Here is a 61,125-nt window from a genome sequence, read left to right on the forward strand (position 1 = left end):
AACTTCCCACTTCTGTCTTTGACTGGTCCTATTCCTACCCTAATCATCCTTTTATTGCTCACATACCTATAGAAAGCTTTAGGGTTCTCCTTTATTCTATTTGCTAAAGACTGCTCGTGTCCTCTCTTTGCTCTTCTTAACTCTCTCTTTAAATCCTTCCTAGCTGATCTGTATCTCTCCATCACCTCATCTGTACCATCTTGCCTCATCAACACATAAGTTTCCTTCTTCTTCTTAACAAGAGATGCAATTTCTGTAGTAAACCACGGTTCCCCTACCTTATCACTTCCTCCCTGCCTGACAGGGACATATTTATCAAGGACACATAATATCTGTTCCTTAAACCAGCTCCACATTTCGATTGCCTGCATCCCCTGTATTTTGCTACCCCATTCTATGCATCCTAATTCTTGCCTATTCGCATTATAATTACCCTTGCCCCATCGATAACTCTTGACCTGTGGCATGTACCGATCCCTTTCCAGTGCTAAACTAAACGTAACTAAATTATGGTCACTCTCTCCAAAGTGTTCATCTACAACTAAATCAAATACCTGGCCTGGTTCATTACCAAGCACCAGATGCAGTGTGGCCTCCCCTCTTGTTGGCCCTTCAACATACTGTGTCAGGAAACCTTCCTGTACACATTGGACAAAAACTGATCCATCTGACATACTGGAGCTATAACATTTCCAGTCAATGTTGGGGAAGTTAAAGTCCCCCATAATGACCACCCTGTTCCTTTCACTCCTACTCAGAATAATTTTGCCAATCCTCTCTTCCACCTCCCTGGAACTCTGCAGAGGCCTATAAAAAACTCCAAGCAGTGTGACCTCTCCTCTCCTGTTTCTAACCTCAGCCCACACTACCTCAGTAGACGAGTCCTCATCAAAAATTCTCTCAGCCACCATTATACTATCTTTGACTAACAAGGCCACACCTCCCCCTCTTTTATCGCCTTGCCTGTTCTTTATGAAAGATCTAAACCCTGGAACCTGCAACATCCACTCCTCACCCTGCTCTATCCATGTCTCCGAAATGGCCACAACATCGAAGTCCCAGGTACCTATCCATGCTGCAAGCTCACCTACCTTATTTCAGATATTTCTGGCATTGAAGTAGACACACTTCAAACCACTTCACTGTCTGCCAGCAATCATTTATATAAACAATGAAAAGCAGTGGACGCAGTACTGATCCTTGTGGCACACCGCTGGTCATTGGCCTCCAGAACAAAAAACAATCCTCTACCATCATCCTCTGTCTCATACCTTCAAGCTAATTTAGTATCCAATTATGTAGCTCCCCGAATCCCATGTGATCTAATCTTACTAACCAGTCTACCACGCAGAACCTTGTTTATTCTATTTTATCTTCATTTCTTTTGTTATAATCAATTTTTTTATTCATTCATAGGATGAGAGCATCGCTGGTTAGGCCAGTATTTATGGCCTATCCCTAATTGCCCAGAGGGTAGTTAAGAGTTTGTGGGTCTGCAGTCACATGTTGGCCACACAAGGTAAGGATAGCAATTTTCTTCCTAAAGGGCATTAGTGAACCAGATGGGATTTCCCAACTATCAACAATGGATTCATAACCATCTTTAAACCCTTGATTTCAGATGTTTATTGAATTCTAATTTCACCATCCGCCATGGCAGGATTCAAACCCATTCCCCAGAACATCACCTGGGTCTCTGGATGAGCTGTCCAGTGAAAGTACCACTAGGCCATTGCCTTCCCTACTTGTAGCATTATACACTTTACTTTTCATGAGAGACCACCTCATTAAAACCAAAACCACAAAAATGTGATCTCACAATCCAGATTTCAGTCTGGGATCTGACCTGCCCAGTATTAACTTCAGCTGGGAATTTAACAAACGGGATTCAAGCTGAGAAGAATGAAAGACTACTTAGACTGTTAATCACAAAACATTTTGTTTTACTTACCTAAGTTAATTTGTAAACAAATAAGTGCATTAGGAAGTAGTGAGGAACCAAAGTAGCTCATAAAAAGTCAGAACTTTCAAAACCTTAAACCTGCCACCAAAGTTAAGTCTAGTGATTAGTAGCATAGGTACTCTGTAAACAAGGCAAAACAAGATATTGATCAGTGCAAGTAAATCCAGAAAACAAGTAGTTAAGTACGGATTTTCCCTTCTTTGGGTTGTGAAAGATTTTTAAAATGGCATTCTTTCCTTTTTGATTTCTTTGTACTCTTTTAATGCATTTTACTTTTTTTTTTCTTAAGTTCTCTTTCCATTCCTGCTCTGACATTGAATTGACCCTCTATCTCAGTCTTTCTTTTTTTTATCATATTTTTATCTCATTGCTTAAAGCATTACACTATTTGTCCCATTATTCACTATGATTCAAGTGCCCTGTTACTCTCACAAGGCTCCTATCAGCTCACACCTCCAGCAGCCCTTCCCAGGCAACAGCTTTTAAAAATTAAACGTGCAAGCAAATCTAACTCATGGGGCTCCAACAAAATGTGACCTTTGTGTTTCTAAAATGGAACATAAGTTTGTAATAATGTGTATTATTTAAATATTGCTTTCACTTTGTACTCCTTGGTCTTATGAGTCATGCAGTACCAATTCAGAAGTATCAAGTAACAGACCATGGCACTGTTTTAATTCACCAGACTCTGCAATTTTCAACCAAAAGACTGTCTTCAGATAATTTCCAGTTCTGAAGTATCATTGAAGAATAAGTCACAATGATCAAACATAAATTATTTCCTTCCTAAATGGGTTTAATTGGAATCTTTTGGAATTTTAGAGAAACTTCAACTGCATCCAATTTCAATTGCACTCTAACTTTTAAAACATATTTTCTTGTTTATTGCTCTGTTTCCTAGTAGTGCTTTGTATCTTTATGCTCTATGTTTTAACTTATTAGTTATATTCAGCTGCTAGCTACGCACTGATGCAGTTTTTCTTGATATAATTACAATAGCCAAAGTTCAATGGTAGCACTTGTGCCCCAGGGTTTGAGACTTCAGAAATCCAGGCTGACACTTCAGTGCCAGATGAAATCTAAATTAAGCCCTCATCTGGCTTCTCAGGTGAAGGAAAAATGTTATGACTTGAAAAACAGCAGGGGATTCCTTCCCAGTGTGCTGGCCAATATTTATCCCTCAACCAACATCAATCAAATCAGATTATTCAGTCATTAGCCACATTATTGCCTGCAGAGTTTACTGTATGAGAATTTATTGACGTATTTTCTACAGTACCATAAGACAATAAGACTACCATATGTAGGGACAGACGTAGGTCATTCAGCCCATCTTGCCCATGCCACCAGGAGATCATGACTGATCTGGTAATCTTCAACTCCACTTTCCTGCCTTTTCCCCATTATCCATGATTCCTTTATTGCTTAAAAATCTGTCAATCTCAATCTTGAATGTACTTAATAACCCAGCTCAATGAAATTAATTGATTCTTGACCATTGATCACTGCAGGAGTATATCATCCTGTCTTGAAATCAGTCCAGACCCAAAATCTGAGATCATGTTCTATTTCATAATTACAACAGAGTGACCACACTTTGAAATTATTGGAAAGGCTGTTAAAAAAAACACGCAGAAATGTCCTGAGGTTGTGAAAGGTACTATCTAACTAGGTGAAAGGTGATACCTAAATTCCATGGGGATCATCCACAGAAATAGACCTTTTGGGAACTGCCAGATGTTTATAAAATGCCATTGATGGATTTGGCCACCTCACTCATACCTGAGGCATAAGCAGGATAAACTTTTGCCCTTGAACTCTTTCAACCAACCTGAAAATGATCCACTAATGACCACATAAGGATCACAATTGGGTCAAGGACAGAAGATTTGTCTTCTCAGTCTTCCTAGTCCCACTCCAACATTGCATAAATATTGGGGAAGATGATGTGAAAAGATGACCAAGGAATTTTATGCCCACCCCTACCCTCCCCCACCACTCAACCCCTGCCCCTATCTCCCCAGCCTGAAGATCCATAGGAAGGGAATCGAACATTCTACTCCAAAGTCTTGAGCCCATTAATCTAAACTGATGCCTAATACAGGATTGAGGGAGAGCTACATTGCTGGAGCTGTTGCCTTTCAGATGAGTTATTAAATCTGGTGCCCAGTCTGACTTCTCAATTGGATGTTCAAGTTCCCAGGGTGGCACAGTGGCTCAGTGATTTGCACTGCTGCCTCATAGCGCTAGGAACCTGGATTCGATTCCAGCCTCAAGTGACTGTCTGTGCGGAGTTTTCACATTCTCCCCATGCCTGCGTGGCTTTCCTCCCACAGTCCAAAGATGTGCAGGTTTGGTGAATTGGCCATGCTAAATTGCCCATCCTGTTCAGGGAAGTGTAGGTTAGGTGCATTAGTCAGGGGTAAATATAGGACAATAGGGTAGGGGAATGGGTCTGGTTGGATTAATCTTTGGAGGGTTGGTGTGGACTTGTTGGGCCGAAGGGCCTGTTTCCACACTGTAGGGATTCTCGGGCATGAATAGAGAAAGAGTAGGAGATAATCCCAAGGATTCTGGCTGATGCTTATCCCTCAATCAACGTAAGAAGATTACCTGGTCCTTATTACACTGGTTTAATGGGAGTTGTTGTGCAGTGTTCCCTACACCAGGGATCACACATTGCCTGTAAAGTATTTTGAGGCATATGCAGTACTGGCTGGTTCTGGACCCATAGCCTTGGTCATGATAATCGAAAAGACCATCCTCTTTTGGGTACTTAATGGATACAGATACTACAAAGGGCACTGTGGATACGGTGGGTATCCCTCCTTCTGCAGACTGCTTTGGCCTGCAAGAGAGAGGGCAGATACTCAGGGACTGTAGCTCAGCATAGTTGAGTAATGTGCTAACTGTTGTCTGAGTAATCTGTACTGTTGCTCTCCAGAAAACCTGCACATATGAGCTCTGTGTGTTGCATGACCTCTCTGTAATCTTGCTCATTGTAAGGCAGGTTTGCTGCCAACGTTGTCTTTCCTGGTAGGGATTTACAGGACTTGTTTGGTCAAGTGAGGAGGAGAATAACTACTTGCTAATCTAAAGAGACTTGATTTAAACAAGCTGTAACTTCTTGCATGATGGAAGCAATATACAAGTTCTATTAATATGATCGGTAGCATTACAGAGCCTTTAAGGAAAGACCCACAAGGTAGGATTTACTCCTTTAAGATGCTGAGCTCATGTCTCTCCAGCTCTGTATAACATCATCAAAGTAGATGATATTTAAGGCACTGCTGTTAACAAGCTGCCAGCCACTTTCATTGGGAAATATTGTGCTGGCCCACTCCTGTTCTTGCCCCCATCTTCACTCTCCAACTCTACCTGTAGAAACACTTTGCTGTTGAAGCTATTGTAACAGTGCACAAAAGTGAAGCCTCCATGACCTTCCACTAGATATTGCAACAAACTTGGCAACATGCTCCTTATTGCAATATGACATATCACTTAATATGATGAGGAGAGATTTAAAACCAATATATTAAGCACTTTTTAATTGACTTAAGAAACTTGGGCCCAAATAGCACAGTTGATTTGAGCTTTAACCTATGTTGGTTGATGAACCCCTATCACTTACACCTTTCAAGGGATGTTTTATTTGACACACACAATATCACTCACCAGTAGCGGTGATGAGGAATGTAATCAGTGTGCAGTATCAGAAGACATATTTTCAATTCATTATCCCCGACTCTTCAAACACCAATCTGCTTTCTAGTTGAAGTATAATGATATGCAATGATGACTGGGAAGTTTTGTATTACAGTGTCAGATCATAAGGAACAAACTTGATTACAATGGTAGCATTTAACTTTCTGGAGCTGACCTACCCAAATATAAAATGACAACCATTGAATCTGCATCCATGCCTTTGGGGCACTGGAAATGAAAGCTTTTCTCTCTAAACAGAGTGAAGTAACCTCAGTGGATCTGAGTGCTGATAGTTCTACAGTTATAATGTACATCTGTCACTGTTTCAATTGCCCTGCTCTATAAAATAATGAAAACATCTGGAGTTTTTGAAGCAAAGGGAAGCATTGCATTTGGATTCAATAAAGTAATTTAAAAGTTCTAGATTATTCTGTTCATTATCTATCTTGCCGATATCATGTAACAGAAGAAACCAATCCCAAACTGTGTCCACTAATGAAGGCTTTTATTTATGGGCAGGGGTTCGCACTGACAGCTTTCATGCAACTTTATCCCAACATCAGGTAAAGAGTGTCTCAGAGCTTGACCTGCATTTTACTAATAACATCTGCTTGATATCTTCATCACTTCCTTGAGTTAAATGCAGCCAGTCAATGGCTGACTGTCCACTAAATTCTAATGTTTTATATAGCACTGGTTTGGACAACTGCACTACTGTAATACCTTACATCTGTTCAAACCACAGGCAAACCTCCCTTGGTATCGTACAAGGTAAATTAAAGCATAGATTTTATATTAAGAATGGAAGGACTGTACTGCGCAATGCACAATGGGGTTACACTTGCACACAGCTTTGTGAAATCTTCCATCTTATGGTGGCTCAGTGGTTAGCACTGCTGCCTCACAAGGCCAGGGACCTGGGTTCGATTCCAGTTATGGGTGACTGTCTGTGTGGAATTTGCATTCTCTCCGTGTCTGCGTGGGTTTTCTCCGGGTGCTCCGGTTTCCTCCCACAATTCAAAGATGTGCAGGTTAGTTGAATTGGCCATGCTAAAATTGCCCATAGTGTTCAGGGATGTGTAGGTTAGGGGTAAGTGTAGAATAGTAGGGGATTGGTCTGGGTGGGTTACTTCTCGGAAGGTCAGTGTGGACTTGTAAGATTGAATAGCCTGTTTCCACATTGTATGGAATCTATGGTAACTTTGACAGAGGATCTATCATAATCCCATGAAATGCTATTCTTATGCCGCTAGGAATGAATTTCCAGGGTTTTGACCCAGTGATACATTTCAAGCCTGGACAGCAATGGCTTGGAGAGTAACTTGCAGGTGGTAGGGTCCCCATAAATCTACTGCTCTTGTCTTTCTAGATGGTAGTGATCATGGGTTTAGGAGAAGACTTGGTGGATTTCTGCAGTGCATCTTGTAGATGGTACATACTGCTACTTCCATTTCAGGCTTGCTGCAGTGCTCCAGCACAAGCTAGAAGTACAGCTTCTCATTTTCCACTTGGGGACCTAGCACTCTTCAAGGCTCAATATCACGTTCAATCAATTTTGGGTCTGAGCACCTTCTCCTATGTCCTTACCCCAACCTCACACACCATGCTTTGTCATCACATGGGCTGCCATCACAATCAATCCATTGTCAGCCACTCATGGTCCTCATTAGCAGCTATTGATTCTCCTAGGCTGATCTTTACCTATTCCTTTGTCTGCCCAACTATATTTCCATCTGTCTTGGCTCCATTTCCACTTATTGATTACACTTAATCCTCCCCCCTACCCCATACATACAAGCCTTTTCCCAGCCACAATCAGTTCTGGAGGATCACTGGCCCCAAAATGTTAACTCTGCTTTCTCTACACAGATGCATCCAGACCTGCTGGATTTTTCCAGCAGTTTCTGTTTTTGATCCACTGATCTTAATGCCCTTCAATGGCAAGGGGTGATGGTTAAAGTTGGCTTTGTTGGAGACAGCCAATGTCTGGCACTTGTGTGACATGAGTGTTACTGCCAGCTATCACCTCAAACCTAAATGAAGTCCAGATAATGAGGAATATGGCCATGGACCACAGAGACATGACATCAGGATGGCAAATACTGGAACCTAAATACTCAAAGGTGTAAACATTTGGGAAAGATGGATTGCTGAGAAAAGGTGGAGGAATAGCTAATTTAATTAAGGCTGACGTTGGTAAAATAGAGAGATGACTACAGTTCTGGAGATTATGATATAGAATCAATCTGGGTAGAGATGAGGAAGAGTAAAGGTAAGAAGTTAATTTAGGAGTGGTTTTTTTGACACCTGGATAACAACCACACTGTTGGCTGAGGCATGCAGGAAGAAACAATGGGACTTGATCATGATTTTAATCTGCATTGGATAGGGTAAATCAGATTGACAAAGATTAAACCTGCATGATGTCCATTAAGTATTTTTAGGTTAATTTCTCAGAGTAGTGGATCCAAAATCAAGCAGACAGCGGGTTCTACTAGCTGTGTGCAATGAGTCAAATTAATTAATAGCCTCATAATAATAAAGGTGTCCAAAGTTACATTAATCATAATATGATCAAAATTGTTTGCCTTCCTGTTCTAAAATTTAAACAAAGCCAGGTGGTTACTTGTCAATCAGAACTGACTTGAACATTCTCCATGGCAACATTACTACCGATCACTTACCAACCAATCAGCATTCTTTTCATACAGTTGGTTTTCCCTTTAAACTGATATTTTAACCAATTGCCTTGATTAGAGCAAGACAAAAATCTTTGACAAAATGGGTCTTTCACAGAAGTACTCACGTTCTGTACTACTGAACAATTAATCACAGAATTGTTACAACACGTCACTCAGCCTGTCATGTCTGTGCTTACTGTCCAAATGAGTAACTCACCTAATGCTATTCTCCTGCTTTCTCCCTTTTCTGATAATAATTCAATGCCCTCTAAAATGCCTGTTAAACTTGCTTCACTATGTGCTCAAGCAGCGCACTTCAGAGCTTAATTACTCCACTGCAGGAAAATATTTCCCCTCATGTTAGCATTGCATTTTTTTTTGCCTATCAACCTTAAATCTGCGTCTTTTTGTTCTTGACCAATAGAAGCAGTTTCTCCCTATCTGCTCGGTCTGGATCTCTCATAAATTTGAAACTTTCCACCAACTTCTCCTCTCAACTTTCTCCATTCCTCGGATGACTGCCCCAACTTCCCCAATCTATCCAATTCAACATCCCTGGAATCATTCTTGTGAATCTCTTTTGCATCTTCTTGCATCCAATCACGTCCTTCTGAAAATGGGATGCCCAGAATACAGATGTAGTTGCAGTACTCCAGTGTCAGTGTCAGGCAGCACAGTGTGACAACTCAGCTGCCTGCTAATACACAGGAGGGGTCAATGAAAGGAAGACTAAATAAAGGCCAAATCTTAGATATGTTTTAATCGACATATTCAGAGATGTTATTGCATGTCCCTGCCTGGGGTAGGTGGAACTTGAACCTGCGTCTCATGAGAGAGGGGCACTACCACTGCTCTGCAAGAATCCTTCCACAAAAGCTTAATTCCTTTGTTATTACAGAGAACATCTACAGCTGGAAAGCTGGGAAGCATTTGGGAAGCAAAACACTGCAGAAGAAAGTCAGGCATGGAAATCCTAGAAAGTGTACTGTCCTGTTGCTTTTTTTCTGACCTTGAAATGCTTTGCGTAGAGTAAGCTCAAACAAAGAGCAGCGAGATAAAGGAGATGATGACTGAGGTCTAAATGTTGGGCAGGACCCTATGAATAAGTCCCTTCTTTGAAATAGTGTAATCTTTTACCTTGACCTGAAAGGACAGATTAGAGCCTCTCCAGCAATTACTGTCTCATCCAAAATATGGCACTTCCAACAGACAATGCTCCTTGCCAGGTTAGAAACTTCATAGCATAACCATGCTCCAAATCATAAGATACTCAGTAATACCACAGGATCTTTCTGACATGCCACAGAAATAGATAAGCTTCACCATTTACAAAAACACATACAAAGCAATCTGAGAAGTAGTTTTTGTTTGTACAGTCTTCTGGTGAAAGAATGTTCAAGAATGAATAAACACATAAAATGCATCTTTTTTTGCCTTTACATTGATGTTGCTTCTACAATGTTCATGCTGGCTACCATTGCAGTTGTAATTTGAGTTGGGAGCAGAGTGATAAAGAAGCAATATCCTTATCGTTGTCAATTTAAATCTCCCCTTGCCCCACTCCCCAAAATATATTTATGACTTTCTGTTTTATATATAATGCAACACAGCCAGATTTTAAAGTATAAGATCATAAGAAAATAAGAGGAGTAGGCCATTCAGCCCTTCAAGCCTGCTACACCATTCTATAAAATCATGGTTGACCTGCTCAATGTCTCAACTTTTCTTTACTGCCAGCATAGCCATCAACAACCCAATATTTTAAAAAAACTATCTGTTTCCTCTTTCAATACTTTCAATAATCTAGCCTCCACAACTATCTGGGGTAGAGAATTCCAGACATTCTCTATCCTGTCAGAGAAGAAATTTCTTCACATCTGTTTTAAATGAGTGCCCCTTATTCTGTAACTATGCCCCCAATTCAAGATTCCCCCATTGCTGGAAACATCTTCACAATATTTAGCCTGTCAAGCCCCCTCAAAACCTTATATGCTTCAAAAACATCATCCCTTATCACTCATTTTTCTAAATCTAAAGCTCTAACATTTTTGGCTGTTCTTGATAAACCTTTACCCCAGAATTCAGCCTAAGAATCACTTTTGAATGGACTCCAATGCCAATGTATTTTTTTTAATACAGGAATTAAAGTGAAGCCTCGCCATCACCCTGAACAGTTGTAACAAGGCATCTTTTTTTTAAACTCAAACTTCCTTGCAATAATGGTCAAAATTTCATTCACCTTCGTAATTACTTGCTGCACCTGCATGTTAACTTCTTATGTTTTATGCAAAAAGCATCCAAATCCTTCTGCATGCACATTTTGGAATCACTCTCCATTTAATCCATGGTTTGCCTTTTGATTCTTCCTAACCAAGCACATGATCTCACACTTTCCTATTTTAAACAGCATCCGCCATGTTTTTGCCCACTCACTCAACCTACCGATAATCCCTTTGCAGATACTTTACGTCCTCATGCCATCCATCTATTTTTATATTGTCAGCAAATTGAATACATTGCATTCTGCCTTCCACCTCGGCTCCTCCAAGGCATTAATATAGACAGAAAATAATGAGGCCCTAGGACTGATCCTTGTGCCATTAAACTTGTTATTTTAAAGAGACCACTTAATTCCAAATTTCCAACTTCCATGTGTTAATTAATCCTTAATCCATGCTAACATATTACCACCAATCAGCTTCTATCTTGTGCAATGATCTTTCACAACATACCTTTTTAAATGCATTCTGAAAATCCAAATTTGCTACAATCTACTCGGTCTCCTTTAACAACTCTGTTTGATATATCTTCAAAGAACTCTAGCAAATTTGTCTAAAAGAAGTGTGTTGACACTGTGTGATTGTGTTAAGATTTTTGAAATATCCTGCTATTTCTTCCTTAATGATGGACTCCAGCATTTTCCCAATGACCAATATTAGGCTAAATGGCCTGAGGTTTCCTGCTTTAAATTTTTATCCCTTCTTGAAAGAGAATGTCAAATTAGTGGTTTCCAATCTACTGGAATCCAGTGAGTTCTGGAATATTTCGACTAATGTCTCCATTATCTCTGCAGGCATTTCCTTCAAACCCCTTCGATACATGCTATCACGTCCTGACAACCTGTCTGCCTTCGGTCTCATCAGCTTGTCTATGTCTCTTTCTCTTCCCTCCTATTAGCACTTGGTTATCTGATACCTTTGGGCTATTTATTACATCCTCCACCATGAAGATTGATGCAAAATATTAGTTGAAATTGCTTTCACCTGCCATTCCTCTGTTATCAATTCCCCAATCACATCCTCCAAGGATTTCACTCACTTTAGCTGCTGTCCTTTTTATATGCCAATAGAAGCTCTTGCTGTTTGTTAGAGTATTTCATGCCAGTAGACTTTCATCATCAATTTCCTTTATTAACTTTTTAATCATTCTAAAAAAAATCCCAATCCTCTGGCTTACCATTCTGCATTCCTTAAAAGTTCACCTCTCTCTTCTCCTTTGATAGACAGTTCTTCTTCATTACAATTTATTTTACAGAATGTAATAGCAGAACATTTAGAAACTTTTATAATCAAGTATGCTGCATGACTTCATGCAGGTACAATCATGCCTGACAAATTTATTAGATTTTTCTCGAGGAGGTAACAAGCGAGATAGATAATAGGGAACATGTAGATGCATTATATTTGGGTTTCCAAAAGGCATTCAATAAGGTACCACACTCAATTAGATAAGTGTTGGAGGAAATATGTTAGTAATACATGAGTATGGATAGGGATTGACTAACTAATTGGAGACAGAAATTGAGATAAAAGGTGGCATTTTCAGGGTGGCAATCTATACTAGTGGAATGCCACTGGGATCCATGCTGGAACATTGTTTATTTATAATGTATAATGACTAAGTTGATGGGTGTGAATGCACTCTTGCCAAATTTGGAGCTGGTGCAAGAATAGGTGGAGGGCAAGTGGCGACAAAGGGATATAGCCAGGTTAAGTGAGTTGCTAAATCCTTGGCTGATGGAATGTAATGTGGGAAGATACGTGATTAAGTGCTTTGACTAGAAGGACTAGAAGATTATTTAAGTGGAGAAAGACTGCAGAAAGCTGCAGCACAGTGAAATGTGGGATCTTAATAAATGAATCACAAAATCTAGCATCCAATTTCAGCAGGTAATACAAAGACAAGTGAAATGTTGGCCTTTATTTCAAAGGGAATGGAATAGAAAAGCAGAGAGATTTTACTAAAACTACACAAGGCACTAGCCAGACCACACCTAGACTACTGTGAACAGTTTTGATCTCCGATCTAAGGAAAGATCACAAAAGACAGTCCAGAAAGGTCTGGGTACAGAAGGATTGTCTTCTGAAGAAAGGTTGAGTAGGCTGGACTTGTATTCATTGAAATTTAAAAGAATGAGAGATGACTTCACTGAAGCATGCAAGAGTCTTTGGGGAGTTGACAGCGTAGATGCTGAGAGTCTGTTTCTCCTTGTGAAAAGGACCAGAGAACATAATCACAAAGTGAAGTGTCACCCACTTAAGACTAAAATGTGGAGAAATCTCTTCATTCACAATCTGTGAAATTCTTTACTACAGAAGCTATAGAGGTTGGCTCATTAAATATATTCAGCACTGAGTTAGACTGATTTTCAATCATTAAGGGAATCAAGAACAATGAGGTAAAGTCAAGAAGTGGAGTTGAGGATTATCAGAGCAGCTGTGATATTATTGAATGGTGGAGCAGACTCAATGGGCCAAATGGCCTACTTCTACTCCAATATCTTTTGGTCTTATGGTCTTTTTAAGGTGCTCCTTCTAGCCTCACAGAGGAATAACTTCACAGAGGCTGGTATCCATCACCAACTCATCATTTACTTACACATGAACAGTCCTTGACTTTAGTACTGCCTCATTCAGAGTCAGCTACCACAGTGTCAGCTTGCCTGACACCCCTCTTTTTATGTCAGCCTGATTGGGGCTATGATTCTGATCCAATCAGGGAACTCATATTCTACAAAGACTAGCTGGCTGACCTGGTTACAATTGTGACAGTACCGTTTTGACAAAGTTTTGGTCCCTTGGCCTAATAACTCCTTATGTGATTGGAGTCAATGTGCAAGCACTTTGTGATGCTGCACTGTGTTAAAGGCTGTATATTGTTGCAAATTATCGTTGGAATGTTGGGTGAATTTAATGTGGAATGTCAGGTTCTGAGATATAATTTAGTAAACTGTGAATTTGTGGTGGATATGGAAGGATCCCTTGGGGCCTTAGCAACACGATGGCTGGAGGAAGAGTGCCTCATCTTCTGCCTAAGAACCCTCCAACCACAAGGGATGAACTCAGATTTCTCCAGTTTCCTCATTTCCCCTCCCCCCATCTTGTCTCAGTCCCAACCCTCAAACTCAGCACCGCCTTCCTAACCTGCAATCTTCTTCCTGACCTCTCCGCCCCCACCCCCACTCCGGCCTATCACCCTCACCTTGACCTCCTTCCACCTATTGCATTTCCAACGCCCCTCCCCCAAGTCCCTCCTCCCTACCTTTTATCTTAGCCTGCTGGACACACTTTCCTCATTCCTGAAGAAGGGCTCATGCCCGAAACGTCGATTCTCCTGCTCCTTCGATGCTGCCTGACCTGCTGCGCTTTTCCAGCAACACATTTTCAGCTTTAAGCAACATCACCCAATCTCTCACACCCACCCATCTTCCCTCTTGTTACAAAACAGATGGCAACACAAAAGGTAGGATTTCGGGAGTTTCAGAGAGGATCCCAATGTTGAGGGGACATTAGACTCACAGCCTCGTACTGAACTGGCTAATTATTGTCCAGACCTTGTGACCAATTCAGGATGGCAGGTGGGTTCTCAAGGCTAGAAAGCCAATAGCAGATTGTGAGCTGCAATCCACCCTTCAGGTCAGGGCCAAAGAGAAGGTGTGTCCCCAATACTTTTAAAAATGTTAAAGGAAAAAGAAATAGCTATAGCTGCCATCTCACTATTTGGAAGAGAAAGCCTTTGCACAGGGTAGTATGTGGTTGCAAATACAGCTTGGTCAGTGGAAAAACATCAAAGCCTGCCTAGAATGCAGCTACCTCTCCCTATCCACACTTCCCTAAACAGCTAGCTCTGGTCTGCCACGAAAATACCACCTTCAGACAGCTAGCCTCTTCTTGACAAAGGTGGGGTCCACAGGCCAAGAGAAAAAAACAAATTGTCCTTTCTGAAATTGGCCTTGATTGGCCATAACGTATTACCTATCACTTGGAGATGGATCACCATTCCACACTCTTCATTCACAAATCCCACCTCCAGGGACGTAGCCAGGAGGAGGATGGAGCTGATAAAGCTGCACATTGGCCACAATTATGTCTTCTCAGACTCCTTCGCCCCCATGTATGGGCAAAATAATTCTGCCACATCTTTTACTGAAAGACAGTTGGGAGTACAAGAGCAGTGACTTCTTGATGCAAATATGCAGGATCTTGGTGCGACATTACCTGGAGTACTGTGTTCATGTTGGGCCTTCATAGCTACGGAAAGACCATAGTTATCTTGACAAAGAGCAACAAAGCTTCATTAGACATATTTCTGGGATAAGAGGCTTGACTTATGACGGGTGATTGAGTAGAATAAAAGGTAAAGTCTCTAGTCCCGGAGGACTATGGAGGTACTCTCTCATTAGAGAGAGAATTTTAGTTTTGTTTTATCTCAAGCCATCATTAATCTATGGACAACCAACCGTGACAGTGTTTATCGGTGGTGAATTTAACCTGAGAGTCACCACACCTTATGCAAGGGGTGAGATTGAGAGGGTGGGACCCTCACGGTAAGGTAAGGCAGTGCAGGTGTGGTGTCCTATCTCCAAGTGATGGGTAATAAAGTATAGCCAATCAAGGCCAACTCATGAAGGACAATTGGGATTTTTCCTGTCAGCCTGTTGGTCCCTAACTATGCCAGGAAGAGGCTAGCTGTTGGAGGTAACATGCTTGTGGCAGACCAAGGCTAGGGAGATAGTAGCTTGAATAGTGTAAGCCTGTACTCTTTACAGTTTAGGATAAACTGCAACAATCTATCTGGAATATATAAGAGAGGAGAACACTGTAAAGTTTATCCGTAGGGGGCATAACTTCATGTTAATTGGATGGTCATTCAGGAATTAGATAAGGATTTTTTTTCACTCAGATGGTTTGTAAATTTTTGGAAATCTCAATCCCAGGGAATTTATGGACATAGGGATTACGCAGGGAAGTAAATTCAAAGATCAACTGAGATAATGGAGTCGGCCTAAGGAGCTGCATAACTTACCCCAGTTCATTTTTCTTATTTTCCAAGTGTAGTCTTCAATTAGATGGAGAATGAAATCTCCGAGGGCATGCAACAATGATCCAACATCTATTTTAATGTCTCGCCTTCTCTTTTTTAAAATTTCCACTACTAAGTTTTGTATCCAGATCTTGAATGGAAACTACCCAAGTAAACATAAAAGACTATGATCACCCACTTTGACCAGTAAGAGGATTGTAGTATGGTGGGATATGGGAATGTAGATTGAAAAAAACTAAATGAGTGTAAACATAATACTTGGGCATCACACTCCAAGAACAAGGGCTGGAGGGACACAGAGGAGATTGACTAGATTGATACCAGGAGTGAGACGCATCTGTTAAATGGAGATATTCAAAAAGCTGGGATTGTTGTCCTTTGAGGAGATTTAATAGAGCCTTTCAAAACCGTGAAGGGATTTCAAGATGTAAATAAAGAGGAACTGTTCTAGCTGGCAGGAGGACTTGTAACCAGAGGACATGTTTAACGTACACACAAGAGAGCCAGCGGTGAGGTAAGGATATTTTTTCTGACATGTTGAGTTGTTAGTATGCTGTTTGAAAGGCTGGTGAAGCTGATGCAATAATAATGTTTGAAAGGGAAACGAATTAATATTTAAAGAAAATTGCAGCTTTGGGGAGGTGCAGTGGAGTCAGGTTAATTGAAAGGTACTTTCAAAGAGTCAAATGACCTCCTTCTGTGCTGCATGGATCTTTTATGCGGATCTTGTTCCAACAGGTCGGTTTCCTTTGATTTATCTCAGCACCACTTACTAAATCCTTGCTTTCTATTCTCCCAGTTTCCCCATTTTTAAACTTCTGCCCCTTATAGTTTAACAAAAGGTGAAAGTCAACATCAGGTTGCTCTCAAGTATTTATTTCCAAGCAACAGTGAAAGGGTCCTCGGAGGAGGATTCCCATTTGACTTCACAATAATTTCACAGACAACCTCATAAAAATTTATAAAATAATGAGGGGTATGTACAGATGGAGCTAATGGTAGTTGTCTTTTCCCGAGAGTGGGGGATTTCAAGATTATGGGGCACATATTTAAGGCGAGAGGAGAGAGATGTTATAAAGACATGAGGGGCATTCTCTTTTCACAGAGGATGGTTCGACATGGACTGGTTGGACCGAAGGGTCTGTTTCCATGTTGTATGACTATGTCCCTAAATGGGCTACAAAGTGCTTTGGACATACTGAGGTCATGAAAGACTTTGCCTAAGAATTAATCTTTCTCTTTCTTCAATATTTTACAGCGTTTGGAAGATGTGAGAGTGATAAGTAGGCATAACTGGGGAGGAAGGAAAACAGAAACCATTAGAATGGTTAAGGATTCAATTCTAAAATCCATTCTAGGTCTCTGCACATTTTCCAATTCTCAGATCCTCCCCAAGTGATTGTTACCACACATATACCAACTGCACCCTAGCATCTGATTTAACTGATACCAATCTGCTTACTCACAGAACTTCAATGCCTTAAAGGTAATCTAAACATATCTTCTTAAACTTGAGTATGGCCTTTTTTTTCTCCAGTCCTCCTTAGATAAAGTGTATAATGAAGAGAATGTTGAACAATAACAGATGGACATCAATCACTTCTACTGCCTCACATGCTGTTGAAGTTTAACACTCCCATGAAATATGCATTGGAATAGTCTGTGGTGCAGAAAATATAGCATTAATACCAAGTGTTATTGTAGATACCACATGTGCCTCAACATAAATATTTCTTGACATATCACTAGTCTGCTCCAAATTAATATTTTTATTGAATTTCTTGAGAATCAGGACTGCTTGAAAAGGTCCCCAACCTAAATGATGTGCTTTTAAAAACTAATTTTAAATTGAACGAAATTATTGAATAATTCTATACGCCTTGGCCTATATTTTTACTGTCTTTCAGTGAACGTTTGTGACCATTTTAAAATTGTAAGTTTGAAGCAGATGGGGGATGGAGGGAAGGGAGAGGGAGGCATTTTGTGTAGAGCTCCCCCTAGTGTGGCACCATCAATAGTCATGTGTCAGCTAACCCACTGTTGCCCTTCTGAAGTTACTACACTAGATGTGCTAGTTGACAGATAATGTGCTTTATGTCAAGCTTTTTCTATATACTTTTTTCAATAGAATTCTGAATTGTGAGTTTGAATCAGGATCCCAACATTGGGGTCACATCGGGGTCACAGGCCAATGAATGACTTGAATCAGCACAATACAAGATTAGGCAGCGGCATGGTAATAGAGGGGTTATATTACTAAAGTACTAACCCAGGAACCTGGATTAATGGATCAATGTGAGTTCAAATCTGCCCATGGCAGTGAGAGGAATTTAAATTCAATTAATTAAATAAGTCTGGAACTTTTTTAAAAAATAGCCCCAGTATCAGTAATGGTGATCACAAAACAACCAGTTTGTAATTTTTGTAAAAACCCCTCCTTGGTTCACTGACATCGATTAGGAAAGGAAATTTGCTGTCCTTACCCACTCTGACCCACATGTAGCTCCAGACCCACAACTTGGTAGACTTTTAACTTCCTCTGAAAACACCAAGCAATCCTGTCCATTGTTAAAGCAGCTCACCATCACCTTCTGAAGGCAACAACTGCTCGTCTTGCCACCAACACCCAAATCCTGTGATAGAGCTTTTTTTTTAGAAAGCATTTGTTTATAGAACTAAATCCTCTGGGAATCTGGCCTGCATTAGCAACATCAGTTTCTCTTTATGTAGCACCTTTCATTGTTGTAAAAACATCCGGAGGCACTTTACAGGAACATTATCGGACAAAATGTAGCACCAGGCCACATATAGAGATGTTAGTTTTCCAAAATATGCAAATTTTATGGTGCAACCTGAAGGAGTAGAGACAGAGGTAAAGTGTATAGGAAGGGAACTCTCCACCAAGGACTTAGGCAGCTGGAGGCAATCCAGAACTATCATTAAAACATCAAAAATAACTTGCATTCTTATAGCACCCTAATTAAAAATAATCCCAAAGCACCTCATATAGTGGAGAGTAGACAAACATGGTAGAACTACAAGGGATAATAAAAGTCATGATCATAAATAGCACGCAAGACAATACTTTTCACTGTATCTTGGTACATGATAATAATAAATCAAACCAAATGTTTGTCAGAAGGTTTTTAAAATTAGAAACGTTGGGTATAAGGTTGAAAAAGCCTAGAAGGTGAGCTTCACCATGAAGGAACTAGGCATTTCAATAGTCTGCCACAATCATGTTTGCCCATATCACTTCATCATCTTTTCCATCTATCATTTATCCAATCTAATCTTGATTATTTCCACTCATTCTACTTCAATCACCAACTCAGTATCTGAGTGCCACAGCTTCACTATTATATGTAAAGGAGTTTCTCTCACTCTTAGTTAAAAATCTTTTGCATTTAATTTTATTTCAATTGCCCTTCAAAATTGGGCTCCCTCCACAACTCCCAGCTACAGCAATCAGTCTGATTTATTTACCCTCTCCCATCCGTTCAAAATATTAAAGGCTTCTATCATGCAGCCATACAATCTGCATTGTTTAACCAGAAATAAACAAAAGTGAGTGAGGTCTTGGAGAGATTGTAAATGAAGACAGTGAATTTCAATTTGCTGTTTTGGCCATTGACTGCTTTGTAAACAGAAAGGTACCTCCTCGTGGGTCTGCTCCTGGGCCTGGCCAAACTGGCCATCAACAGGTCCAGGCAGCGGGCCGTGGAGGGGGTCGTTAGGGCCGACTGCCTGCCCCTCTTCCGGGGTTAGGGCCCGGGTGTCCTTGGAGAAGGAGCACGCGGTGTCCACCAACACCCTGGAGTCGTTCAGGGAGAGGTGGGCACTGCAGGGAGTGGAGTGCATCATTTCTCCCTCCAACTCTATTTTGATTTTGTCCCTACCCTCCCCATCACTGTTTTGCTCACACAGCATTGCCCTTTGATGAGAAGGGCAGTGCTTGTCACTGGCCACTCGGGTGTTTTTCCTATCTTCCTGGTGGTGGAAATTGAATAAAGATTTGTGCACTTTGTGTCTTTCACTGTGTCTCACATCTACACACACACACCATGGGTGCTGGGAAAAAAAATAAGCACTACCGCAGTGAGGCGGTAGTGTGGGGGTGAAAAAAAGAGAATAAATAAATAAATAAACAGAAAGGTGCTCAGCAAGGATGAGCACCCAGCCAAATTGCTCAAGCATTAATTGCCAGAACTTTAGAACCTTCTCCTCTGATGGAAGGTAGGTTCTTTCCACAAGAGATGGACAGTGCAGAAGTGGTCACATGGCACACAAACAAAGGCAATGACAGGGGCACTTCACCCCTTAGTGTCAAGGGGAAGGCCCTAGCTACAGTGCTACTTTAAAGAGTCCTCACAGATCAAGTGCAGCCAGAAACACAGCACAGTTTCTATGCTGTTCAGATCTACCAGGGACATGATCTTTTCCATATGACGACTACAAGAGAAATGTAGGAAAGCAGCATCCCTCTTTGCCTTACTTTGGTGGCTTTCAGTAAGGACCTCAATGACCATCCACCAAAGCTCTTCAGTTTCATCTGCTTCCACCATCAGAGCTGAGTTGTTTGGTGGCTTTACTTCCAACATGTGGAGGTGCAGGTGTTGGATTGGGGTGGACAAGGTCAGAAAGCACACAACATCATTTGAAATCACAAGCTTTCAGAGCGCTGCTCCATTGTCAGCTGAAGTGAAGTACACAGGCACGAATGTATTTGCAGAGAGACCAAAAGATTGTACAAATGGTGTGAGTGGAGTGTTGCCAGGCTGAATAATAAGTCTCTGCAGGTGATCTAGAGTGTCAGATGGTGTGAGTAAAGTATCAACAGCTGAATAACAAGTGAAGGGATGACCTATGATCCAATTAATTCAGGCAAAAAGATAATTACAAAAAATTAAAAATAAGATAGTGCTGGAGACAAACCAAATTGCTGGAATAACATGTTATGTACAAGCTGAGGGTCTAACCAAAGTAACAAAACTGTACAAACTAATTGAGGTAGAAAGATCATAACAAGTTATCAATGTGATGGCATCAAAACAGGAGAGTAAGGAAGATTTTACAGATACAGGACAGTGTGGTGGGGTCACATGTAGCATAACATGAGCCCAAGATCATGGTTGAGGCCATCTTCATGGGTCCAGAACTTGGCTGTCAGTTTCTGCTCAGCAATTCTCCTTTATTGTGTATCTTGAAGTCCACCTTGGAGGACGCTGACCCAAAGACCGGAGGCTGAGTGTCCATGACCGCTGAATTGTTCCCTGGCTGTTCCCAGGAGGGCAATTGATAACACCATCACCTTGATAACTTGTTATGATCTTTCTACCTCAATTAGTTTGTACAGTTTTGAGTTACTTGATACTTAGGTTAGACCCTCAGCATGCAACTCTTATACCTATCATGTTACTCCAGCCATTTGGTTTGTCTCCAGCACCAGCTTATTTTTAATTTTTTTGTAATTATCTCTCTGCCTCAATTATTCAGATCATAGATCATCTCTTCATTTGTAATTCAGCTGTTGATACCTTACTCACACCGTCTGATACCTTTGATCCTGCAGAAACTTATTATTCAGCCTGTCAACATTCCACTCACACCATTTGTACGACCTTTTGATCTCTCTCTGCCTATAAATCTTGTGCCTGTGTTCTTCTCTTCACCTGGTGAAGGAGCAGCATTCCAAAAGCTTATGATTTCAAATAAACCTGTTGGACAATAAACTGGTGCTGTGTGACCTCTGATCTTTGCTTCCAACAGTTTCAGAGTGATAATGAGAGTTATACAGGGCTGTGTCCTCATCCCACTCTGCCAGTCTCCTGTGATTTGCCTATGCTGCAGATGTGGGTGGAGTTTGCTTGCACACCAGCTCCAATGGCAGGGTCTACAATATGTCAGGTGAAAGGGAAGGCAAAAACACATTATCTCCTGATCCGAGAACTCTACTATTGATGATGCTGAATTAGCCTCTTCACGTGGAAACTCAGCCATAAAGACTGTCTCTCCCACACTTGTAATTTGCTCTCCTGACTATAAGCATCAAGGACACCATGGTTATTAGAAACCTGTTCCTGGTCCCAGGAACAACAGCCCACTAGAAGTGATGAGCAAATTTTGCCATCTCAAATTAATGTCCACAGACAATAAATCCCTTGATACAAAACTTCAATATATGCAAAGGGAAAGCAGCTATTGCCTTTGACCTACTCACAAAACACCGGTGGGATAGCATCACACTAAGCTTTGGAGCCAAGCTGATGGGACATAAATTCTGTTCTCAGCAGATTGTTGTGTGGCTGTGAAGCTTGTTCCTGAAGAAGGGTTACACCCGAAACATTGACTTCTCCCCCTCTTGATGCTGCCTAGCTTGCTGTGTTCTCCCAGCCTCCTGCCTGTCCACTATGAAACTTGAACAACTTACAGCCATCAAAAAACGAGGCTCAACAGTTTCCAACTTTGCTGGCTGCAGCACATATTCTAGCAGGGAAAAAAAAATCATAAATGTAGCACGCAAGCAGAGGTGGCAGCATAGGTGTGGACACACCAACAACAAGGAGGACAATCACATACTCTCTTAAGAATTGACCTCTTCAGTTATCGGCAAAGGTGATGAAGACACACCACCTGAAATGAGTTGTTTCCTGGATGTCTGTCATGTTTCACAGGTAGAAGAAAGCCAGTGATGGTTTGGGAGTAAGTGGAAGCCAGCAATTGAGAAGAACTGGCAGTGATGAACTCCGAGGAGAAAGTGATGCTGGAGATCAGAGCTGAAAATGTGTTGCTGGAAAAGCGCAGCAGGTCAGGCAGCATCCAAGGAACAGGAGAATCAACGTTTCGGGCATCAGCCCTTCTTCAGGAATGGCTGATGCCCGAAACGTCGATTCTCCTGTTCCTTGGATTCTGCCTGACCTGCTGTGCTTTTCCAGTGATGAACTCCTAACCAAGCTAAAACACAACATTCTTATCAGAGATGGGCAAGAAAGAGGGAAAAAAAGCAGTGAAATGAAAGAAAAATATGGACAATTCTGCTTTTCAAGAAATGTACATTATTTACAACACCATGGTTATGAGAAACCTGTTCCTGGTCCCAGGAACAACAGCCCACTAGAAGTGATGAGCAAATTTTGCCATCTCAAATTAATGTCCACAGACAATAAATCCCTTGATACAAAACTTCAATATATGCAAAGGGAAAGCAGCTATTGCCTTTGACCTACTCACAAAACACCGGTGGGATAGCATCTCTACAGTTTGGAAGCAGGCCATTCAGCCTATGCCTGCATTTTCCCATGGCTAACCCACCTAGCCTGCATGGTGTGGACAATTTAACGTAGCCAATCCACCTAAACGTCTTTGGACTGTGGGAGAAAACCAAAGCACCTGGTAAAAACAGGGAGAATATGCAAACTCCACGGTCACCTGAGGCTGGAATTGAACTCGGAGCCCTGGTACTGTGAGGTAGCAGTTAACCATTGAGCCACCAAGCTGCCTGCTATGGAAAAGGATATGAAGTAATTTATTAGACTGTAAGTTGAAAGATAAAAATATTAGGTGCAAGTAAGGACTGCAGATGCTGGAGATTAGAGTCGAGAGTGTGGCGCTGGAAAAGCACAGCAGATCAGGCAGCATCTGAGGAGCAGGAGAGTTGATGTTTCGAGCAAAAGCCCTTCCTCAGATGCTGCTTGACTTGCTGTGCTTTTCTAGCACCACACTCTCAACAGATGAAAACAATAGTTCAATCAACTTTATAGGATTATAGCTTGTTGTTTTTGCATTATAAGAATATGAGAAGTAGGAGCTGGAATAGGCTAGAAGATCTCTACAGCCTCCTCTCTGACCCATCACCTCCATCCCCACCCCCATTCACCTATTGTACTCTATGTTACTTTCTCCCACACCCCCACCCCCCCTCTCATTTATCTCTCCACTCTGTAGGCACCCTGCCTCTATTCCTGATGAAGTGTTTTTTCCCAAAACGTCGATTTTCCTGCTCCTTAGATGCTGCCTGACCTGCTGTGCTTTTCCAGCACCACTCTAATCCAGAGTTTGGGAGAAGATTTGTAGCTCGGGTGCTCGTTGTTGTGGTTCTGTTCACCGAGCTGGGAATTTGTCTTGCAAACGTTTCGTCCCCTGTCGAGGTGACATCCTCAGTGCTTGGGAGCCTCCTGTGAAGCGCTTCTGTGCTGTTTCCTCCGGCATTTATAGTGGCCTGTCTCTGCCGCTTCCGGTTGTCAGTTCGAGCTAACCGCTGTAGTGGCCGGTATATTGGGTCCAGGTCGATGTGTTTGTTGATAGAGTCTGTGGATGAGTGCCATGCCTCTAGGAATTCCCTGGCTGTTCTCTGTTTGGCTTGCCCTATAATGGTAGTGTCGTCCCAGTCGAATTCATGTTGCTTGTCATCTGTGTGTGTGGCTACTAAGGATAGCTGGTTGTGTCGTTTCATGGCTGGCAAATTCCCAGCTCGGCGAACAGAACCACAGCAACTCTAATCTAGACTCTGGTTTCCAGCTTCTGCAGTCCTAGTTTTTACCTATAAGATCTCTACAGTCTGTTGCAATATTGACTATGATCCTGTCTGCCTCAGTATCATTTTTTGGCCCTATCCCTTGATTATTGTGGTGTTCCAAATGTATGTTTTTTTTCAGAAAAAAACACAAGTAGTAGGTTAATATGATTCCATAAACCTATGTGGGCTAAATGGCCTGCTTCCACACTGTAGGGATTCTATATTGTGCAACTCACAGTTGGGAAATGCTGATAGATTACCCATTGACAAAGCCATGTATTAAATGTAATTTTAGAAAACATATGGAACAAGAAAGATTTAATATGCTGTGAATTATCCACAATCGGTTACACCAGCTTTCTCAAAAATGACAACAGTGTAATTTGAATGTATTTATAGCTGCTTTTCATCACTTTGAATTTATTTACATAATTCATCATACACCATGCACCTTCCTTTACACTCCATGGTGTGCAGAGGTTAAACCAATTTGATCACACAGCCACAGAAATTATAACCCTAACCCTCTTAAACAACAGACCATATCTTGCCCCGTTTTCTTTCCTATACTCCATGTATCTATCACCTGTATGAGCCATGTTTGATTTGCCTGGAAATAATGGAAATCATGGAATTCCTACGGTATGGAATCAGACCATTCAGCCCATCAAGTGCACACCAACCCACTGAAGAGCATCCCATCCACTCCCACCTCCCCAACCTATAACCCTGCAATTCCCATGGCTAATCCTCCTAACCTACACACCTCTGGACATTCTAGAAAATGTAATTGATGGTGGAATAATGGCAAGGCCAGACTATTTTTATCTCCCAGTTGTTGTAAATCTAGTATGCCCAAGTCTTCTAGTTCAATGTTATTCCAAATATGAAACTACAGGGGTCTGAATGAATTATCAGGGTATCTTTTGGCACTGATTTTGTTGTCCTATCTAAATCATGGAATGAAACATTCAGACCTGCTGATTGGCATTTTAATGAAGGAAATATTTTAGGAATTAGTTCTAATTTTGTTTCTTAATCTGTTGATATGTTTTTTCAACACAGTGATTTGTATTGAGAAAGGTGCAAAGTGACAGAATAGGCACAATACAAAATTCCAAACTATATAACTACCAAGATAACACAGAAGAGTTTGGTTATTTATCCATGTGGCATTTCCCTTGTCATTGCAAAAACATATTAAGATAATGCATGTATACATTGTATGTTGTAACCAGTACAATTATTTTTAACTGGGCTAAATAATCTTATGTTGATGCTCAAAAACTGAAAAGTGATTTAAAAATGTTAGAATGTCACCTGATCGCCATTTTTAATGAGAACATTCAAGGAAAATGAGGTTAATACCCTCTGTTAATATTTATTGTAAGTGTTGCTTTTATATTCCATACCACGGACAGACATTTCTTTATAAAATGAGAACTAAAATGATCTACAGAAATATCTTAGCTCTGTTAGAATGACCAAATTTTCAGGTAAAAACAACTGTGTATTGCAGAAACTTGAAATAAAATCAAAATTCACAAAATATTAATCTAGCATGCTCCTTCAAACATAATTTGGCTATCTCTGCTTTTTGCAGCAATCCTTTCTCTTATTTACTTCATTATGCAATTGCAACTGATCTTTCATCTGAAACGAAACCATCCCAACACTTAAGGTATGAGCAGATTGAAAATGAAGATAATCAAAATGGTCAATTTATTAAACTGATGTGAAATGCTTTCAAACATCACCATTGTCATTAAAGAATTGGCAGAATTGTCACACAGTGGCACAGTAGTTAGCACTGCTACCTCACAGCGCCAGAGACCTGGGTTCAATTCCCACCTCAGGCAACTCTGTGTGGATTATGCACATTTTCCCTGTGGGTGCTCTGGTTTCCTCCCACAATCCACAAATGTGCAGGGTAGGTGAATTGCCCATGCTAAATTGCCCGTAGTGTTAGGTTAAGGGGTGAATGTGTCCGGGTGGGTTGCAGGTCGGTGTGGACTTGTTGGGCCGAAGGGCCTGTTTCCACACTGTAACTAATCTAATTTAATAAACTAAGCACTCTTCTGTCCCCTCGTTATGGAGTTTGAGTCTTCCAGTCAATACAATATTTTAGTTATTTTTTGGTAAAGTTGACAACAGGGAGAGTTTAAACTCTTTTGTATTCTATAATAACTATCCTTACCTGTGAGATAATCCCTAGTATGACTGTTGGAGATTTTCAAAGAAAAACAACATCCTGTGATCCTATGTACTAAGAATAGTGATGAAGAACAGAGGCAGGTGTTTTTTTGAAGAAACAATGGCAAGAGCAGAAGATAGTTAGCTAAAGATAATCAGGTATACCTAGAATTGTCTTTGAGTAATGCTGAGCCAGGTTAATACTGCTGATGTGGGTATTACAGAAGTGGTTTTGTTTCCATCTTCCCTGAGATTTCTACCAGTCCGCCCTTGGAGGTTGACTAAATTATGTGCAGACACAGGTCCATGTCTATAAAAAAAAAGATTAGTTGAAGAAACAAAACAAAATCAATGATATAGAACTGTTCATGACCTCAGAATATCTTAAACGTACTTTTTAGTCAATGAGTGATTTTGGAGTGTAGTCACTTGTAATGGGGAGAACGTGGTCATAATACAGCAGAGATAATCAGCAGGTCATCTGTTGAAATGATGTTGATAAATATTATTCAGAATACAAGATACAATAGGGCTCTTGTGGCACAATGGTAGTGACCACTCTGGGTCAGGAGGGATATTCAAGTCTCACTTGCCCCAGATGTGTCACAATGTGTCTGAACAGGTTGATTGAAGAGTCAATTGCTCTGCTCTTCTTTGACCAGCACCAGGGGTATTTTATTCTGGTTTGAACTCAGCCATGGCTGAGTTGGTAAGAACATCCCAGTTAGGAGGGTAAATAGGCCATTGGGCCCCTCAACCAAATTGGTAAGACTTTTATTCTGAATGACAAGGTTCTGGGTCCAAATCCCATTGGACCAGGGATTGAGCACAGAAATCAAAGCTTACTCTCCAATGCAGTACTGCGGGCCTAACGCCAGGCCTCCCTCAGGTGGAGGTAAAAACTTCCATCGCACTATTACAAAGAAGATAAAGGCAGTTATCCCTAATGGCCTGGCTGATAGTAATCGTTCAGTCAATATCACAAAACAAATTAAGTGGTTGTTATCTCAATATTGTTTGTGGGGTGTTGCCATTCATATATTGGCTGCTACCAATATTTCTTACATTGCAACAATGACTACACCCCAGAAACATTTTATTGGCTGAGGCTACCAGTAGTTGTGCAAAATGCTATATGCAAAATGCAAGTTGTTAATCTTTTTCTCTTAGCATCTCATTCAGAGAGATAATCTGATAGTATTAAAATGTGATTGTTGTATGCATTTGCAATGCTCACAAAATGTTACCACTTCTTGCATTGTCATAGCTTTAGCATGAAGTAAAACTAAACTTGTGTGAGGAAGGGAGCATATTTGAAGCTGTACTGTGAATGGATGCACAGGATCATTTGATAGTGGGTCAGGCCGATTCAGCTGAGTTCCCAACAGTGGTCCTGTCAGATGTCTTTTTCATGAAGATTGACTGCAATAGTTAATGCTGACAGGTAAAAACACTGCAGGGCTTAAGAAACCACCTGTGAGAGACCTCAGGACAATTTGAGTGAACAACTCTCAGTCAAACCCAGTCAGTAGTGTCAGCTTATGTTGTCAGTGAGATGAATGAACAGAAGCTTTTGCTATCTTTTATCCTATTGCCTTGGCTCCAGTAATAAACATGTTTGAGGTGACATAATGGCATGAAATACAGGGCAGTGAAACCCTCCTCCGTGGATAGTGTGCATGTCTAAAAGGTAAGGGCTCTTGTGGTACAGTGGCAGACTTCCAAGCTCTGAGTCAGGAGGCCCAGGTTTAAACCTCATCCCCTGTTCCAGAGGTGTGTGGTAATATCTCTGAGTAGGTTGACTAGGAAAATATTTACAAATTGAAAAATTGCTGTATACAGGATTCTGAACATTGAGTTCTTTATCCAGTGGGCTTGTGAGGTTATTTGTGTGCACCAGGAAATGAACTTTACAATGGACCAGGTCCATTTCAATGCTATTTTAAAACTCAAGATTTACCTTCACTTGGATGGCTTATAAATTAAAGCAATGTTAGACTGCTTCCTAGAAATCTCATTTACCAGTTTTGTGGAGTCAGATGAGGACATGTTACACAGTAATGCATTGTCACTTCCACAATAGTGAATACAGTTATGGGTGTGCACCAACATGCGAGTAGCAGGAACGTGTCTTGGATCTGGATTGGAATTGGCTCCTTGTCTCTTATCCTAACTCACTGCTGCCCTCTAGTCTTTGATATCTATATTGGTGACAGGAATTGTAATGGGAGTTTGCAGAATGGATTGAACTGAATTTACGCTGTAACCTTTTAAAATAATTGTGACATATAACATGACTTTTTTGACATGGGATGTGTTAGGGTAATGGCTGTAATGTAGCAAGGTTTCTAAAAGAAGAAAATGAGGTTAGCAGAGAGCCGAATGGCCTGTACTATCCCCATTCTGTGACCTGACCTAACCATGCTGGAGAAAGCGCTTTGAGAACTTAAGCAAATCGATCAGAGATTAGAAAGGGTGATTCGAAAGGAGAATTGGGATTTAATTTCCGAGTCAGGAATCGGAGCTGTGTAGGAAAGACGTGGTAAGTGACCTGGTGGAAAAACAACAAGCCCTTTACTGTGTGTGTCTGTGTGTGTGTGTGTGTCTACCACAAGAAACGATCGTCATAAACTTATCCTTTGATGTAGCGCCTAAGAGGCAGAGTCTCCACCTCCTGACCCACAGCCAGTGTTGATGGGCTTGGGAACGGAGAGGCCTCTCCACACACACACACACACACACACAGACTCACTCTCTCTCTCTCTCCCAGTGTGTAGCAGAACACTGAAAGGTCCAGGCGCCGATCCTGTTGGTGCGCTCCTCCGTATCGGAGGCACTTCCACACTGTGCCTCAGCTTCTGTTTGTGTTCTTGGAAAATCAAAGGGAAAAAAAACTGAAAGAAACACTTGTGCACAGATTAGCTGTTGGAATTCAGCGGCTGGTTTACCGGCAGGCAGAGTGTGTCCGGGCTGTGAGTGAGGAACAGAAAGGGACATATCTGTGTCTCTAATCCCCCTCCCACACACACACACACGCCGGGTCTGAAGGACAGCTCGGAGTGGCCGCTTGATTTTGGAAGTGATTTCGGGAGTGAAGGCGGATCGGGGAGGGGGCTCCAGGAGGATATGGACGGAATGTGGAAACAGCGGCTGGGAGTGATGTCCCGGTCCCTGCTACTCACACTCATCATCATGGGTAAGTCCCCTGGCTCCAGACTGCACTTCTCAGTGTCAGTGTGTGCCCGTGTGTTTGTGTGTCTACGTATGTTCGTATTGCCCCGTGTCCATGTATGTTTATGTATTTTGTCCATGTTTGTCATGTGCGTTTGAATGTTTCCGTGTCCGCGTGTGTGTCATATGGCCATGTGTATGCGAGTCCTATTGTACATATGTTTCTATGTCCTATGTACATGTTTGTATGTCATGTGTACATGCGTACGTGTATATGCCCTCTGTACATTCGTGCATATGTCCTGTGTACATATATTTGTATGTCCTGTGTACGTGTGTCCTATGTGCATGTGTGTATGTCCTGTGTATATGTATGTCCTGTGTGCACGTGTGTGTTTGTCCTGTAGCTGTACGTGTCCTGTAGTCATGTGTGTGTGTGTATGTCCTGTGGCCATGCGTGTCCGTGGGAGTTGCGACGGTACCTAGAGACATTCAGCGTGGAAACACGCTGCGTTTCTTTAAAAAGTGATGAACGTCTTAAGGTTTGACTGGATGTAGCGGAGTGTTTGGACACACAGACTGGGACCTGTCACCTGTCAGTTGTGTGGGAGGGTGAATGTAAAGGCGCGCTATCTGAGCGCTTTCTCCCCGGGACCCGCCATCTCTATCGGGAGAGGGTGGGTGGATGAAAGCTCTCCCCTGGGGGAGGTGGAGGATTTGTGACTGCTCAGAGCCACAGATTCAGCCTTCCAGGGCTTGGGGTGTGAGCTCCGAAACACACCCAGTACTGGCAGTTAGAGAGGGAATAGATAAGCTGGGCCATATGGGAGAATTCTTAAAAGCAGATGGAACGTTATTATCCAAAATAGCTTTTTTATATCGGGTTATGGAATGAATTTATTGAGCTGCTTGGACAGTTTCGTATTCTCTGTGGTAGTATGGCCCTGAATGTGTGTAACAAGACAGGTTCTGTAAAGTAGAACAAACTGGCGGAGTTGGAGAACTGGAGGTAATAGGTAAGTTGTCAGAAGTTGCTGGTGGAGAAACAGCTGAGCAACATTCAGATCAGCGAAGGCAGTCCTGTTCTCCTCAGAGGGAGAGAATTCACCCAGAATGGAATCAGTCTGCGAATCGCTGACGGATCGGGACTTTTTTTTTCAAAAGAAAATCTCCATCTGTTTGAAATTATCGAGCGATCTTTCTTCTTTGGCTGAATCCAGTAATTAAATCAGGGCCGACCCACAGCAGAAAGTCTGAAGATGTGAAGATGTTCTCTCAGAGCTCTTCAACCATCTCGGCCAGAGTAAAGGGCTGGGTAATTATTATCACCAGCCCCTTCCCGGTCTGTGACAATGTCAGGGGATTTCCCTGGGACTCCGTTAGACTGTGAAATGCTCAGCTTTGTGTTTGCAAACTTGAGCCTGCAGAGGGTTACCTTGTGGTGAACATGTCAGTCCATGCTGAGAAAGAGCAAAACAAAACGCAGGAACGGTTCTTCCTGCCTGGATTTGTATGAGGGTTAGCAGTTAGGCTTCTGCTGAATCAGTTCGTTCAGAGACTGTGTCAGGATGCTGGCTCTGTGCCAAAGACTGCCTTTTAAACTATATAGGATACGAATCTACTCGCCCCCTTCACTCCAACTTGGCCGATGGCGAGGCCAGGATCATGAACACAGACCGGGAGCTGCTCTATGTAACTGCACTTCAGGAGCTTGATAGGCGTCCCTTAAGCGGCCAAATAAATGGAGGAGGCTCTATTAGCTTCCAGGAGGACTGAGCTTGATGAGTGCTATTCCACCCTCGATTCCATGTTTTCCTGTGCTGGCTAGCTCTCTGTTAATCTCTATTCTCTGTGCTAGCATCTTTGTCCTCAGCCTTCTATCCTCTTCCAGTACCACTCTCCATTTCCAGTCACACCCAGTAACTCTGACAGTCTGACAACCCAGAGGGTTGTGGGTATCTGGAACTCACTGTTTAAAAGGATGGTAGAGACAAGAGCCTTTGAACTTTAAGGGTTATTTAGATGAACACTTAAAACACTATAGCGTACATGGCTATGAGCCAAGTGCTGGAAAATGGGATTAGAATAGATGGATGTTTGATGATTGTTTCAGACATTGATATGCTTCTTCCACAATCTGCATTTATCTACATTCCCACAGAAAAATGAAGAATCATTCCTCCAAGTGCTTGACATAAATGTTTTCTGAGCCAGAGACATTGAGATATAGCAGATAACCACAAACTAGTTTTTATTTTTCAAAAAAACAAAATTCTTCTAAGGGCCAAAGTTTCAGAGGAGATTCGGCAAGATGTTCAGTTATAAGGAAAAACTGGGGTTGTTTTCCTTAGGCTGGATGTGGGGGTGGGGGTGGTGTTGGTGGAAGAGGGTGTGAGGGGAAGTGTTGGCTGATTGAGGTGTACATCATTATGAGGGGCACTAATAGAGTAGATAAGCAGAAACTTTTCTCTTTAGTAAAGGAGTGAAGAACCAGGAGAGCACTTTTAAGGAAGGGAGCAGAAAATTTCAAGAGGAATTGAGAAAATATTTATTTACCCAGAGGGTTGTGGGTATCTGGAACTCACTGTTTAAAAGGATGGTAGAGACAAGAGCCTTTGAACTTTAAGGGTTATTTAGATGAACACTTAAAACACTATAGCGTACATGGCTATGAGCCAAGTGCTGGAAAATGGGATTAGAATAGATGGATGTTTGATGATTGTTTCAGACATGATGGGCCAAAGGGCCTTTTATCATGCTGTAAAAACTCTATTACTCTATGACTCTGTGACGGTGGAGTTATTGAGGGCATGGTGCTTATTTCAAATAAATTGAAATGACTGAGCCACATCAGATTCAGTCAGAGCATATTACCATCCACTAGCTAGGGAGTCAACCATAAAGGGCCTACAATTTAATTTAAAAAGTGTTGCTAAGGAGAGTGAGGTTGGCAGGCATGTTGTCATTAAATAGTTTCTTTGAATATCCATGCTTTTTCATGGGGAATGTGACAGAAACCATTGTATCTTGTATGGAAAAACATCGATATTTGATGTTTGCTTTGAGGAGAGAGGAGTATAATTAGTTCTGGATTGTTCCAGCAAAGAGCAAGTAAACACACAAGAGGGCTGAAAATATCCTCTGTGGTTCAAAATAAAATCTTTAATGATGCATTTAATGAATCTGAGATTGCTACTTTCAGTTTAGGGTCAGCCAGGCATTGCCTGTTTCACATCACTGAAACTCTTTCGAAGACAATTAAAGACTAACCAGAATATATATTTGCATATCACAGTCTCTAATAAGTTAGATATTTTGAATATTTAAAAGGACAGAAGGGACAGTGTCTTATCTCTAATCAGTTATAGAGTCATCCAGATGTACAGCATGGAAACAGACCCTTCAGTCCAACTCGTCCATGCCGACCAGAAATACCAACCCAATCTAGTCCCACCTGCCAGCACCCAGCCCATATCCCTCCAAACCCTTCCTATTCATATACCCATCCAAATGCCTGTTAAATGTTGCAATTGTACCAGCCTCCGCCACATCCTCTGGCAGCTCATTCCATATACGTACCACCCTCTGCCTGAAAACATTGCCCCTTAGGTCTCTTTTATATCTTTCCCCTCTCACCCTAAACATATGCCCTCTAGTTCTGGACTCCCCAACCCCAGGGAAAAGACTTTGTCTATTTATCCTATCCATGCCCCTCATAATTTTGTAAACCACTGTAAGGTCACCCCTCAGCCTCCGATGCTCCAGGGAAAACTGCCCCAGCCTGTTCAGCTTCTCCCTGTAGCTCAGATCCTCCAACCCTGGCAACATTCTTGTAAATCTTTTCTGAACCCTTTCAAGTTTCACAGCATCTTTCCAATAGGAAGGAGACCCAAATTGCACACAATATTCCAACAGTGGCCGAACCAATGTCCTGTACAGCCACAACATGACCTCCCAACTCCTGTACTCAATACTCTGACTAATAAAGGAAAGCATACCAAACGCCTTCTTCACTATCCTATCTACCTGCGACTCCACTTTCAAAGGAGCTATGAACCTGCACTCCAAGGTCTCTTTGTTCAGCAACACTCCCGAGGACCTTACCATTAAGTGCATAAGTCCTGCTAAGATTTGCTTTCCCAAAATGCAGCACCTCACATTTATCTGAAATAAACTCCATCTGCCACTTCTCAGACAACTTTCAAACATACTCAGGGGTCCAGCATCCAAATTTGATGCTGCTCTGAATTTACAGTCCATACAATGCTAAACTGAAGTGGCGTTTCTAAAATTTCCACAGTATCTTACTCCACCTCGATCCAAATCCTTGGTCTTCCACAAATGTAGCATTGGTAAACGGTTTATGTACCCAATAAGACAGCAGCCTAAGGTGCACTGCATCCTGCAAAAGGCCATTGTTACAGGAGGGAAGAAGGAATAAACTTACTCCATCCGGTCATTTAAGAAAAGGAGTTAATGGAGTGAAGAGAATGAAATTCCCAAAATATGTTCAGGACTACTTCCTCAAGCAGTTCTACCAGTGTAGAGATAGTGTCATATCTAATTATGAGAGTTTCTAAACAGTTGGAACTGATGTATAATGTCCCGCAATGTTTAGTTTTAGGCAGCTGCTATTTACAGCATAGAACAGTGATTTCACTGTAAGCCCAAAGAGTGCGGAGATCACACTTACAAATAATGCCTGCAGAACGTTAAAAGAAACTGCAGAGAATTATTGATAAGAAGAGGGTAATGAACTAAAAAGACAGATGGAGCTAAATATCAATGGAAGATATTTCATTTGATTAAACAAAATAACAATATTTATAATCTTGATGGAAGTAGGCTTGCTATTACTCAGGAAAACAAGGATTTTGAGAGAGAGATTTGTAAGGCATGAAAAGCGTGCTTTGCACAAAACAATGACAATCTCAAACAAAGGTGTTTGGTATGCTTGCCTTTGTTGGTCAGTGCATTGAGTATAAGAGTTGGGAGGTCATGTTGCAGCTGTACAGGACATTAGTTCAGCCACTTTTGGAATACTACATTCAATTCTGGTCTCCCTGCTACAGGAAAGATGTTGTGAAACTTGAAAGGATTCTGAAAAGATTTACAAGGATGTTGCCAGGGTTGAAGCTATAGGGAGAGGCTGGGGTTATTTTTCCTGGAGCATTGGAGGCCGAGGAGTGACCTTACAGGGGTTCATAAAATCATGAGGGGAATGGATAGGATGAATAGCCAAGGTCTTTTCCCTGGGATGGGGGAGTCCAGAACTAGAGGGCATAGATTTAAGGTGAAAGATAAAAGATTTAAAAGGGACCTAAGTGGCAACTTTTTCACACAGAGGATGTATGGAATAAGCTGCTAAAGGAAGTAGTGGAGGCTGATACAATTACAACATCTGAATAAATATATGAATAAGAAAGGTTTAGAAGGATGTGAGCCAAATACTGACAAATGGAAATAGATTAATTTAGGATATCTGGTTGGCATGGACAGGTTGGACTGAAGAATCTGTTTCTATGCTGTACATCTCTATGACTCTAAGAGGGATTATAACAATCAGCCCTTGAAATCAATGGTGTTACCATCACTGAAACCCCTACTATGAACATCCTGGGGGTTAGCTTGAACAGAAATTGAACTAGATTAGCTATATCATGAGATATATATATAACAACAGCAGCTAGAGACTATGAACTCTGTGATGAGTATCTGTCCTTCTGACCCCTTCAATGCCTGTACAAGACATAGATCAGGAGTGGAATATTTCCCACATCCCTAGATGAATGCAAGCTCTAACAACACTCAAGAAGCTTAAGACCATCCAAGACAAAGCAGCCCAATTGATTGACACCCCATCCATGTCTTTTAACATTCTTTCCCTACACCACTGATTCACAGTGGCAACAGTGGGTGCAGTTTACATGATGCACTACAGCAAGATTCCTTAGTCAGCACCTTCCAAACTCTCAACCACTTCCATCAAGAGAGACAAGTGCAGCAGAGGCATGGAAAACATCCCACCTGTAAGTTCCCCTCCAAGCCACACACCATCCTGATTTGAAAATATAGCACTGTTCCATCCCTGTTGTTAACTCAACATCCTGGAACATCCTCCCTACCTGCAGTGTGGGTGTTCTTACACTCAAAGACTGCAATGGCTCCAAGAAAGTGGCTCACTACCACCTTCAGGACAATTAGGGGAAATAGTAAATGCTGACCTACCCAGTGATACCCAAATACCCTTGAATTAATTTTTAAAAGTTCAAGTCTGCAAAAATATTGGTGATATCCTAGATTTTATCATTAGATGCAAAATCTAAAAAACAATGCCAACCCTGCACATGACCTTAAAAATAACTCTGTAAGTGTGCTCTGACTAGACTAGACTCCACACTGCAAAAAAGGCGTGGTGACATTAAAGAGACAACAACACATTCAATGGTATGCCATATGGAACTGAGCAAATACAATGCAGGAATGGTTTAAAATATGGGATATGAAGGAGTAGGAGTGGAAAAGGGTTAGAAAGAAATCCCCTGCCTTGTGTGTGAGTGAACCATTCAGCTTTGCTGTTGCCAGCACTGACCTCCACCCCAGCGCCATCACCACCATCTGCTTCTTTCAAACGTTCTTCTCCGAGAGTAATGCGGAAGCGGTGAAGTCCTCACTCCTGTTCTCTCACCTTCAATTCCAACTATGTTGTAATTCAGAGTAGAGGAAATCTCAGCTGACAAGCTTTTGGTTGGGTAGGGGCGACTGCAGTTTTGAAGAGGTTTTAAGAGAGATCCTCATTGCGCAGTTTCATAACCATTAACAAGTCATTGGGAGGGTAGTCCTTCTGGTGGTAAATTAAATATGGGTAGGATATAACAACATCAAGGATCAGAGTTCAATGTTTATCATATTATCAGTATTGCTTCAGTCTCACAGTATGCTGGCATATTGCATTATGGAGGATTAATATTAATTACGTTTCTTTTCAACCTTCTGCTTTTTCTTGGCTCCTTTGAAACAATGCCACCGCATCAGTGTTGGCTCATACAATCAAGTAACTTGAACAGAAGAGGCATTGTAACACAAGATTTGAAATGCAGCAAAATCAGGATTATTCCACCTTGTGTTGGAAAAGAAGATGAGAGCAGAGATAAATTATTTAATTGCACAATACTGTATTCCTGCTGTGTGTTAACCCAATTTAATTAAAAACTGATAGCAACACTTTTTGTTTAATAAGGATTAATCTGAGAGACCATCACCTGCTCCAAAGCAATTCTAAGCTTGTTCTGACTACAATAGGAATGTGTTACAAGAGTGAAGTATAATTAATGGGGCCAAATCAGACCTGTCATCTCATGTAGCTTCTGAGTGCCAGTAGACGCCAAATGCAGATTCTGCCATCTGCTGTTAAAGGTAGCTATTAAGTAGTCTTTGAAGATACTAACTTCCCATTCTTCAGTAGCCTCCTGATGCTTTGAAGGAACTGGGTGCGACAAACAATATCCATAAGCATAGTGACGTGAACTAGTATTGACTCACCATGCAAAGATATAATAGCTGTCACCTCTCACAGAAACTAAAGACAATGTCAGAGATTGCACTGTCACAGTCCTGTATCATTAATATGTAATCTATTCCCATAAAAGGATGTAATGTGAATGGATGACTTGGCACAACAAATCTCTGCACTTACTTTTTTCAACATTTTCCCCTGAAAGTTAAAATAGTTTAAATCAGGGGAATCAGCCCTAAACAGCTCAGATCTCCTTACAGCTCAAAAGAAAGGGTTAAATAGACAACAAAGTGGTTCGGCATTTGAACCTTCAGGAAAGGATGTTTCATGGATTTTCATATAATTTGTAGTTTGAGGATAATTGAGAACAGGATTCACTGAGCAAATATCAACCTAATCTCAGAACTGGTATTCAGAGGAAGCAAACTGCAAGTTTGTCAAGGAAGGTGGCTGTGTAAACAACATTTCACACTGAATTTCAACTGAAGGACATGTCAAGTTTTTATCAATACCAACCAATAGCAGCTTGTAGTTGGGTTGAGAGTTGCCACCAATTCTCCTTGCTGTGCTAAGTGCAAGGGCTTATCTAATCAACAATAGAAGAGGATAAACCACTCAGCTCTTAACAGCAAGAGTCACTTGGCTCAACAACAAGTTAAAGCAACCTTATACAACAGCCTACTTAGTGTTACTGAAGCTAACTAGATTCTATAGTTCATTCTGTATCATGGCAGGCTTTGATTTAAACTGTGAAGTAAATTAACCAGTTTATTTTATTCCAAATAACCAAGTCAAGCAACAAGTTGAAAATTGTTGAAGCTACTTCAATCATAAAATATCAATCAAGTCACAGTCAATCCATGTTTTAATCTCAAAATTATATAGTTTCATGTACACAGAATAGGAAAGCAGGTGTCCATCTAAAATGTGCAGAGATGAGTAGATTTATCACCGGTATATATTCCTACATGTGAAAACCATTCCTTTTAGCATACTGAATATTATCAGAATATACTCAAAAGATAAACTTTGAAGGTTCATTTGTTACAGAAAAAACTCACTTACAAATTATAGATAATTTAAATTTAATAAAATAATGGCATTAACAGAACTTAAATAGGAATATTCTTATTTCTAAGAAGTTCATGGTATGTTTATTTTCAAAATTAATAACCTGTAATGAACTGCCAAAGGAAGTGGTAGAGGCAGGTACCATTGTAGCATTTAAAAGACATTTAGATAAGGACAGGAATAGGAAAGGTTTAGAAGAATGTGGGCCAAATCTAGGCAAATGACAGTAGTTTAGTTTGGGAAAGCTGGTTGGCATGGATGAGTTGGATGGAAGGGTCTGTCTCTGTGCTACATGACTCTGTGACTCCAAACCCAGTTTGTTGTTACTTACTAATCTCTGCAACAACTTGAATCGAGGAGTTCAATGGTTGGGACTGTACTTTCTGTGTTTAACATTGATTTACTTATGTTCATCCATTATAGATATTACATTCTATGTCTCTTGATTCCAGGACTGGGTAGTACTTCATCTCTCCATTCCTTAGAGGGAATATCCAGTAGGTCCATCGAGAAAATCCTGGGCAAATTTAGCAAAGATTTTCAATGTCATCACGTGTTGAAGCACCTGTACAATGGAGCCAGGATAACTGTGCAAATGCCCCCTCAGGTAGAGAGCCACTGGGTCTCTACAAGGTGAGTAAACAACAGTAATCCATTGATATGAATAACTGATAGCATAAAATTCTATTAAGTTAAGATGACTTCCACTTTCTAGCTATTGCATTCCAGATAAGGTACAAGAATCTCCCCATATTTTCTATTTTATCAATACTTGTAGTGTTATTTTCTCTCTGAGATAACTTCTCTTATTCCTCATTTGCTGTATGTATGCCATTCCTGATTGTATCTTCCTCCTTGTATCCATAGTTTATTCAAATTAAGGCACTTTTCACCATTTCATTCTTTTTATTCTCTCATTCACATGACCTCTAAGCTACTAAATTTTTTCCTGTTAGTATCTATCTTCTTTTTAAACATTCAATCACTTACTTGCTATTTCCTGATCTAGAACTCTGTGGGAAGCTAGGAAAGTGATTGCTAGACCCCTTGCTGAGATACTTGTATCATTAACAACCATTGGTGAAGTGCTAGAAGATTGGAGGTTGGCTAATGTGGTGCAATTAAAGGTGATAAGGAAAATCCAGGGAACAATAGACCAGCGAGCCTTATGTCAGTGGTGGAGAGGATTCTGAGGGACAGAGTTTACATGCATTTAGAAAGGCAAGGACTGATTAGGAATCGTCAACATGGATTGGGAAATCATGCCTCACTAACTTGATGGAGTTTTGATGGAGATCAATGAAAGCAGAGTGGTAGACTTTGTCTATATGGCCCTCAGTGAGGTTTTCGACAGGATTCCACATGGTAGACTGGTTAGGAGGGTTACTGCACATGGAATCCAGGGAAGCTACGCAATTGGATACAAAATTAGCTTGAAGGTAGGACACAGAAGGAGAGGATCGCTTTTTGGACTGGAGGCCTGTGACCAGCAGTGTGCTACAAGGATCAGTGTTGGCTCCACTGCTTTTTGTCATTTATGAAAATAATTGGATGTTGCAGCTGTACAGGATATTGATGGGGCCACTTTTAGACCACTGCATTCAAAGATTTACAAGGACTGGACGATTTGAGCTATATAAGAGGCTGAGTAGGCTGGGGCTTTCTTCCCTGGAGTGTCAGAGACTAATGGTGAGCTTGCAGAGGTTTATAAAACCATGAGGGGCTTGGATAGGGTGAATAGCCAAGGTCTTTTTCACAGGGTAGGAAATTCCAAAACAAGAGGGCATAGTTTAAGGTAAGAGGGTAAAGATTTAAAAGGGACGTGAGGGGTAATATTTTCGTTCAGATGGTAGTTTAGGTACAGAATGAACTGCCAGAGGAGATGGTGGGGGCAGGTACAATTACAGGGCATTTGGATGGGTACATGAATAGGAAGGGTTTAGAGGGACACTGGCAAATGGGACTAAATCAGTTTAGGACATCTGGTTGGCACAAACGAGTTGGACTGAAAGGTCAGTTTCCATGACATATAACTCTATGATTCTCTGACTTTACACACCTATGGTCTCCACCTGCTGTGGTGAGATTTGAACCTCAATCGTCAGGATATTAACCTGGGGCTCTGGATTACTGCTCCAGTAATATTACCACTATGCTTCCAATTTATGCTGTATGAATAATTTACTTAATACTTAACTCAATACCAGTCTTCGGAGAGAAGCAACTGTCAGTTATTATTGTAGTAGAATGTTGCATCGCCAGCTAAGGAGAAACAAGGGAAGTAAATTCAGATAAGCAATAATACGAGAAGTATTGATAAGATAAGAGTATTTCCCAATTCCAATTTTTGCACATGTTTAACAGTCTGGTATGAAGTCTTTCTTGACTATATTTTACCAGAAGCAAAGAGAAGGAGAAATTTGAAATCAAACTGTTAATTGTTCATATAGTAACATTAGTATCTTCTACCTTTTTAATATCCCATAGCATGCTTAGCTAACAATTAAATGTAAGAAATTGGACAACAAAAACCACATAAATCAGAGACATATCAGTGAGTAAATAAAGTGCAAAGAGTAGGCTACCCAACTAGAAATGCCAATTAGAATCAGAAACAAAATTCAAAAGTTAGAGGTGAGTTTATTAAAATATCTAAAGTGTACAGGTCAATTGCAAATTAAGTTTAGTGCAGATGAGCACAAATATTTTAGTAAATTAGTATTGTTATTATACCTGAATCTATGCATACCCATTCCTGAGGAAGGGTTTATGCCCAAAATGTTGATTTTCCTGCTCCTCGGATGCTGCCTGACTGGCTGTACTTTTCCAGCACCACACTCTCAACTCTGATCTCCAGCATCTGCAGTCCTCACTTTCTCCTCTAAACATACCTAACCAAAGCATAAACAATAGAGTATGAAAAGACATAGCAAAATAGTCAAATATATTAAAGAAAGTTATGATCCATCTGAACAGTGCTCTTGGCCAGAAAAGACCTTGTTTCGGTAATCAAGGCAGAATTTCTTATGCATTATGGTCAAGTGCTTGATCTCTAGTATAAAGGACCTGATTTATGAGAAAGAACTGAAGTAACTGGGCTTTGCAACTAGTCAGAGAAGGGATCTCACAGAGAGGTGTATCAAATGGTTAAGGAAATGGCAAAAAGGAATCCAGAATGCTACTTTAAAGTCATTTGTTGAATAGGAAGTCATGGATAAAAAGTAATTTTAGGACTGTCTTCAAGATATTTTTAAAATAAAGACTTAGTTGCAGAATAAATTTCCAGAAAGAATTGCAAATGGAATAATACTGGAATAATTTACAGAACAGTGAAGAGCTGTAGAATGGATGAATTACAAAGGGCCAAATGATCTTTGCCATTTGTAATCATTGTTATCTTGTCAACATCCTACAGATAGAGCCATAGAGTAATATACAACACAGAAACAGACCCTTCAGTCCAACTTGTCCATACCAGCCAAATATCCTAAATTAATCTAGTCCCACTTGCCAGCACTTGGCCCATATCCCTCTAAACCCTTCCTATTCATGTCCCCATCAAAGTGCCTTTTAAATGTTGTAATTGTACCAGTCTCCACCACTTCCTCTGGCAGCTCATTCCAGACATGTACCACCTTTGCGTGAAAACGTTACCCCTTAGATCCCTTTTAAATCTTTCCCCTCTCACTCTAAACTTATGCCCTCTAGTTCTGGATTTCCCTAACCCAGGAAAATACCATGTCTATTTACCCTATCTATGCCCCACATGATTTTATAAACCTGTATAAGGTCCCCTCATCCTCTGATGCTTCAGAGAAAATAGCCCCAGCCTATTTAGCCTCTCCCTATCACTCAAATCCTCCAACCCTGGAAACATCCTTGTAAGTCTTTTCTGAGCTCTCTCAAATTTAGCAAACATCAACATATTTCTTTGTTCAGTTGATGAATTCATCAGTACTCAGTAAATGTGTTTGTTGGGTTAGGGAGCTTCATACACTGAAGTAGAAAGTTTTCCCATATTCTGTACAGTAATGGTACTGGTTACTGTAGGGTCAGGTATAATATAGATCACACTCAGATTAATGTCATAATTTTAGTCTTGGCAACTGAAAGCACAATTGTTAAACTCGTAGCAATTGAAGTCTAGGATGTGCAAAGGCTACAATAGGAGGAGTTCTCAAACAGCTGTAGGGCTGGAGAAGATTACAGAAATTTTGAAGTCTTGAGGCCAGGATGGATTAGATTAGATTAGATTATTTACAGTGTGGAAACAGGCCCTTCGGCCCAACATGCCCACACTGACCCACCAAAGCACAACCCACCCATTCCCCTACATTTACCCTTTTATCTAACACTACGGGCAATTTAGCATGGCCAATTCACCTGACCTGCATATCTTTGGACTGTGAGAGGAAACCGGAGCACCCGGAGGAAACCCACGCAGACAATGTGCAAACTCCACAAAGTCAGTCGCCTGAGTCGGGAATTGAACCGGGTCTCTGGCGCTGTGAGGCAGCAGTGCTAACCACTGTGCCACCGTGCTGCCCGGATGGGATTTGAAAACAAGCATGAGAATTTTAAATGAAGGTGTTGCCAACTGTGAACCCAATATCAGGTTTTTGGAGGGTGGCAAAAGGGAGACAATGGAGCAAGGTGTTGGTATAGTCAAATCTAAAGGTAACCAGAGCATCCATGAAGATTTCAGCAGCAGATGAATTGAGACAACAACAGATTTGTATGTTGGAACAGAGGTGGAAATAGACAGTCTTGGTGAGAGGGTGGGTACATGTGTCAGAAGCAGTTTTTAGTCAATAATAATTCAAACATTCTGGTTCCACCTGATTACCAAGGAGATGAATCTATTTTTGTCAATGTTAGTTTATTGTTTAAGAGTATGAATTGTCTTACTGTTCTATTATACTGTTCTCGGGCATAACTCTGTAATACAGATGCTGAAAACAGTTCTCTCTAGATTGTTAGTGTGACAGAAATAGAAAACTTCTTTTCTCTAAACTGCTCTCGCAGTGCTCTTTAATTACACCTTCCTTCCATCCAGATCTCTCAAATAGGAGAGCATTTATTTTCACTGAGTCAGTTGCTGACACATTATTGTTAGGACAAGAGAGTTGACTGATTTCAAAAAGAAGGACAAACACACTTGGATTTCTATCACAAACATCACAAAATAACCAGTTAATGAAACATAAAGGAGCAGGAATAGATTTTATTCCTGATGTAGATAGACAATGCAGGTGTAGGTTTTAAAAGAGAGAAAATAGAATTTAATTTATTAAAGTTCATGCTGAAAATGTACATTTTTCAAACAACTATCAAACTTTGTAAATTGTGCTCAAGCCAAAGGTTAATGTCTGACGATGGTGAAGCTAATTATCTTCTCTCTGCAGTTGCGAAGTGAGACCGGGTCCTGAGTTCATTACCAGATCCTACAGATTTTACTCCAACAACACATTCAAGGCTTATCAGTTTCATTATGGAGACAACCACTGCACACATCCCACCTACACCTTAGTGATCAAAGGAAAACTCCGATTGCACCAAGCTTCCTGGATCATTCGAGGAGGAACCGAGGCTGATTACCACCTTCACAGAGTGCAGATTGTCTGCCATAACAAGGTGACAGCTGAGGAGATGAGCCTGAAGCTGAACGGATCATGCCCAGGGTTCATACCAGGAGAGAAGGTGTGGGAGCCAAACGTGAGCTACAACCTGTGGAATGATGATACCGGGTGCAACTGTTTCCGGGCTCTGAACTTTGCCATGCACGAACTGCAGCTCCTCAGGGTCGAGAAGCAGCACCTACACCACAATCCTGAGCACACGGTGCAAGAGCTCTTTCTGGGGGATATCCACACAGATTGGTCCCAGAGAATGTATTACAGACCCTCCAGCTATCAACCTCCACTGCAGAATGCCAAGGTAATTTCCTGACTCATAGAAATCCAAGTGAAGTTCACTGTTACCTAGAAATACCTCTGTTAACCTTCAGTGTAGTTTCCTCATAATTGCCAGTTCTGCAGAGCTTCCTCTGCATATAACTTTATCATTTATTTATTTCTATTGTTCTTGCGTTTGAGCATTAGTACCAGGGGAAACATGGTGGCCAGTAGCAAAGCAATAACTCTTGGTAGTGTGCAGCTTGTGTCTATCACTGTTATTGGATAATATCATTGAACTCCTTAGTTTAGATTATTCTGAGCTCAAAGCCTCTCTAAGTAATAATCTGGATCCAAATTACTTCTATTGAAGGCTATTGTTAATGAATTAACATTGAATAAATACTTGAAGAGAAAAAATACAGAGTTGTGGGGTAAAGAGTGTTAATTGGGATTAATTGTATCGCTTTCACTGGGTCAGCATGAGCACGATGGCCCAAATGGCCTCCTGTTTTGTTATCCTCTATGATTCAGTCGTCTTACTTTTTTTGTTCACTTCTTCAAACGCGCCATGTTAGGTCATGCTGTTAGCTTAAAACAATCTTTTTTAATGTCACACCATCTCTGAATAGAAGTTTGGAGAAATAGAGGTTGCAAGATTTTTGCCAAAAGTCAACACCTAACAGAACTCAGCATAAGGATAACAGATGGCCGGAGTCGTACAGCCAAATTTCAGGATTATGTTTTGAAAGTTGTTCAACAAATTGAAGCCCAGTAATTCCAGAAGCCCAGAATGAAAAAAATGCACTTCTATTTGAAATACCTGGACTTCTCCATTAAAAGCCTTATTCCCTTAAGTTTGTGCCAATAAGTACCAGTTACTTTATCACCCAATATATGTATGCTATGGTTCCACTTGTTCAATCTGCTGAATACAAGTCAGCTTTCCATTTGGCTTGGGAACTTCTCAATGTCCAACTTTCCCTCTGTCATCTTGCATTATGATATTTCATTATGAATGCATACTTCTCTTTGTTTTATCAACTTTAACACTCCCACTATCTTCAAACAATGCACTTTATTTCCTTATCTATCCTGATCTAAAATAAACTGCTTAAGCATTTCCTTATGTAGATTGCAAAACCATAATTATACATTGTCTGTTGCTTGAAGACATTGCAGCTTAAGGATCGTGTTAGGGAAATGAAAGTTAAAATTTACTCATGATTGAAACAAAACAAAGCAATGTTAATCTAGCAGATTCCCTAATAAATAAATGTCAGTAAAAGTCTAAAGAACTGTAGATGCTGTAAGTCAGAGACAAAACTGCTGGAAAAGCTCAGCAGGTCTGGCAGCATCTGTGGAGAGAAATTAGAGTTAATATTTTGGGTCCAGTGACCTTTCCACAGAACTGAATCACTGGACCTGAAACGTTAACTCTGATTTCTCTCCACAGATGCTGCCAGACCTGCTGAGCTTTTCCAGCAATTCCTAAATACTGTCAGCATTTCAACTTCTGCTCTGAATGCCATTTTTATGTTGCTTTCTTACATTTTCAAATTCATTGTCTATCAACTTGTATGGCAGCAAAGAACATTGGCAAATTGTCATTAAAAGTGATCAGTGTCAGCAAGGATCAATGCAACAATCAGACTTGGCACTCGTTCACTTGAAGAACTATAAATAGGCAGCAAGAAACATGATCAAATCTTTTCAAAATAACACATAGAGACCCTTAATATATAATACGAAGTTAAAAATCACACAAGACCAGGTTATAGTCCAACAGATTTAGTTGGATGCACTAGCTTTCGGAGCGCTGCTCCTTCATCAGGCAGTGCTCCAAAAGCTAGTGCTTCCAATTAAATCTGTTGGACTATAACCTGGTGTTGTGAGATATTTAACCCCAGTCCAACACCAGCATCTCCAAATCATATATAATATCAGTTTATTCATTTGACCCAGATGCAGGAAACTAAAATCATAAAGTATGTTTACATTTTATTTCCACAATGTCTAATTTTTAATCTTTTATATATCCTAATTAAGGACATATAAATGTTGTAATATATAAATGTTGTCATTATAAATGTTGTAATATATTTTCCATCAATATATTCTATGGCAAAGGTGCTTAGAGGTAAATTTCTAAAGGAAATCTTTGATAAAAACTAAGTATTCCTGTGAGGATCCATTCCCAGTAATTAACTGACTTGCATTTTCCTGTCATATTGAAAGAACAATGGATCAAGGAGTGAATGCACCATGTAATGTGTTTACAAACCTTATTCAATAGGAAAGCCCAAAGTCTATGACACATGCTGAATTAAACCTGAGTTATGGTTGGAATAAGAAAACTATCCTTCACCTCCCAGGTTGAGAAGAAAATAAATGGGAAAATAATATAAGTTTCTGGTTTTGATTATTACTGACTCACCATTGCTTGGAAATTGGACCCAGTTTGAGGAGAAGGTCTTCCTTGGTAGCAAATTCTATGATCTATTATCTTTCGCATCTTGAAAGATGCTTCGAAGAAAAGCAAATAAGTGGTAAAGGAGTTGAAGCTTAGAAAGCTTTTTGTTTAGGCTGGTTATGGCTTCATCAATGAATGGAAGCAAGAAATCTTCGTTAAATCTCTCCTCAGGGCACTTGACAACATCATCTAGACATTCATAATAAAACATCACTTGATTCATACAACTTCTCAAAGTCCATCTGACCTATGATTCAGGGCAGAAATATGAGCATTTCTGCAGAAAGTAAAGCACACTGCTTGAATTTATTGGTCAACAAGACATGCAAGGAAGGGCCCTAAAGAGAGTCTTCATCCAGGAATTCATGCATTTGATGTAGTCGGCCTGTCCTATTAGAGAACTGCATAAATGATTGCACAAACTTTAAGACTATCATGCACTTCATTAATTTGATATCAAATACATAATGTTTTCAACACAGCACTTGCAGTATGTATGTGACTGTCGACAGCAGGTTGAGGGAGGGACTGTTTAAGAATGGATAAACAATGGACGTAAATACTGAACTTAGGAACATCGAGAATAGGGACAAGAATTGGTCATCTAGCCCCTTGAGCCTGCTCCAGCATTCAGCCGGATCATGGCTGATCTTTGACCTCAACATCATTTTCCAGCACTACTCCACATCTTCTGGTGTCTTTAATATTCAGAAGACTATTAATTTATGTCTTGAGCATATTCAATGACCTTCAATATCTCCTGATGTTTCAGCTGCCAAAGATTTCTGTCAGGGAAGAAATTTCTCGTCATTTCATTGTTAAACGGCTTGCCCGTTATTCCAAGGCTGTTTTGCTTGGTTGTATATGTCTAGCCAGGAGTAACATGTTTCCTACGTATACACTGTTGAGCCCTGTAAGATGTCTGTATGCTCCAATGAGATGACCTCACATTCTTCTAAACGCTTATTGGAACCAAGGGTTATGGGGATAAGGCAGGAACAGGATACTAATTGAGGATGATCAGCCATGATCATAATAAATAGTGGTGCTGGCTCGAAGGGCAGAATGGCCTACTCCTGCACCTATTGTCTATTGATCCTCCTGTCCTCTCCTACCCTCAATGCTGACTATGATTGGAGGCAGCTCATGTGGAAACATAAGCACTATGACAGACCCTGTTGTACCAAATAGTCTAAATACAACACATTTAGTTCAGTTCCACAAGATGACCAGAAAAGATTTTACATATGAATCGATATCAATTACAGGAATTCCAATGAGACATTCCTAAATTGAAGCACCAATTAATGTCATTGATAATTGTCCAATGGGGCCAATATCAGAGGTGCTGTCCATGATCACTCCAAAATACTTTGACAATGATCAAGTGCAAATGGGTATGGGAAGCTCTTAGTGAAGAATTTAAATGATTTGAAGAAACTAAATAACAGCAACTTTATATTGAGCCAGCACCTTTAACAGGAATACATTAAAACAAAGTATGAGACTGAGTCACATAAGGAGATATGAGATTAGATGACCAGATGTTTGGTTAAAAAGCTGAGTTTTAAGAAGTGTCATAAAGGGAAGAGAGAGAGAGGCAGAGGAATGTAAGGAGGGAATAACAGAGGCTTGGGCTGAAGGAATGGCCAACAACAGTTGGAATATTAAAATTGGAAATGTAAGAGGCCAGAATTAGAGGAATTCCAATATCTTAGAAAATGTGGGAGTGGAGGAGATCACAAAGATGGAGTGTCGCTTTGGTTGAGGCATTTAAACAAGGGTGAGAATTGTAAAACCAAGAAGTTGCTCAGCTGAGAAACAATGTAGGTCAGAGCACACTGGGGTGAGAGGGAAATAGAACTTAACAAATGGCTTTAAAAGGACAAATACACTTTATTCCTTGCTATAACTTTAATTTAAAATCATTGAATATAACTGTTTCCTTCACATCGCCAACAGATTATTTTTTACATAGAAAGGGTTTAAGAAAAGTCATTGTTGTCACAGAATAGTAATCTGAAAAACTCATCCAATTATAATTTGATTTCATAGTGGCTTGATACATTAATGAGTAATACCACAGATGGAGTCAAAATACATGCACTGTTCATTCTGAAATCTTCCACATGCTGAATTCTTAACCATCAGCAAGATCACCAGTGAAAGTAACTTATGCTCTTGCAGCTAGTTTAAAGAGTGCCCTAGATCTAGGAAAGTATATCTCTGCTTTTGTTTGGTGAGTGGTTTGCAGTTTGAGAACTGCAACTCAGGTGAAAAATTATTTTTCAAAACAAGCCGGAATGGAAATTAATCGATGGAAATTAATCGATGAATCGGCTTAGTGCTAGCAGCCAACTTGACAGAGGTCCCAGACAGTGATGCTGAAATAGTACCAGGTGGGATATGAAACTCAATATCTAACAGTTGCCTGGCACTAGTCAAAAATTTATAATGAAGCACCAAGGTTTAGGAAAAGAGGTGCTTTCTCCCCTGCAAGCAGTCATGCTGCATTAGATTTGCACAAAGACCATCTCTGTAGCAACCTAGTTTCCATCTGCAGCAAAAGAAATATACGTGGTGCAGATGGTCTGCTCTGACTGAGAAACATGGGGGCTTCATGCAGCAGTGAGTCAAGATGACGAAAACAATGAATCTCAGGTTCACTCAATGCACAGTAATGGCTTCATTTAGCTAGCTCCCTTCAATCAGGATTCTTGAATTTGCTGTTACATTTATCATTTGTTTGGTAAGTCATTGCATGAGAAATAGACAGGCATTTTGCTTTTCCGTATGTTATGTTGCTGCTTGTGGAGCTGTGCAGGGAAGAACTACCTGACCCATTCCTAATCACTGTCCAATGTGATTTACATTGGGTGATGACTGATTAAGACATGGGTTCATTCTAATCCGTTTGATTAGAGTATGCAGAAGCTCACATACAATGAAAGGACAAGAACTGGGGAGTAAGAGCTGTGGAATTGTGCCCTGTCCATTAACTTGTAAAATAATGTTAAAACAGTGACAGGAGAATCAATCGCATTTGCCTCTTGCCCCTGCTGAAAAGCGAGTTTTTACAGCTGTGAATAGAGATAGCACAGATCTTCTCCAGCAACTTCTGTTTTTGTTTCTGATGAACAGCATCCGCAGTTGGTTTGGTTTTTATTTCGAGATAACATTGGTCTGGTTCTGATAGTCTCCAGATGTGAACAGAGCTGCACACCCACTACCGACATTTACATTTACAGAATGAACATACAAACTTCAGGAGAGATAAGCAAAAAAAAAAAACTGCTCAAGAATAGATGGGTGAAGAGGCGAATAAATCATCTCAGAGAAAAACAGCAAATGCTGGAAAAACTCAGCAGGTCTGGCAGCATCTGTGGAGAGAAAGCAGAATTAACAGTTTGGTTCCCATCGTCAGACGAACAAGTCGGTCGTCAGCAAACTAGATCGGTTTCTTGTTAAAGATTGTAGCAGCAATGTTCGTCCAGTGTTCCAGAAAATGACCAACAGGTTTTCGTGTATATTGTTCAATTGGACTCAATAGCAGATTAAGAGTTGTTTAAGAAAACAAATCTTTGACATGGAAAAGGAACTCAGGTCTCATTGAGGACAATTTTGTGAAGATGTAGATGTGCCACTACAGATCTAATGAAAGGATAAGATCAAGAATACAATTAGCAAGAAAGGAAAAGGTGGAGGCTTCAAGGTAAAGAAAGGCCATGGTACGTTATACTCACAAGAGACAGAAGGAAACCACAGGTTCCATTTTAATAACCAGTAATTGGATGTATTTTGAATAAAATCTCATCCAAAAAGTGATCCCATAAAATAGCAGAAATCAAATTAATACATTTAGCCAAACTGTCTCTCTGGTTACTTACTGGAAGGTTTAACTCCTATTTTAAAGAAGTTAGCAACCCTGTTATTATCATGGAGCAATGAGATAGGATTTTTCTTAGCATTGCTTTTCAGCATCTATGTAGGCATGAGAATAAATTAGATCATAGGGTTCCCAAATGGTTTTGTTTTAGTTACTGCTTAACTTCAATTACTCAATGATTCAAATGTCTGCGGCTCCATCCAAGGATAAATAAGATCAAAATCTGCTGAGTTCAGAGAAGATTGCACTTTGTCCATGGTGTAGGAAGTTGCTGAATGTTTTGAGAGCCTGAGGTGGATTATTATAACAGATCATGGCATGCAGGAAATGGAGCAGAAGAGAGGGCAAACTGATGGGAAACCCTGAGTTCATCAAAGGAAAGGGAGAGGATGAACCAGCTGGCATCATAAATTCTCATGTGAATCTAATGACATTATCTGGCAAACAAACTTTTAAAAGTCCTGCTTTTAATGAGCCTGGAACTTGGCAAACTATGACTTATGTACATAGACTGCTAACTCACTCCCAGATCTTGTTCTGAGACAGGCTCTTGTGATAAAATGTTTCATATAAACATGCATTCACAAAAAAAAGTCTTTACTCAGAAATAAAGATAAGAAAAATGGTTCTTTAAAGTCTGAGATTCTTGCTGTTTCCCACAGTCTATCAACATGGAAGCAGGTGGTGATGATTCAGCCAAAGCTATTTTCAGTCTGTCATCTACCACAGTTATTATAAAAACTTTATTTGAATTACTAGACAATTTAAAGTTGTGCTTAAAATGGCTACCTGGAGTATTTTAATATATTTGAATTGATTTATTCTGGTCATAAATATCTACGTACAGTGAAAAGCTTTGTTTCACTTGCAGTACAGGCAGATTTAATACAAATAAATTTTAAATCAACTGATGGGTAATTCAATTTTTAGACTAAATCAACTTTGAACATAAGTAAACTGGATTGATTTTCTTTTACTTTGACTATTTAAGACCTCCTGAGATAATAAAAAAAGTCCCTACATATCACACCTTTCATGATCACCAAACACCTCAAAGCACTTTACAGTCGGTGAAGTATTATTGGTGTAAGTATTGTTACAATCCCTATAGAGACAGAAAACTTTTAAGTGATGTGAATTACACTTGACTGACTCAAAGGGCCACAAGAAAATATTTTACATCTAAGGTTTCACAGTAAAAAAAACACACTGAAAATGACACTAATCAGTACGCAACAAATAGTGGATTACAACAGGATCTTCACCAGATGGGCCAATGGGCTAAGGAGTGGAAGATGGAGTTTAATTCAGATAACTGGGAGGTGCTGCATTTTGGGAAAGCAAATCTTAGCAGGACTTAAACATTTAATGGTAAGGTCCTAGGGAGTGTTGCTGAACAAAGAGACCTTGGAGTGCAGCTTCATAGTTCCTTGAAAGTGGAGTCACAGGTAGATAGGATAGTGAAGAAGGCGTTTGGTATGCTTTTCTTTATGGGTCAGAATATTGAGTACAGGAGTTGGGAGGTCATGTTGCAACTGTACAGGACATTGGTTAGGCCACTTTTGGAATATTGCATGCAATTCTGGTCTCCTTCCTATCGAAAAGATGTTGTGAAACTTGAAAGGATTTAGAAAAGATGTACAAGGATATTGCCACGGTTGGGGGATTTGAGCTAAAGGGAGAGGCTGAACAGGCTGGGGCTGTTTTCCCTGGAGCATAGGAGGCTGAGGGGTGACCTTATATGGAGATTTATTAAATCATGAGGGGCATGGATAGTGTAAATAGACAAGGTCTTTTCCCTGGGGTGGGAGAGTCCAGAACTAGAGGGCATAGATTTAGGGTGAGGGGGGAAGATATAAGGGACAATATTTTCATGTAGAGGGTGGTACGTGTATGGAATGAGCTGCCAGAGGAAGTGGTGGAGGCTGGTACAATTACAACATTTAAAAGGCATCTGGATAGGTATATGAATAGGAAAGGTTTGGAGTGATATGGACCGGGTGCTGGCAGGTGGGACTAGATTGGGTTGGGATATCTAGTCGGCATGGACGAGTTGGACCGAAGGGTCTATTTCCATGCTGTACATCTCTAAGAGAAATAATAGTGTCCAAACAGTGTCCCCTCCATAACTTGGTAACATGATCAAAAACCTATATTATACTGCACTCTTTGCAGATTGTAGTCACTACAGGAAACATTCCAAAGTTACTCATAGCTTCTGATGGACCCACTTTCCACACTTCACAGACTCAAACCAATTACCAACAGCAATCCCCTGCAGATGATTCCTTCTCCTTGCCTTCTCCTAGGATGAATCTTTCAGTCTTCTCAAATTTCTTTGGATTCTGTCTCTTTGACCAGAGAACATTCTCCTACCTGCATTCTTCCTGGTGACTAACAGACACGAAAGCATTCCCTGGCTGTTTCCAACATCTATGGTTTCTATGTTCTGCTCCTTCCTCTTCTTCTGAGACCCTTCTTCTCTCTGTACCCAGGCTTTGTCACTTGTGCTCCTTGGATGCTGCCTGACCTGCTGTGCTTTTCCAGTTCCACACCTGTTGAATTTCTCCAGCATCTGCATTCCTCATTTCCTCCTTTGAGAGTCAGTAAGCAAGCAATGTCCCTTTACATTTGGATGTTAAATTTGGTCCTTAGATTTCAATAGGAATTTAGTCGGCTCCCTCTCCTGCCCAACTGTACAGCCCCTTCCCCCTGGCCATCCCCATGGTAACTAGATCTCTTTAGTTTATCTCTGTGCAGAGATAAATGGAGGTTACAAGCTCCACTTTACTTTTAATTAAAACACGACCATCTTGTAAAACCTCACATTTGTAACAGTGTGTCATAATGTAAGATCTGTGGAAGTCAATTTGCACACAGAAAGCACCCACAAAGTAAAATACGGTGATGACTTGGTAATCTGTTTTTGTGACGGTGTTTGGGGAATAAGGACACCCTTGCTCTTTTCCAAAATGGTGCCATTCGATCTTTCACATCCACCTGAGCAGGCAGGTAAGTTTCAGTGAAAGGCCTCAGCTGAAATGTGGTGTCTCTCTGAAAGTATCGCACTCTATCAGTGCTGCATTGGTGGGGTAGTCTTGAGTTTTGTGCTCAATGGTATGAACTTGGTTTAATTTAGGTCAGGTGGAATTAATACAGTTCTTGCAATACGCATTATGAGGAGAGTATTTCATACCTACATAAATGCACAAAAGGTTTGTTATCTGATAGCTTTGTAACTAATGATCCATCGTCAAATAAATGTACCAAGACTCAAAGTCTCTTTGACAAAACTTTGACTGGGCACTACTGTAAAAATGAGACAGTAAATCAACAACTGCATTTACTGAATTTAAAACAAGAATTATTTGCGAAGTATTTTATTGAGTCCCTCTTTGGTTAACATGCAGATTTATTAACTTAGTCTAAAAGTCAATGAGCTGAGTATTAAATTTGCAGCATTTGTTCTGTAGCTTTTATAAGTCTGCTAAAGTTGTAAAGCAGTAATGAAATATGCATTGACCAAAGTTAAGCCCCAATACTATCTAATTTGATAATTTGTCATTTAGAATTGCTACTTTGTGTCATTTTTAGAACCACGATCATTCGTGCATGGCCTGTCGAATAATCTACCGATCAGATGAGCATCACCCTCCCATTCTACCTCCGAAGGCAGACCTGACTGTAGGACTGCACGGCCAATGGGCGAGCCAGCGGTGTGAGGTTCGGCCAGAGGTGCTCTTCCTCACCCGGCACTTCATCTTCCATGACAACAACAACACCTGGGAAGGGCATTACTACCATTTCTCAGACCCTGTGTGCAAGCATCCAACATTCACCATCTATGCCAAGGGCCGTTACAGCCGAGGCATCCCTTCAACTAAAGTGATGGGAGGAACAGAGTTTGTGTTCAAAGGTAATATCAAAATGATTGATTAATAGTTCTAACTGTGACCCCTATTCAGTTATAGGAATCATTTCTTCTGTCATTGAGCATCGCATCCCCAAAACAGACTGCGCTTAGTTTCCACATTCATACCATTTGAAATAGCTATTAACTATTCAACTCTTCAGCAATGTAGTTATAAAGATGTTAAACAGATGTAGATAAACCTTGCAGAGTGCACATCATATGCACTGCTTGTAAGTGGCACCATGTCTTCAATTGACCTGCCCCAATTCTCCTGCCATGGATCATCCACAAAGCACATTGATGGGTAACAAGGTGGCTCAGTGGTTAGCACTACTGACTCACAGCTCCAGGGACCAGGGTTGATTCCAGCCTTAGATGACTGTCTGTGTAGAGTTTGGATGTTCTCTCCATGTCTTATGTGGGTTTCTGCCAGGTGTTTCAGTTTCCTCCCACAGTCCAGAGATGTGTGGATTGGCCATTGGAAATACAGGGATGGGTGCGTCTGAGCAGGAAGCTATTCAGAGGGTCAGTGCAAACACGGGCTAAATGGCCTCTTTCATATTGTAGGGATTCCATGATTCACATTGCCCTTCCCGCAGAAACTTAAAATGTTATTCAATTGTTTGTGATGTTAGCCAAAATATTTCTCTCTCATTTTCATGTGGTTTTATGAACAATGAAGAAAGTCTTTGAAGAAAATTTCAAACTGTTTCTCTGAACAATTCTGAAATATTTCACTGGGCTGCTTAATACATTTCCCTAGATCTTCTCTTTCTGGTCACTTAAAGATAGTCCTGAAATCACGCTTTCACCTTGAGCAAAGAGACTGCAAACATAACTTCACCTTATCCAATGGCTATCAATGCATTTGTACCCATGTCCAAGAGCACAAGGCTGAAGATTGCAGCATGCCATAACAATGCTAACGTTGCATTGTGAATGGTTAAGTGTGCATGATCGGCATATAGAGGGGCTGCCAAAAATGTACTATAGCTGGCATTCAATCTAACAGAGCAGTAGAATGGCTGGCTTTTACTTTATCACACAATGCAGGCATTTAGTTACTGGAAGCAAAATGTATTCATAGTTTGTGACAGTGGTCCTTTCCAGATGAATTCCTATTCTTACAATTCAAACCACTCCCAAACTTTATTATAATCCTGCTACTTAAAGTGTAAAATGATTTCACAAATGCTAAGATTATGTGCATCTGTGCATAAACCGTGCACAACATGGTCAACTCCACTACTTAACACTTTTGTTTTTCGAACGTAGCTTTAAATACTAGATTCGAAATAGGCGCTGTGAACTGCATTATAAACGTTCCTGCTGGGGAGATTTGAATGTGGTGGGATGGGGCGATGCCCACTACAATTTCATCAGCAACTAAATCACCAGCTGATGGACAGCCCCTTTTCCCTGGCAGAATTGTCCCTGACCTTTCTCCCACATGCTTCACAAAATCCCAGCTGCTACTCTTTAGGCTTGTTAAATTGTTTTATTCGGCAGCTTGTGAAAATTTACTCATCTGGTCTTTGAGTAAACAAGTATACATCTTGGAGCTGTGGAGAAGCCTTTTGCACTGGACAATAAAGAATATCCCTGCAAGTGAAGAATTGTAGAATGTTTGTCTTTATACGGTAGTAGAATGATTATCATGATGAGTATGTCACAGGGATTCTACATGGATCCAATTTGCCACATGTATACCCGTGCCAGTCAAAACAAAAATCACTGGAAGTGTGTACACAATGTTAGCTGTAAAATGTGTTGTTAAGCAGAGCTAAGCTACACTGCTGGACGTTGCTTTATTCCCCCATAGTTTGTCTATTAGTTCAAGAGTCCTTTGTGCACAGAGTAAATGTATGCATTTTCGTTCTTCAGTTTTTCATGGGATGTGGGCATCTCTGGTAAGACCAGCATCGGCTGCTCATCCTTAATTGAACTGAATGCCTTGTTTGAAAATTGCAAGGCATTTAAGAGTCAACCACATTTCTGGGGTCTGGAGTCACATGGAGGCCAGCCAAGGATAGCAGATTTCCTTCCCTGAAGAATATTAATGAAACAGATCAGGTTTTATGACATTGGTTCCATTGTAACCATTAAGGCTAGCTTTATAACCAAGATATATTAATTAGAATTACATTTATTGCCTCTTGTACTCAAGTATAGGGATACAAGTGTACAGTGAAAAGTATACAAAGTTACAATTCGTGGCACCATCTTAGGTACAGGTACAAAATTGCATGGGGGGATTTGAAACAATGCACCAGAACATTAGCCTATACCTCAGGGATTGCTAGTCTGGTTAAATTACCATTCTGCTACAGCCTGTCTTGAATTCCTATGAGTATGCAATGAAATAATAGTAGAGGAAAACTAAAGTCACATTTAAAAGCATCGCGCTTCGCTGGATAAATTAATCTCTATTGTTGTAGTAAAGATAATTCTAACATCAAATGATATGAACTGTACCCTGGAACCTTCTGAGTCTGAAAGTAGAGGCCCAAAATGGGACATTTTTTAATTGTTGCAATCTCCTCCCTTTGGAATCAGAAAACACATTGAAACCTGCAAACCTTCTCAACATTAATAACGGTATCTGTTAATAACTCTTCACTGAGAAATGTTGCTGCCCAATGTAGTCTGAGCAAATATAGATGGTATAGTTTTTTTGACTGTTTTGTGTAATGTTCTCAAATTTCGTTCCAGTGAACCACATGAAGGTAACACCAATGGATGCTGCTACTGCATCTCTCTTGAATGTCTTCAATGGAAATGCATGTGGTGCTGAGGGTTCCTGGCATGTGGGAGTGGAGCAGGATGTCACTCACACCAACGGCTGTGTGGCTCTAGGGATACGCCTCCCTCACACAGAGTATGAACTCTTTAAAATGGAGCAAGATGCTAAAGGTCGATACTTGCTGTTCAATGGACAAAGACCTAGTGATGGATCCAGTCCAGACAGGCCAGAGAAGAGGGCTACATCTTATCAGGCCCCTTTAGTCCAATGTGCTGCAGCTACAGTGGGATTAGATGAATCAGTAGAAGATGGCAAACAAACCAGATCAACCAACAATGGATCCAAGATAACTCAGCACTCTATTGTGTTACTGTGTATTTGTGCGTTGCACTCAATGATCAAGCATATCTTCAGCTAAGCACAAGCTCATCTTCCTATGGTCTCTATGATGGAAAACTCTGACTAGGATTACTTTCTCCATCCAGACAGTTCATTTACTTGGTGCACTTCAATGCTGAAGTACTGTTCCTCCATTTGAAGGCATCACTTTGATGGTTTTCCACGTTGAGCTCTCTCCAGTCAATTTCAGACATGGAACAAGTAGCATCTACTGCACAACCGTAATAGCACTTTATTACAATGGAAGATTTTATCTGGCACGCACTGTAAAAATGTACATAGTTTGCCAAGTATATTCAAGCTAGTGTCATCTGTGGCATTCTCCTCCCAATGCCTATATGCTTCAGGTAACTCAAGAGGATATTTGTATTGGTAAATTGAACTAGTTTTTGTATATTTGAGTCAATTATTTCAATGTACAAGATCTGGAGTTGTAAAAATGAACTATTGGTAAAAGTTAGAAAGAAACTATTGTATTCCTTAAACAGGAACAGCAGTAAAACAAAATGGCATTAATTAAGGTAACAATTAAGAAAATACTGCTTTTACATTTTATTTTTCTTTACATTAATACAAGTCAATATTTGTATCATTTCTACAAATAATATTTCTGCTGTGGGTTAAGTGTGGCACTTGTTTATCAGTTACTTTGTTAAAAACTTAGGTGTAGATGACATTATTTATATATCAAGCCATCAGATATTGTTTTTATAGTCTGGTTTTAACTTCTGGCATCATTAATTTTCTTACGATTTTTAGAAATCACATATTTTTGAGAAGTGCCTTTCGGCAATTATATAAGTAAATCACTATAATGTTGTTTAACTCCTGTTTGATTTAAAGATTCTTGTCTATTTCACTGTTCTCTCTTTCTACAACATTTCAACAGAAATCACAAAAATGCTTCAGGTCAAATCAATGTGCCTGATGCTATTCTTAAATTGCAAATGCTATGTCATAATTACACCATTGAGAATATTATTGAAATCATATTTAATTTATGACAATTCATTGGAAAACCTTGTAATAATGACATAAGATCATAGTAAGAGGAGTGAGAGTAGACCATTCCGTCCATTAGACCAGAGACAGGAGTAAAGGAAGGACATTCAGCCTATCACATCAGCTCTGCCATTCAAAGAGATCTGATAATTCTCAACTTCACTTTCCTGCCTTTTCCCCATAACCTTGATTCACTCCCTGATTAAAAATCTCTCTCTATCAGCCTTGAACATACTTGATGACCCAGCCTTTCAGCTCTGTGATAAATAGTTCTATAGATTTACTACCCTCTGAGAGAAGAAATTTCTCCCTTTCTCCGCCTTAAATGGGTGGAGCTCTTATTCTGAGATTGTGGTCTAGATTTTCCTACAAAGGGAAACAACCTTTACTTATCTACCCTGACAAGTCCCCTAAGAGGCTTGTATGTTTCAATAAGGGTGTCTCTCATTCCTCTCAACTCCTTTGAGTACAGACCTAACCTAATCAACCTTTCATCATAAGACAGTTCCTCCCTACCTGGTATCAGCCTCGTGAACCTCCCCCAGACTGCCTCCAATGCCAGCATATCTCACCTGAGGTAAGGGGGCTCCTAACTGTTCACAGTATTCTAGGTATGGTCTGACCAGCGCCTTGTATAGTCTGAGCAAAACTTCCCAACTTTTCCATTTCATTCCCTTTGAATTGAAAGCCAACATTCCAATTGCTTTCCCTATTACCCTCTGAATTAGGATACTAGCTTTTTGTGATTCAGGTACAACAAGGCTACTCAAATCCGCCTGTTCCATAACTTTCTGGAGTCTATTTCAATTTAAATAATATTTAGCTTCCCTATAATTCCTGCTGAAATATGTAACTTCACATTCCCCATGTTACTTTGAGATTGCTTTACTATCCATTGTGATCATATCTTTTCTTACCCTACAGCTTCCTGCATTATCGCAAATCCCCATTCACTCAATGTCAAAACGTCTTTATATTTTCAATGACTGAATATGATAGAAATTCACAGTTGTCATTTTAAAACTAAATGGCCAACTCTTTATTCCAAGATTATGATCCTTGATTCTTGACGCGAGAGTGAGGGAATCATCCTCTCAGAATTTACCCTGCCAAGCTCCTTAAGAATTTTGTGTGTCGTAATTTTTTTTATCCCCATTCCGCAGAAGGCAATCCCCTCAATGTCCTCATCCATTTCTCTAGTAAAGCCTTACTTTACCTCAAATCCCTGGAGAGTTATCCCCAGCACTGCCTTGACAAACTCCTGAAAATCCTAAGGCACCAATGCAAGCATTCTCTTCCCCAGGCCAATATCCCCAGTATTGAAGTACTGATCATGTATAACTGACAGCAGTGGGCAGGCCACATTGTCCATGTGTCCAATAAGCAAGGCTCCCTAAGCAAGTGGTCAACTCAGAGCTCCACAGAAGTGAGTGATTTCTTGGAGAGATGAGAAAATGCTACAAGGACACCCTGAAAGCCTCCCTAAGCAAGGTGACATCCCCATCAATCTAGACATAGAATCCCTACATTGTGGAAGCAGGCTATTCAGTCAATCGAATTCACACCATCCTCTGAAAAGCATTTCATCCAGAACCCCTTCAACTCCCATGGCTAATTTAGCTAGCCTGCACATCCCTGAACATTATGGGTAATTTAGCATGGCCAATCCACCTCAGCTGCACATCTTTGGATTGTGGGAGGAAACCGGAGAACCCAGCAGAAACCCACGCAGACACGGGGAGAACGTGCAAACTCCACATAGACAGGCCCCCCGAGGCTAGATTTGAAATGGGGTACCTGGTGCTGAGGCAGCAGTGCTAACCACTGAGCCACCGTGCGGCCACACATGGGAATTGCTTGCCGTACAACACACAAATTGAAGAAGCATCAGCAAAGATACCAACCACTTTGAGCTTCACTGAGTGGAGCACGTGAAGGCCAAATGCAAGTGACAGAAAGAGCGCGTACAATCCAAGGCATCCTACACAGCCGCCTCAAACACCACCTTTCCCAGAGACGGCAGTGTTTGTTACTCCAGGATTACACTGTTCAGCCACCACAGAACCAAGCTCCTGAATTGGAATTCGAATTAGTTTTTATTGTCACATGCATCGAATGAGTGCAGTGAAAAGTTTGTATTGTCGCCACTTTGGTGCCATTTTAGGTACAGGGTACCTAGGTAGAGAATACTTAAGTATGTGTTACAGACTTGAAAGAATTACTAATAAAAGTTCAGCATAAGAATAAAGAAGTTCTCTTTTTATAAAGGACTCAATTTTTAGTCTTTTCACTAAGTCCATGCCAGCCTTCAGACCACCGGGGCCAAGTCTCTAAATCACGCTGGCTTCAAACCCTCCAGTCCTCACTTCCAGTCCCCAAGGGCCTGGCCTATGGACTTTGCTGCCTCCGTGCCTGGGATTCGCTTGGACTTGCCAACCCAAATGCTGGAAGTAGAAACACATCACCATCACTAAGGGACTGCCGGAGAAGACTTAAGATACTGCAGATCATTTGAAAATCTTTTTTTAATCTTTTCAGCACAAAATTACACCACAACATGTTCGATTAATTCTTGCTTCAGCTTTCAATATTCGAATGTAATTACCAACTTGCGAAGCTGCATTAACGGTTTCGCATTATCCCATCGTAGTACCAACTCATCCATCAAAAGCCAAAA

The 61,125-nt window shown here is 40.6% G+C and overlaps 1 protein-coding gene across 1 annotated transcript; it reads left to right on the forward strand.

The window, feature by feature from the left end:
* Nucleotides 1-28,656: 28,656 nt before the first annotated feature.
* LOC140476919 (protein APCDD1-like) lies at nt 28,657-60,699 on the forward strand. Its single transcript, XM_072569845.1, has 5 exons — nt 28,657-29,576; nt 38,591-38,771; nt 43,544-44,075; nt 53,986-54,307; nt 57,017-60,699. Exons 1-5 carry the CDS (start codon nt 29,507-29,509, stop codon nt 57,463-57,465), a joined length of 1,554 nt encoding a protein of 517 aa, XP_072425946.1. The 5' UTR covers nt 28,657-29,506; the 3' UTR covers nt 57,466-60,699.
* The last annotated feature ends 426 nt before the right edge of the window (nt 60,700-61,125 follow it).

Source organism: Chiloscyllium punctatum, chromosome 5 (assembly GCF_047496795.1).
Source record: "Chiloscyllium punctatum isolate Juve2018m chromosome 5, sChiPun1.3, whole genome shotgun sequence".
NCBI classification, from domain to species: Eukaryota; Metazoa; Chordata; class Chondrichthyes; order Orectolobiformes; family Hemiscylliidae; genus Chiloscyllium; species Chiloscyllium punctatum.

Excerpts from the sequence above, each read along its gene's own strand:
- LOC140476919 (XM_072569845.1), top strand. The coding sequence starts at position 29,507 with ATGGACGGAATGTGGAAACAGCGGCTGGGAGTGATGTCCCGGTCCCTG. Across the intron at positions 29,577-38,590 it reads ACTCACACTCATCATCATGG|GACTGGGTAGTACTTCATCT; the intron begins GTAAGTCCCCTG and ends TCTTGATTCCAG. Across the intron at positions 54,308-57,016 it reads AACAGAGTTTGTGTTCAAAG|TGAACCACATGAAGGTAACA; the intron begins GTAATATCAAAA and ends ATTTCGTTCCAG.